This window comes from Macaca fascicularis, chromosome 12, assembly GCF_037993035.2.
Source record: "Macaca fascicularis isolate 582-1 chromosome 12, T2T-MFA8v1.1".
Lineage (NCBI taxonomy): Eukaryota > Metazoa > Chordata > Mammalia > Primates > Cercopithecidae > Macaca > Macaca fascicularis.
This window is the reverse complement of record NC_088386.1, coordinates 100,238,471-100,310,559: the sequence shown is the minus strand read 5'-3', so window position 1 is coordinate 100,310,559 and position 72,089 is coordinate 100,238,471. Positions and strand designations below refer to the sequence as shown.

General features: G+C 39.7%; 1 long non-coding RNA gene across 1 annotated transcript; it reads left to right on the top strand.

Moving 5' to 3' along the window:
* Positions 1-35,533: 35,533 nt before the first annotated feature.
* Positions 35,534-58,188, top strand: LOC102117727 (uncharacterized). The gene is made up of 4 exons (XR_001484067.3): positions 35,534-35,755; positions 53,674-53,858; positions 55,968-56,018; positions 56,408-58,188. It is a non-coding gene; the product is annotated as an uncharacterized lncRNA (long non-coding RNA).
* The last annotated feature ends 13,901 nt before the right edge of the window (positions 58,189-72,089 follow it).

The following is a 72,089-nucleotide window of genomic DNA, read 5'->3' as shown; positions in this document are numbered from 1 at the left end:
TATTCATTCCCCTGCTAATATTTTGTTCCAGATCTTTCTCATTTCTTGCCTGCTTTTTGAAACAATCCCTTAGCTTTTTTCCTGCCGCTAGCCTGATTTCTCTCCAATCCATCATCTGTCATGCTGTTAGAACAATCTTTCTAAAGCCACATTTGTTCATGTGCCCCCCACAACTGAAAACCCTTCAACAGCATCCCACTGGCTTTGGGGGGAAAGAAAACACATCTCATAACATGGTGTCAAAACCATTCAGGGAGCATGAATCTCTAATGTCATTTCTTATGACTCCCATTTTCATTTTCCTAAGTGAGACAAACTCTCCCTTACCTAAGAAATGTATCATGTGCCATTTCTTCTTCCTGCTAATTAGAATGTTTCTTTTTTGTGCTTCCCTCCTATCCTGCTATGTTATTCATTGTGCTTTATTTTAATTGTGTGTTGACTTCTGGCCTTCCCTCTTAACCTGAAGACACTCAGGGGCAAGCACAAGTTGACTTTAGCACCTCCAACCTCTGTAGTTTCGTTGGCACCTACTTAATGGGTGAGTGAAGGAAATCCCCCTCCACAGCCGAGCTTCCTACTCTGCTGACAGTGACTGACTATTCTGCTTTTTGTCTGGGGCTGTCTATGCCTCATTGTGACATTCTTGCTCTTCCTCAGTCCTCAGTAGACTGGTTTTATCATATATAAAGTATTGCTGTGGTTCCTGTGTGATGTTCTATTTCCACCCCACTCACTGGCCTGATACTTCCTGTCATTGACAACGTAAGCATTGGCCTGCAGGTTGGGCCTCTTTGAAGGAAGCACTCTATCCCATGTAATCTCCATACCCAGTTTAATTCAGCTTGGAGTTCCCCTAGCTGCAAGCTCAAAACTGCCTAAAGAGCTATACTCTGACACCTACTGGCCTCTGCTTTCCACCTTAATAGTAATTGACACTTGAGGTCTAAGCTACCTAAAATTATAAATATCATCAAGATAATTATACCAAGGATTTGGGATAGAAGGATGATTACTAATGTATAATTTAAGGTTATAACTTAGGTACATGTCTGGCAGAAATTGTTGGCACAAATTAAGGGGGAAAATAAGATGACTTTACAATTAGCAAATGGAAAAACTGAACCCTCCACGTACCTTTGCCACAAGGAGAGAGGGAGCAAGGAAAAGCAACATAGAAAACAATAACCAGTGTAGAAATATAGGAGCCAGGAAATAGTATTTCTTGCTAGGGTACTCCTAGAAGTAACTTTGAGATAGTTGTTCAAGTGGGATCCTCAGAAGAGGCTTCCAAGTCATGGTTTGAGCCTCAGGCCTCTCTGAGAATGACATGAGAGGAGCTTCAGATCTCTGGTAAGTGAAGGCAGCAGAGCAAAGGGTTGGCTGATATGGTGGGGAGTGGGGTCTTGGGGGTGTGATGAAGTGGGTGGAGAAGTTTTTCTGCAGCCAGACTGCCTGTTTCTGAATCCTGTTTCCACCACTTACTAGATCAAATCATTAACCTTTTTTTGCCTCAGTTTTCTCATACACTCATTGGGGATATCACGACACATCAGTATATAATGAAGATCCCACGAAATAGCTGATGTAAAGTGCTGTCTCAGCACACAGAGTTCAATAAATGTCAGATGATGGTGATGTGATTATTATTTTCCTTCTTGTGCCAACATTCTTAGCACTGAGTTGGCGCAAGAAAAATCAATGGGGATTTGGATGTACCCGCTTCACTGCTGAATTGTGCCAAACATTGGAAGAATAACGAATGCCAGTTCTCAAATTATTCCAAAAAATTAAAGAGGAGGGAATTCTATCTAATGCATTCTACTAAGCAAACATCACCCTGATACCAAAATCAGATAAGGACACAACAGAAAATAAAACAGTAAACCAATATTCATGATAAACATAAGTGCAAAAATCCTCAACAAAATACTAGCAAAGCAAATCCAATAGCACATCAAAAAGATTATACACAATGATCAAGTGGAATGTAACCCAGGGCTGCAAAGATGGTTCAACATACACAATCAATAAACGTAATACATCACATCAACTGAATGAAGGACAAATACCATATGATCATTTCAGTAGATGCAGACAAAGCATTTGATAAAATTCAACATGCTTTCATGATTAAAAAAAAACTACCAATCAATTAGGTGTAGAAGGTACATACCTCAACACAATAAAGGCCATATAAGACACACCCACAGCTAACATCATACTTTTCCTCTAAGAACTGGAACAAGACAAGGATGTCCCCTTTCACCACTCATATTCAACATAGTACTGGAGGTCCTAGTCAGAGCAATTAGGCAAGTGGAAGAAATAAAGTACAGCCAGATTGAAAGGAGAAAGTCAGATTTTTCCTGTTTGCAGATGGCATAATTTTATATTTAGAAAAACCTAAAGCCTCTACCAGAACTAGTAAAGTTCAATAAAATTGCAGGATACAAAATCAATACACAAAAATCAGTAGCATTTTGATACATTAATAACAAACTATCTGAAAGAGAAATAAAAAATTCTCATTTACAACAGATATAAAAATAAAATACCTTGGATTAAATCTAACCAAGGATATTAAAGATTCTATAAAGAATACTATAAAACACTAATGAGAGAAATTGTAGAGGACACACACAAACACAAACACACATAAACATAAACACAAACACACACAAATGAAAAGACATCCCATGTTGGTGAATTGGAAAAATTAATGTCATTAAAATGACCATACCATCCGAAGCAATCTACAGATTCAATACACTCCCTTTCAAAATACTAATGACATTCTTCACAGAAGTAGAAAAAACAATCCTAAAATTTTTTATAGAACCAGAAAGGACCCAAACTAGACAAAGCAGTCTTGAGCATAAAGAACAAAGCTGGAAACATCACACTACCTAACTTCAAAGTATACTACAAAGCTAGAATAATGAAAACTGCATGCTACTGGCATAAAAATAGACCCAAAGACAAGTAGAATAGAACAGATTGAGACTTACAAAATAAATCCACCTATTCACAGCCAACAGATTTCTGACAAAGGCACCAAGAACATACATTGGGGACAGACCACCATCTTCAATGAATGGTGGCTAGGAAAACTGGACAACCATTTGCAGAAGAATAAAATTAGACCCCTATCTCTCACTATATATAAAAAGCACCTTAAAATAGATTAAAGACTTCAATGTAAGTCCCAAAACTATAAAACCACTAGGAAAAAAATAGGGGAAATTCTTCAGGACATTAGTCTGAGCAAAGATTTTATGAACAGGACCTCAAAAGCATAGACAACAAAAGAAAAATTGGACAAATGGGACTATATCCAGCTAAAAAGCTTCTGCACAGTGAAGGAAACAATAAACAGAGTAAAGAAACAACCTGTAGAATTGGAGAAAATATTTGCAAACTATTTATCTGACAAGGGATTAATATCCAGAATATACAAGGAACTTAACAGCAAAATCATCATCATCATCATCATCACCATAAGAGCAAAAATGTGCAAATTATCTGTTAGGTCAATGCAAAAGTAATTGTGGTTTTTGCCATGACTTTCAATGGCAAAACTACAATTACTTTTGCACCAACCCAATACATAGACATTTCTCAAAAGAAGACATACAAATGGTCAACAAGTATATGAAAAAATTCTCAACATCACTAATCATCAAGGAAATACAGATCAAAACCACAATGAGATATCATCTTATCAGTCAGAATGGCTATTATCAAAACATGTATCATCTGTTAAGATACCATCTTAGCCAGTTCAAATGGCTGTTGCCAACATGACAAAAAAATAACAAATACTGGTAAGATGGGGAGAAAGGGGAACTCTTATTTGCTGTTGATAGGAATGTAAATTAGTACAGCCATTATGGAAAACAGAATGAAGTTTCCTCAATAAACTAAAAATAGAACCACTATATGATCCAGCAATTCCGCTACTGAGTATATATCCAATGGAAAGAAATCAGTATGTCCAAGAGATACCTGCACTTCTATGTGTATTGTAACACTATTCACAATAGCCATGATATGGAATCAACCTAAGAGATCATGTACAGATGAATGGATAAAGAAAATGTGGTATATATAAACAAAGGAATACTATTCAACCATAAAAATGAATGGAATTCTGTCATTTTTGCCAACATGGATGAACCTGGAGGACTGTGTTAAGTGAAATAAGCCAGGCACAGAGAGAGAAATATGTTCTCACTCATATGTGGCAACTAAAAAAGTTGATCTCATAGAAATGGAGTAGTTACCAGAAGCTGGGAACAGTAGGGGGACAGGGAGAAGTTGGTTAATGAATATGAACTTACAGCTAGGAGGAATAAGATCTAGTGCTCTGTAGCACTGTAGGTTGATATTTTAATTACCCTGATTTGATCATTACACATTGTATACATATATTGAAATATCACACTGTACCCCAGAAATATGTACAATGGTTATGTGCCAATTAAAAAGAATAGTAATTTCAAAAATTTCTTTTAAAATTGTTCAATAAAAAAGTGAACTATGCCATTTTTGTGGAAAAAAAAAAAAATTGCAGGGTTGGATGCATTGTTCCATCCCAGCAATTTCATTCTTTCCACTCTACGCCACTTAGTCTTGGCCTATTTGCTCTCAGATCCATCCCGGTCTTCTCCTTGTTCCAGTCTATATTGCAGGCTAGCATGCCAGGCTACCATATCTGCTGCCTTATGGTTCATTTAGCGTGAGGCACTGCAAGATGATTGAAGGGTGGGAGGAAGGGAGGCCAGAGTATTTCTTCCTCTCCCTCTCTGCTCAGGAGGTGTCTCTGGCAGTCACTGAGTCTCTTCCTTGGCTCAAACCATCGGACAAGCCCATCATGGTTTCAACTTCCATGGAGCTTGAGTAACTCTGCCTTTCCCTTTTCCCTTCCACTCCTAGGTGGTAAGGGGCTTCCTACTCTGGCTAATCTCTGAGTTGTCTCACTGTTTCCTATTTCATTTTTTTCTTCCCTTGCCTGTGCAGCCAATCCCTTGAATTAAATTCTCACTTTTTAAAAATAGAGTGGTTTCTGTTTTCTGGTTTGGAGTCCACTAATACTCTCTCCTTTCCTGTCCCAGCCATCCTATTACTGTCTGTGGGCTGATGAAATTAAGGGACACTGCCTGGAGCTTGTGCAGCTTGAAGAAAGGGATGATGACTGATTCTGCATCCCTCTCACTTCTGGGAATTCTCAGAGTCTGGGTGGGAAGTCCCTCTGTACACACAAAGGCTGTTAAGCAGAAGCATTCCCTATCCTGAGCTGTGTAGGATGATTCCCCAACAGTCCCAAACATTGCTGCTGTCTATATGACAGCAAAGAAATGTTTTGGCAGAAGCCAGTCTGGGCATCAAAATGCGGAGGCCCATATGTTTCTGCTAACTTCCTGCCAAAATGTTGTTGTTTGAGTTATGAAAAATATAACTTTTTAATTCAGAATAAAAAGGGGATTCTAACCCAGGATACATTTTAAACTGAAAAAAAAAAAAGCAAATAGAAATTAGTTGAAACATAATGAAAATAATAAAAGAGAAAGAGGGATTGAGAATGGGGCATGCAGAAAATGTTGAACAGGTTAGAAGTTTCTGCTCTCTGCCACATCCTGGGATTTTAACCTCAGTGGCTTACCCCTGTACCAGCTGGGGTGAATGTACCAGATGGGCGGGCCTGAGCCCTTCAACATGCTCCTACCAAAGAAGGAGAATTTGGACCTTACAAAATATAGACAAAGAAAGAAAAGAGTGACAGAACCTAGTAGAGAGAGAAAACACAGTAGTGGACTGGGAAATAAAGCAAATTTTGCAAGTGTAACCTTTTCATTCCTTGTCAGAAATCATAATTTATAAATCATAAGGTACATTCATGAGTTGGTAATAATAAAAAAGAAATGTTAGTAAAGGTTTTGGGATGCATGGCCCCAGTGATTGAGAAATTCTGAGGGGCATCATTTTAAACATAGGTTCCTGCTGTTGGTCCCACCCATCCCCCACGCCCACTCCAGAGGTCACCTGCATATAGTTTCCAGATATGCTGATGGTGTCTTGCCTCTCTCTGCCTGTGGGGTTCCTCTGGCATGTTCATTTGTGCATGAGGCAGGCTGGAAGTGCTGGGGAGTAAGGATAGAGAAAAAGAACTTCAACCATGGAGAGATAAGAACTGATGGATAAACATCCAGGTTTTTCAAGCCCTGATGGGACAATTATAAAGTGTCTTCTACAGTGACCTAGAAGGTCCCAGGGAGCCCCCAATTTCCCACATGGTAGCCTAGTCATTAATACACCTTTTACAGCCTTTACTTCTTTCCTGATTTCTCAGCTCACCACTACTTCACCATGCTTCCTGGGATCACCCCCAGATAAACTAATTGCACTGAAATCCTTGTCCTAAGTACTTCCTTAGGGGCAACCCAATCCAGAGACAATATTATTCCCTCTAGCTCATGGGTCAGTCCTTCCTACCACATCCTTCAGTAGTTATCCAACCTACATTTCAATTAGGGCTTTTAAAAACTCCACTAAGGAATGCCAAGAGCAGAACAAAAAGCTAAAACCTTAATGTTAATGTTGCAATCCACGTACTACTGAAAGGGAACTTACAGGGCTGCCAATGGTCAAAACAGCTTTCTGTAATTATTTTATAAAGAATGCTAAGTCTGAATATTAAGCCTGAATATCCCTATGCATAAAACCTAGAACAAATTAGAAATACTCTATCGAGATTTTATTAACCTTTTTAAAAGAGGCTATTTTGCATCAGATATTATGCTAAGATTTTATATGTCATGATATTAAATCCTCACAATCATTCCATTATGATTAAATAAAATTAAGCTAATTTTCTAGTTGAGAACACAAAGAATTAATGGTAAAACAACTTGTGCAAAACTTTAGATTTTTTGTGTGGGTAATTTTGGATTTGATGTCTGTCTTAATCTGTTTTCTGTTGCTTATAACAGAATGCCTGAAACCGGGTAATTTATAAAGAAAAAGAATGTATTTCTTACAGTTACACAGGCTGAGAAGTACCAGGTCAAGAGGCCATATCTGGTGAGGGCCTTCTTGCTGGTGGGGACTCTCTGCAGAGTCTTGAGATGGCGGAAGGCATCTAATGGTGAGGGGGCAGTGTGCTGGCTTAGGCTTCTTTTTCTCTTCTTATTATATATCACTCCCATTATAGTCCATTAATCCTTTCATTGATTAATCAACCATTCATTGATCAATGAATAGATTAATTCATTCATGAGGGCAGAGTCCTCAAGACCCAATCACCTCTTAAAGGCCCTACCTCTCAGTACTACCACATTGGGGATTAAGTTTCAACATGAGTCTTAGAGGGGACAAACTTTTAAATCATAGTAATATCTTTGGGGATATATGTACAGAGACTGAGTACTCTGCCCTTCAATCCATATGCTCCAAGGTGTTTCCTAACTTCTACAGTTTGGTTGGAACTAATTAATGGGGTCCTGGCCAATGAGAAATGAGTTAAAATAATGTAAGCCTCTTCCAGAGCATCCCTAAAGTTTTCCAGTGTGGTTATCCAGCCCTTTCATTCCAAAACTTCAGCAGTGTTGGAGGCCAAGTATTCACAATGACACAGCTATAAGATAGGAGAGGGCTACCTACCATGCATTACACATTGTGTGAGCTGAAAATAATCTTTATTGTCAATGTCACTGAAATCTGGGAGGTTGACAGTTTTGCAAATCAGGGATTTTTTATTTTTGTTTCATTTTTCATTACATCTCTGCTACTCAAGCTACTAGCACATAGCATTGGATTCATGGGTGGCCAGTAGGTGGTGAAGAAACTAATAGTGGAGGCTGGAAAAGTCTTGATTTATGTCATGCAGTGGCAAAACATTTGAAAATTTGCACCTGCAATAATTTGCAAGATGGCCTATGTGATTACTGACCTGACATCTCCAGGGGAAAAGGTTGGAAAACAATAAGTTAGTACTGTGTGTTGGTTCCTATTGGCTGTGTTTGGCAAGATGTTATATAGAAGAGATGAGTTCAGAAGAGAACTGATGAGTTTATAAACAGAAATCAAGTCCAGAAATTTGAGGCACTGTAGGACTGGAAAAGCCTATTGCTTCTAGATTCCAAAAGGTAAAGGTGGAATTTAAAAAGAGTTTGATCAGCAAATATCTAGCAAAATGTGAATAAAATTATTCTGAGCACAGATCAGATTAAAGGAGTGACCTTTCTCTCCACACTGGAAATATGAACATAGCCACTATTAAGTTAAAATAAAAAATAGAGGTAAGAAAAGAGTAGATTTGAGGACTATATCTGGAAGATAACTTTAGATGTGTTTATTAGCACATGGAACTGATTAGAATCAACTAGATCAAAGGTCTGCTGAATTTTTGAAGGATGTTATTTTCCCCACAAAACTTTATGAGCAAAAGGGAGGGGCCAAGATGGTTGACTTGAAACAGCTGTGGTCAGAGGCACCCATCGAGTAGGACAAAAACAGCGAGTGAATACTGCACCGGCAACTGATGAGCCATTAACCAGAATAACCAGTTTGGAGAGGAAGATAAATGACCTGATGGAACTGAAAAACACAACACGAGAACTTCACAAAGCAACCACGAGTATCAATAACCGAATAGACCAAGCAGAGAAAGAATTTCAGAGCTTGAAAACTATCCTGCTGAAATAAGACAGGCAGACAAGATTAGAGGGAAAAAAATGAAAAGGAATGAACAAAACCTCTGAGAACTATTTAGGATAGTTAGCTCTTCTTGGGATTATGTAAAAAGATCAAACCTACGACTGATTGGGGGATGGAATCAAGTTAGAACCCCAACCTAACAAGATAGACCAACATTCAAATTCAGGAAATCCAGAGAACCCCAGTAAGACACTGCATGAAAAGATCAACCCCAAGACATATCATCAGATTCTCCAAGGTCAAAATGAAGGAACAAATATTAAGGACAGCCAGAGAGAAAGACCATGTCACCTACAAAGGGAAACCCACCAGATGAACCGCAGGCCTCTCAGCAGAAACCCTACAAGCCAGAAGAGATTAGGGACCAGTATTCAACATTCTTAAAAGAATTTCCAACCCAGAATTTCATATCTGGCCAAACTAAAGCCTCATAAGCGAAGGAGAAATAAAATCCTTTCAGACAAACTAGTATCAAAGGAATTTGTTACCACCAGGCCTGCCTTGCAAGGGGTCCTGAAGGAAGCACTAAATATGGAAGGGAAAAACCATTACCAACCACTGCAAAAACATACTGAAGTACAAAGACTAATGACTCTATGAAGCAACTACATTAACAAGTCTCTAAAATAACCAGCTAGCATCATGATGACAGGATCAAATTCACATATAACAATATTAACCTTAACTGGAAACGAGCTAAATGTCTCAATTAAAAGACACAGAATGGCAGGCTGGAAAAGTAGTCAAGAGAAATCCATCTCACGTGCAAAGACACACATGTGCTCAAAATAAAGGGATGCAGGAAAATTTAACAAGAAAATGGAAAGCAGAAAAAAGCACAGGCTGCAATCCTAGTTTCTGACAAAACAGACTTTAAACGAACAAAGATCAAAAAGACAAAGAAGGGCATTACATCACCCCTGTAATCCCAGCACTTTGGGAGGTCAAGGCAGGTGGATCATGAGGTGACGAGTTCAAGACCAGCCTGGCCAAGATGGTGAAACCCAGTCTCTATTAAAAATACAAAAATTAGCCAGGTATGGTGGCAGGCACCTGTAATCCAGCTACTCGGGAGGCTGAGTCAGGAGAACTTCTTGAACTCGGTAGGCAGAGGTTGCAGTGAACTGAAATTGCACCACTGCACTCCAGCCTGGTCAACAAGAGTGAAACTCCATCTCAAAAAAATAAAAAATAAAAATAAAAAAGAAAGGCATAACCTAATGATAAAGGGATTAATTCAACAAGAAGAGCTAACTATCCTAAATATATATGTATCCAATATAGGAGCACCCAGATTCATAAAACAAGTTCTTAGAGACCTACAAAGAGACTTAGACTCCTGCACAATAATAGTGGGAGACTTAATACTGGGAGACTTTAACACCCCACTGTCAACATTAGACAGATCATCAAGACAGAAGATTAACAAGGATATTCAGGACTTGAGCTCAGCTCTGGATCAAGCGGATCTGATAGATATCTTCAGAACTCTCCACCCCAAAACAACAGAATGTATGTTCTTCTGGGCAACACATGGCACTTACTCTAAAATCAATCACATAAGTGGAAGTAAAACACTCCTGAACAGGTGCGAAAGAACTGAAATCATAACAGTCTCTCAGACCACAGTGCAATCAAATTAGAACTCACTATTGAGAAACTCAATTAAAACCACACAACTACATGGAAATTGAACAACCTGCTCCTGAATGACTCCTGGGAAAATAATGAAATTAAGGCAGAAATCAAGAACTTCTTTGAAACCAATGAGAAAAAAGGGACAACATACCAGAATCTCTGGAATACTGTTAAAGCAGTGTTAGGAGGGAAATTTATAGCACTAAATGCCCACATCAAAAAGCTTAAATGTAAAACCCAAAACTATTAAAACCCTAGAAGAAAATCTAGGCAATACCATTCAAGGCATAGGCATGGGCAAAATTTCACGATGAAAACATCAAAAGCAATTGCAACAAAAGCAAGAATTGACAAATGGGATCTGATTAAAAGAGCTTCTACACAGCAAAAGAAACTATCACCAGAGTGAATAGACAACCTACAGAATGGGAGAAAATTTTTGCAGTCTATCCATCTGACAAAGGTCTAATATCCAGAATCTATAAGGAACTTAAACCATTTAAAAGAAAAAAACCAACAACCCCATTAAAAAGTGGGCAAAGGACATGAACAGACACTTCTCAAAAGAAGACATTTATGCAGCCAACAAACATAAGGAAAAAAGCTCAACATAACTGATCATTAAAGAAATGCAACTCAAAATCACAATGAGATACCATCTCACACCAGTCAGAATGACGATTATTAAAAAGTCACGAAGCAACAGATGCAGGCAAGGCTGTGGAGAAATAGCAACACTTTTACACTGCTGGTCGGAACGTATTTAGTTCAACCATTGTGGAAGACAGTGTGGTAATTCCTCAAATACCTAGAACTAGAAATACCATTGGACCCAGCAATTCCATTACTGGGTATATACCCAAAGGCATAAAAATCATTCTATTATAAAGATACATGCACATGTATGTTCACTGCAGCACTATTTACAATAACAAAGACATGGAATCAACCCGGATAGATGGGATAAAGAAAATGTAGAACATATACACCATGGAATACTATGCAGCCATAAAAAGGAGCAAGATCATGTCCTTTGCAGGGACATGGATGGAGCTGGAAGCCATTATCCTCAGCAAATGAACACAAGAACAGGAAACCAAATACCGCATGTTCTCACTTATAAGTGGGAGCTGAAAAATGAGAACACATGGACACAGGGAGGGGAACAACACACACTGGGGCCTATCAGGGGAGGGAGGGGGACAAGGTGGGAGGTACAGTATCTGGATAAATAGCTAATGCATATGGGGCTTAATACCTAGGTGGTGATGGGGTGATCTGTGCAGCAAACCACCATGGCACATGTTTACCTATGTAACAAACCTGCACGTCCTGGACATATATGCTAGAACTTAAAATAAGATAAACATTTTTAAAAATCTATTAGTATGGAGTATAAAAAGGCCTTTGATGGTTTGAGATATACAGCAAATCTTGGTTCCTCAACCTTCCATGAGCAGAGGCAGGTGTTGAAGCTATGCAGCCTGGAGGAGGAGATGATTCCTCACAAATTTCAGATGAGGACAAAGAAGATAGTAAGTAAGAGAAGACCCTCCTGGAGGACAGAATTAGGGCTAATCCAGGAACGTCCCTCTCCCAGGATAGGAATCTTCAAAATGTGTTCGGCGGGATTTCAGAACTCCAGATCTGTGACTGCTTTGTACCTCCCTTTCTTTTCCTAATAGGAGCATTTATCAAGGGGTGGTTAGGGTGGTACCCATTCCACCACTGTACATTGGACGGGACAGAGAATTCATCTTTTTAAAGTTCATAAGTCTCTGAAGCCACATCTAGATTTGATAGAGAATAATGTGTATTACCCAGAGATCCTGGACATTAAGCTAAATGCACTGAATTAAGGATTAGTTCACATCTGTGTGTAGGATAAAGGGGCAGAGGGGTACTCAGAAATGTTGGATTAAACTAATTTGGCCTGAAGCTGCCTCCATACTTCTGGTCCCTACAGAACAAACTACAACCTAACTTAGTACATGAACTAACTGAAAGCCTAACTTAGGAGTGTACTCCTGTAACAGATAGCTGAATCTCAACCAATCATAGCAGCTGAGCTTCAGTCAGTCACAGGTGGCCAACTGATCAGACTATGTTCAAATAAGGCAAATGCAGAGTGTGGCCAATTAAACTGTTTCTGTATCTCACCTCCATTTTCTGTTCCTAAATTTTCTGTTCCTAAATGCTGCCTGCCCACATTGCAAGGCAGAATTCTCTTCACCTCTTTTGGTTCAGAGGGTTGCCTGATTTGCCAATAGTTCTTTGCTTGATTAAACTTTGTGAAATGTATGTAAAGTTCTTTTAACAGTTACCATAAAGCAGATTGAGGCAGAGCTGCTGGTGCCCTATGCCTATGCTCCTGCGGATTTCCAGCCTTTCTAGTAGTTAGGTTGAGGTCATGTGACTGGGTCGTGACTCTTGGATGTAAGTAGAATCCCTCCCTGTGATTTTCCAGCTTCCTCTTCCTCTATCATGGTGACCTTGGAGGGCTCAAGTTCCTGATGGTGTGTTGACAAGACAAAAGAGACTACCTCACACATACTGGGCTTTGTGTGAGCTAGAAAGAAATGTATATTCAATTAAGCCACTGAGATTTTAAGGTTTATTGGTAACTATATCACAGCTTAGCCTATTCTGAATAATATCCTCTCCTATTCTATCAGAGAATATTAATAATATGGAGAACTTGGAGATACTTTTCCAAGGCTAGGAAAATGGGTGGTTTTGAAACATACCTGTTCCTATTTAAGGTTGAAACTATACTGACAGTTGACTGTAAGCAAATTTGGAATGAGGGTAGGCAGAGTTCATTTTTTAATTTCATAGTAGAAATTATATACAAAGTAAAATAATATTTTAGGATTTTGTGAGATGATAGTTTACATAAACTGAAAATTAAATCCAAACAATTTTTGGAAAAAAAAGCTATTTTGAAAACAACTGTACTCTGCCATTGCCGTTAAGTATTGGTTCAGCCACTCTGTTAGATTTATCTTGCCTCCTCAGCATAAGGTTTGTCTTCACACTTACAGTCTTTTCTCTTCTGATGCACAAATCCATGAATTTGCCTGAGAAAAATTTTTAGCAGTGTTCTTTCATCTCTGGGTCAGGGAAGAGATTTGTTCAAGAATTACAGCATCATGTTTAGCAAAAAATGAACAATGTGGGGCTCTTTAAACTGTAAACATCTTCAAAATCTTTGACAATGCTGTAGACTGACACTACTACCTGAAATTCTGGATATTTTATTATCAAATGATATAAAGTAACTATACCATGGCAGAATCCAACACCAACCATCTGGGTAGAACAGTCCTGTTTCACATATTATATTAGATTTTATAATCAATCTTTTTGGCATCTCTTGATTGAAAACTAAAAGAAAGACTAGTCATTATAGGATGCTACAGTTCCGGTCCCAGAGAAAAGTCTGAAGCAATGACTGTGTATACATTGCTGAATTTCATATTGCCCATATAGTTGGAATTTGGCATTTGTTAGCTTAATAAAGCTTGAATGACAACCACAGCTGTGCTGTGTCCATATTAACCAGTTTTCTGATATAAGCCTTGAGATGTTCAATTTGGACTCTGTGTCCCATTACTCTATACTATTATCTTATGGTCAACATTATATGAACAACAGAAAGCTCTGTTAGTCATTGAAATAATTAATGATTTTCTGGTTATGAAATTGAAGTACAGATCAGAAATTACTTGCTCGAGCACTTGGTCTGACATTTCTTTCTAATCACCAGTGTATTGATCTGTTTGGTGTTGCTAAAAAGGAAAACCTGAGGCAGGGCATGGTGGCTCATGTCTGTAATCCCAGCACTTTGGGAGGCCAAGGCAGGCAGATCACCTGAGGTCAAGGGTTCAAGACCAGCCTGGCCAACATGGTGAAACCTTGTCTCTACTAAAATTTTTTTTTAAAAATTAACTGGATGTGGTGGCACTGTAGTCCAGCCACTCAGGGAGGCTGAGGCAGGAGAATCGCTTGATCCCAGGAGGCAGAGGTTGCAGTGAGCCAAGATTGTGCCACTGCACTCCAGCCTGGGCAACAGAGGGAGATTCTATTAAAAAAAAGAAAAGAAAGGAAAAAAAGAAAAAAGAAAGAAAAACCTGAGGCTGAGTAATTGATTTTTTTTAAAAAAGGGGTTTATTTGGCTCACAATTCTGATGTCTCGAAAAGTTCAAAGATATTGAGCATCTGCATTTGGTGACAACCACAGACTCATGGCAGAAGATGAATGGGAGCCTATGTGTGCAGAGATCACACGGTGAGAGTGGATGCAAGGGAGCGCAAGAGCCAGAGGGGCAGGCTCTTTCTAACAACAAGCTCTTTCGGGAACTGGCAGAGTGAGAACTCACTCACTACCCGGGGAGGGTATAATCTATTTCCGAGGGATTCACCTCCACGAGCCAAACACCTCCCATGGGGCGCCACCTCTAACACTGGGGATCAAACTCCAACATGAGGTTTCAGGGAACAAATATCCAAACTATAGCAATCAGAAACAGCATAAAACTCAGTGTTGTTTTGTTTTCCTTCCCACTTTCCTGTCAGTATTATCACCTCCAGATGGCTGCTCCTTCTTCCAGAAATCTACTTCATTATTGCCAATTTCTGTCAGGCATGGAATTTTACCCTCCATCCACATAAAGACCTCCTTTCTGACAGTGAAGCTGCTATTTTTCATGGCCCCATCCAGGAAAACCCATTGTATTAGTCTCTTCTCATGCTGCTTCTAAAGACATAGCTGAGACTGGGTAATGAATAAAGAAAAAGACATTTAATGGACTCACAGTTCCACATGGCTGGGGAGGCCTCACAATCATGGTGGAAGGCAAAGAAGGAGCAAAGGCATGCCTTACATGGCAGCAGGCAAGAGAGCATGTGCGGGGGAACTGCCCTTTATAAAACTATCAGATCTTGTGAGACTTACTATCACAAGAACAGCACAGGAAATCCCACTCCCGTGATTCAGTTTCCTCCCACTGGGTCCCTCCTGTGACACATGGTGATTATGAGAGTTACAATTCAAGATAAGATTTGGGTGGGGACACAGCCAAACCATGTCACCCATCATTGGGCCCTTTGCCTTTGCTGGTCCCTCTGCATGGGGTAATTTCCCTCTGGATAACCCATAACTAGGTTCCTCACTCTTAGGTTTTTGCTCAATGTCACTTTCTCAGTGAGGCCTTCTCTGACCACCCTATTTAAAATTTCAGTTCCTAACTCCACCCATAGAATTCCATATCATCTTTGTCTAATGCATCTGAATTACTGTATATTTCTTTTTTTTATTTCTTTATTTTCTCTTTCCTCTCCCACTTAGATGCAAGCCCCATGGAGACAGGGTTTTTGTCTGGTTATTCACTGTGCTATCTCTAGCACTTAGAATAGTGCCTGGCTTATAGAATACACTTTGTGAAATCAGTAACTGACTTGAGCTGAGCTTGTGATTCTGCAGTCACATTGGGGTCTCTGAAGGGTCGACACATTTTAGGGATATACTAAGAGGAGTGCTCGGGGCCCAGGAACACAAAGTAAATGCTCGGTCAAGCCATTTGGGGCCAGATATGAAAGAAAAAGGCAGTAGCATTGGTCTTGTCTTTAACATTTTGATATCTTATTTACCATGGGTTTTTTTTGCATAATTTTTATTTTTCAAAATATTGTAAGATACCATTTACGTGATTACTGAGTCCTTTGTGCTGCCTTAAATTTTGTGCCTGAGGCAAGTGCCTCACTGGCCTCCCCTAGTCTTGACCCTGAAAGAGGAGCAAAGGGCCCTAGAACTGGTCACTAAATATGTGCTGAGATGGCCTGGAAGACCTGTTGCATCTCTTTCCAAGATGTTCTCGAAATGCTTCTGATTATACAATGTGTGAAAAAGGCTGATGCTTTAAGTATAATCTTTTAAGGGGAAATCTGAGCAGAATGCCAAAAGAGGGGTTTTCCAAGCGACAATATAAAGTTTTGACAGACTATTAGTAAAGATGATGTTTGTTGGTGATGATGACGATGTTGACAACGATGGCATTTAAAATGCCAATGTATCTTATGAAGGAATTCAGATATTAAGTCAAAGCCTAAGGCAAAAATGACATTTTATTAGTTTTTTCCCTTGATATCTTAGAGAGTCATGCTGGAGACCAAACCACAATTCTGCATAAGCCTAACTTTAGTTGTTCTTCCATTATGAAAGCAGATTGGTGTTTCTTCATGTGTGCACCAGATGAAGTCTCTGGCTTCCATTTAAAGGACTTGATGTATAACAAACATATACTTTATAAAGACCTTCTCGGGGGCATAGAGATGCTCATGGTATGAGAGGCATGCAGAGGCTGACACTGACTGAGAGACCCACAAACTCACAGATCCCTTCTCATGCTTACTCCAAGTCACACACACAAATCAATAGATATTTATTTCTCTTTTTTCTTGTTCTGTTGAGGACGTATGTCAGGCTGAATTAACCCAGGCTGAATGTGTTAAGGTAGGACTCTACTATCTTGAGTACTTGCTATGTGCAGATATTGTGCTATTTGCTTGTATGCATTACTAGTTTTCACAACTGTATGACATAGCCACCCTTATTATGCTCCTTTAACAGATAAGAACACTGAGGATTGGAAAAGTCCGTTGTCCTCAAGGTCACATAACTAATCTTGAATGGGAAATTCAAACAGATATTCAAAGACCTTTTGCTTCACCACTCTACAGCCCTGTCAACTTTTGCCTTCAGGTCTCTCCAGTCTAAAAGATCAGAAAAACTTGACCTTAGCCTCATTTGCTGTCATGCCATGTACTATCGGGCCTTACCTGCCTTTTCTCCATATATTATATAGAAAAAAAACACCTGGCCTGGAGTATAGCTCACTAAAATTTTTCTCTTTGTTCTGTCACTGGCTTCATTTGTAATTTTAGGCAGGTTCCCCAGTTTCTTAAGGACTAAGTTAAGTCTATTGTAAAATAAAAGTTTTATATTAGATTATCTTTCATATAATCTTTTTAGCTCAAGTTTTCCATTATTCCATTTCATGATTTAATGCATCTGTAGTTGCCACAAAACTCTTAATTGGAAAAGTCATATGGCAACATTTCATTGAACAGTTGCCACCACTTTTAAACCATTGCTCTAAAGCCAAGGTAAGATTTAAAAGTGAGGTAGGGAACAATTACAGAAGAAAGAGAATTTTAGTGAAGGGGATGCATTCAGCCTCAAAGACACTCTTTGTGAGTATGTGTGCCCCAAAAGCCAAGAATATCTATGCCACTCCTTTGATACAAGGGCAGAAGATATTTTGAGAGAAGAGAGGCCTTTTACAAATATATTGCTCTGCGGGACTCCCAGTGCTCCAATGTTAACACGGTTTTGGGTAAGAACAGTTAAGAAGAAACCAGACATTGTATGTGTAGAGAAGTAACATTACTGAACTCTTTACCCTTGAGAAAGAAAGATTGAAGCTTAGGGGCTGAGTGTTCATTTACTCAGACAGAGTAACTGAAAGATTTTTGAAATTCACACCAAAGCACCAGTGCCAGTGCAGGATCTTCAAGGAAGGGAGTTGGGTTGAAGATACAGAACGGCACAGTGATCTTGATTATGGCCTGATAATACCACTTAACCCAAGACCTTCATCAAAGCCTTGGCAAGGGATGATGCACAGCGAACAGTAGAATCGCACTTTACAATATCTATTGTTGTGCTCTCTGTTCACACTTAACTATGATTTTGTCGTGTGTGATTCACTTTAGAGAATGAATTTAGCTTTTCTGAAGTAAATTTTAAATTTCCTTCTAAAGTCCCTCCTTGCTTCTCCTCTTTAGCTCTCCCTCCATCTCACCCCTTCCCCCACTTTCTCTCTTAACATATATTTATTGGCTACCTAGTTGGTATTCAGATGCTGTGTATACAATGGTGAACAAAAAACAGACATTGTTCCTGCTTCATAGAGTTTTGGGGCTTTGGGGCCAATGCATAACCTCTTCCACTCATATTAAGGAGGGCTAGATAAACCAGGGGAAAATAACTGACATTTCATTCACTATTATGAGTCCCCAGACTGGTAAGAAATCCTTGAACAGAAACTTCCCTGTCGAGCAATATAGCCCTGAATAGTTCTTCTATATGTGACATCTACTTCATCTCCTAGAGAAGCAACAGGCAACATAGTTAATAATGCAAGAAGTTTCAAGAGTTACTTTCACTAAGGTAGGGCATGACTCTAGAACAAATACTTTAAAGCAGGGGTCCCCACCCCCAGGAAGTGACCCGTAGCCTGTTAAAAACTAGACCGCACAGCAAGAGGTGAGCAGTGGGTGAGCAAGCGAAGCTTCCTCTGTATTTACAGCCACTCCCCATTCTTGCATTACCATCTGAGCTCCGTCTCCTCTCAGATCAGCAGCAGCATTAGATTCTCATAGGAGTGCAAACCCTATTGTGAACTGCACCTGCAAGGGATCTAGACTGTGGGCTCCTTATGAGAATCTAATGCCTGATGATCTGTCAATGTCTCCCATCGCCCCTACATGGGAACATCTGGTTGCAGGAAAACAAGCTCAGGGCTCCCACTGAGTCTACATTTGGTGAGTTGTATAATTATTTCATTATATATTACAATATAATAATAATAGAAATAAAGTGCTCAAATCATCCTAAAACCTTCCACACCTGCTGCCCATGAAAAAATTGTCTTTCACAAAACCGGTCCCTGATGCCAAAAAGGTTGGGGACCACTACTTTAGAGCTTCCTCAAAAGATTATTTTATGCCATTTAAGTTCATTTATTTCCGCATTTATTAAACACATACCTGGTGTTACCTACCAGAGCACGTGCTACAGATTAATAATGGAGCACACACTACTATTCGTTGTTGGACGTTCCAAAGTGATTGAGACATAGTTACTGAGAGTGATGAGACATAGTTCACATTGTTTGCAGTGTAGCTGGGAAGAAAACACAGAAATCATTACAATAAAGGGCAATACAGGGCAATGATGGAAGTATTGATGAGGTACTGAAGCAATGATGGAAGTATTGATGAGGTACTGAAGCAGGGCAGATGGAAGTATTGATGAGGTACTGAAGCAGGTACTGAAGCAGGAAGTATTAATTCTATCCTGGCCAGGGAAGGGCTCCCAGAGTAGAATGTTTTTGGAGAGGGTTTAGAAAGCTGGACAGGAATTTTCTAGGCTAAGGGAGTAGGAAGCTAAGATGGAGGGAGGACTGGTAGAGTGGTAAGAGCATTGCAAGCAGAGGGAACAACATGTGCAAAAGGCATGGAGGTCTGCAGTGAAGGAGAGGACATTAGTAGTTTGTGTTTTGGGAGCATAAAGTGAGCTGGAAGATGAGAGTGAGGCTGTAGATAGGATGATGATCCTATGTGTCTGTTTATTTATTTATTTGTTGATTTATTTATTTTAAAAAATAGAGACATGGTCTCACTGTGTTGCTTAGGCTGGTCTTGAACTCCTGGCCTCAAACAATCCTCCTGCCTTAACTTCTCAAAATGCTCAGATTCCAGGTGTGAGCCACCATGCCTGGCCTATGTGTCTATTTAGAGTTTGGATTTTTGTCTTCTACTCTGGGCAATGCACGGGCCGTTGCTAAATCAGTTGAATACAGGAGAATGACAATGTTACATTTGCTTTTCCCAGTTTCCCTAGGACTGTGTCAGATAAGAACCTGTTCATAGGACCATGCAGATCACACCCAAAATTGTTCCTTTCCCACAATCATCAATCAGTGTGCCACGGTCCAGATGCTTCAAGTCTCTCATACCTCAGAGGGAATCATTCTCTGAAAAGCTGTCCTCGGCAAGTGACTCAAACCTATGGCCCAGGGCCTGACCTTTTGTCCCGTTTCAAATTCCTCTCAGAGAACCCTTCAGGTCTTCATGAAAAGGACTTTGGTTCCTGAGAGAGGTTAACTTGTTCAGTTTCCTCTTGAGGGCCAATATATTATATGCATAATCCCTTAGGTATAATCTAGTTGGCTGAAAGTAGCAAAGTCAACTTAATTTAATAAAGAAAAATAAACATTTTAAAAAATATTATTTAAGAATGCAATGGTAGCTCAAAGAACCTAAGCGCAGTGATGTAATCAGACTTCAAGAAGAACTCTAAGTGGGAAATGGAACTTTCAGATGTACGGCCAGTACTCTCCCTTTACCTCATTTTAAAAGTCTCTTTCTAACCTGCACGTTATGCACATGTACCCTAGAACTTAAAGTATAATAATAATAAAAAATAAATAAATAAATAAATAAAAATAAAATAAAAGTCTCTTTCTTTATATCTTCTGTACTTTTTATTAAACCCATAAACAAGCTTTCTTTGCTCCCTGTTTCTTATGGAATTATGTGGAAAACTTTAATTTCCAACTCTCTGTTTTAGATGCAGTCATATTGAAAAGCTGCCTAAGTGAGAATTCCAGATTCTCCAGAGAGGATTTGATTGGCCTGCCCTGGGTCAGGTTTTACTGCTGGTCCAATCAGCCATCTCTAAGAATAGGTGTCACACTCCCAAGATGGCTGACAGGGCCCCACACCTGTGACTTTAAGGATCACATGTGGGGTGGAAGAAGATGGGGCTGTGGGGAGGAGGGGGAGGTGGTTCCTGAAGGATTGACCAGAAACAGAAAAGGAAAGTCCCAAAGTAAAGCATTGTAAGTTGAGAGCTGGGCAGATGCCCTGAAATGTCCTATAAATACAAGCACAATCACACTGATTTAACTTAATAAAGAAACATGCCACACATACATGCATTCCCCAATAAGTGAACAGCAGCCAAATGTTACCACTATTTAATAACTAGTTAAACAAAATAATTTCTTGCACTTCTACAGTCAAGAAAAATATATTGTATTGCTTTAAGTAAAATTTTACCCTTGTGATAGCTTTTTTATTTCCCTCAACTAAGGAGTTGAATTCTGTAACCCCTAAGTTTTCTTACAATGCTACAATTCTTTGATTAAAGGCATGAGGGATTGTCAGGCACAGTGAGTGAATTTCCACATATCTTGCAATTTTCAGCAGGAAATTAACTGAGCTCAGTAGACCTAAGATGTTACTTAAACTAACACATAGCTGCTCATTCACTAGTTATCTTGGGTCCAGATATATTTGACTATTTGCCAAAATCAAATCTACCCTCACATGACAAAAAATTTCCTCCATTGATGATATTCAGTCAAAACTACTATAAGTTTTAGTAGCAATTCTGATGACGGTGTTACAGCAAAACAAAACCAAACAAAACCATGGTTGAAAATTAAAAGCTAAAATGCAAAAACTTAGCCTTCTAAGTTGTCTACTTTTAAGGTATAGGTATGTAAAAGTCTGGGCTATATATACAAGCTCTGGCATGTTTCTTTCTTTTTTTTTTTTTTTTAAAGCACTATTCCCTTATTAATACTACACTTCAAATATATAGGTCCTAACTTGATTTTTTTTTAAAAAAGGACTATTATGATGTTCAAACATTTGACAATATCACCCTTATACTCATAAACACACTTAATCTTTAGTTACCTTCCTGCTTTCTCAGCCTAAAAGAAGACAAGGGGTTAAGAAGATAAACACAAAGATCCTGAGGCATATATTAATTCCCATGAAAATGGAAAAGAAAGGGAATAGACAATGTGCATTAATGTCATTTCAGCCTCGTGCATAATTTAGGGCTCTCTGCAGACTGATTTGGTTTAGCTCACTGGTCCTTCACATGACTATATTCACATAGCCTTACATTATAAATCTACTTATTAATTTTTGCCGAAAGTATTCTGGAGACAATTTCCAGTCAGGGTTCTTCACACGGATGATAATGGTAGACATGTCATCTAAAATTCTTCTGATTTCCCTTAGTCTAACAAGTCATCTCTTCCCCTCACGTATTTAGAAGGCCCCAAGCACACAGGGCAAAGCAGTCTTTTTAAATGGACAAAACAAAATCTTCGTCCTATATTTATTTCCATTAGGAAGAAAAAATATGCAAATCTCATCGTGGAGTGCAGCTGAGGGATACATAAGCAATTGATGAAAAGACATTCATTTGAAATACAATTTCTCTGCAGTTGCTGGATCCCCCTCCCCACCCTCTCTCCAACTGTCTGGACTAGACGGGGGAGAGGTTACTCAGCTATGAATGTATTTCCCATATTGGATAGGAAGCAGGAGTGGAGCTAATGTACTGTGTATTCAAATGAGACTCTTTAAAGCAAAGTAGAATTGAACTCAGATGCAAATCACAGTGGCAGGAGCACTTTCTGCTGCCCTTTGTCCTTTCTGTCTGTGTCCTTAAGCACATAGTCAAGGACTCCCAGCCGAAATGTTTAGCCTTCTGAGAAAGTAAACAATCTGGGCCTCCCTCCCTTAATATAGACACATTCATGATGTGCCCTGCCTGCTGAAAATGTGTGGGCAAGATCGTTCTCATCTGAGATGGGGCTGTGGGGAGGAGGGGGAGGTGGTTCCTGAAGGATTGACCAGAAACAAAAAAGGAAAGAAGGCAAGTTCTGTAATGGGGAACAGAGAAGTACTGAAAATAAAGAAAGGTGGTAAGAAGAGAGAAGGACCTGAGACTCCTTAGCAAGAAAGGAGAACAAATAGGAAGGAAGAACACTTTAGACATGAATAAAATGCTGCATGGTATTTGTAACTATGCATAATTAGTTTCTCTGCAACTTACAAGCACTCTGAGAGAATGCTCTGATACAAATCAAACAAAATATAGAAAATTTACCCCAACCTCCCAACCCCTAAAAGGTGGTCTATGTTTGGTTCTTAAGGGGAAAATGCTGTGTCTCCTATGTCCCCTCCATTCCTGAAAGCCTTCCTGCTTGGCAAGGTGTTTCCATCACACATGGTACTCCCATTTGACAAGGAAGAAAAGAGGCCGTGGGCACTCACCAAGAGTCACCCACAGTCAATCAGAATGAAGCCAAATGGAAATTTCTCATTCCAAATGCTCCCTTAGCCCCTTGTCTTTCTGCCCCTTCCTCCTCTCATCTTCTGCTCCCTCCCCGGGATAAGTTAAAGATTCACTGGAAAAATGATGCATGGCATTGAGAAAATACCATTCAGATCATTTGGCTGAAAACGGAGCCCTAAATAGCCTTTTAAGGAGAGGCGGGGGTTAGAGGAGTGGAGGCTGTCTTTGTACTGTATTAGTGGCTGAACTAGTGCAAGAATAAAATAGTACGTGATTTCCTTTAAAAAAAAGCTGAATGAAATTTAGCAGGCTTAGTTAAATATATGAGCTAATTATCTGTTGCAAGTGAATTAAAAATGTGGAAAGTTTCACAAAGCATATTGACTTTTTGAAGAAATAATTTTACTTCTGCTAACTAAATGTCAGCTTAGCTTCACTTGTAGGATTCCATCAGATTCTTTTTAGGTTTCATGATTCTATTTATTTTTCACAAGAAAGGAAAGGTTCCCATCTCACAATTCTGTAATGTAAAACATCCTGCTCTGGGTGGACAAAAAAAGCAAAATTTTGGAAGGGTTAATTCCTTATGGCTTAAACTAGCGTGTTCACTTTGTTGCAACACTGAATGTCATGTGTGTACAAATTGATTTGGGCTGACTGGGCATATGTATAGAGTCAGTATACACTGGATATGCAAGTGATGTGGTTATTATGGAATTTTGTCCACCACAAATATGGTCCCAGTTTCTTATCCATGTGATGAGTTTTGGTCATGATATCAGGCCTACCACAAAAAGGGGGACTGTTGTTGTTAATAGCATTTGGCCTTGCACACCTGAAGTTGGTCATAGCTTCCTTATTTTCCATTGCTGGTGGCTGCTGACAATTCTTCCCCAGTGTGGGCAGAACTTCATTTCACTGAAAAAGACTTCGTTTTTCTATAACTTGTAGTGAGTTGGAGGGGTCGAGGCTGTATTTTTAACCCCTGTAAAGGAAATTACCCACCCTTCCGGATGCCAAGTAGCATCTATATCACTTCAATTATTTTATCAAATGGAAAACCGGGATAGTAAAATGCCCAACAACACACTGCGTCAGAGAGACCCCCGAAATCAAAAGAAAATGTGTTTCTGATGGGTAGAAGACAAGAGGGAAGGCAGTACGTTTTGGAAGACAGGCCTCTGATCACCAAAGGCAGCAGGTAGCGCCTTCAGAACGCCATTTGGAACTAATTTACAGTGTCAGCAATGAGCAAGAATCATCTGCAGGCCTCGCTAGCCTGCTTGACCAAAGATAAGTGGTACCTGTCAGGCAATACCATGCCTTTGTTTTGGGAACTCAAGAGTAAGGGTGATGAAAATGGGGGAGATTTGAGAATGCAGCCTGTAGGGTACAGGCAAAACAGTCTTCACTTGCTGCCTTGACCCAGATGAGGCTTCCTTCAGAGTCAGAAGATGTAGCAGGTTTCCATGGGGCCTCTGTACATGGAAGGGAAACGGCACCAGGCTCAAGAACTTGGGTCTGAATGATACTGACATGTGCTCTGTCTCTCTCAACACAACATAGTTTTCCCCATTTTTCAATTAATCACCTCTTCCCAGAATCGTTTTTGGGTAAATGAAGGATGCAGGAAGGTATTTTGTAGGGCTGCCGGGAGGTTGGGAGTCAGGCATAGAAATAGTGTTGAAGAAATAATTAATTAGCTGACATGCTCTCAGAAAACTCTGTTTGGGAAAAGTGCAGAAGAATAAGCTGAAAGAAAATAGGAAAAGAGAAAGGAAAGAACAGATGAGGGAATGGAGAGAAGATTTACAAAAGGAAGAAAAAGTAAAATTGCTTTTATTTGTCCTTTCAAAAGCATTTTAAAGAGACCTTTCCTGCAACCTAATCCACAATATTCCTGTTCTGTCAGTGTTATCAAGTTGTTTTTTTTCCCCCAATGAATAAAGAGCAAACTGTTTCTTCAGAGGTAAATTGTATTTACTGCATACACAATTAACCATAGTGCTCGCACATCTTTAATGTTGCTTTCATTCACAGTCAGCTTGTGTGGAGGAACTTGGAATACACAAATGATCAAAACTCAGCAGAATTTACTCTATCATCTATGCCAAAAATTCAATCTGCTGTCCCAACAGCCTTTCAAGATGTCAAAGATGTCCTTGACCCTTCATAAATAATGAACGCTAAAGGTTAAAAACCTAATTATTTATCTGACTTTCTAAGACTTTTTCTTTTATTTTGGGGGGCTTCGTATATTTGGCTGCACTCTTCAAGAACAAAAGATGTATCTATTTACAATTGACCTTTCCATGGTTCCTCCAAATTGTCTATATTCTTTGTAAGTGGCCATGTGGCTAGGAAATGGGGTGAGGTTTAGAGGAGTTAGGTAGTGCAGTCTGCTGCTTAATTTTAAGTAATAAACAGTGACATAGCAGTTATGGAGCTATCTGGTGGCACCTCCACTGTGTGATTTCTGGCCCATGGAGAAGATGGTGTTTTTAGCAAAACCATTCTTGACAAAACCTGAGAAATAGAAAAATGATCAGTCAAGGATGGACTATATATGTGCATTCATATTTTTGACTGATTAAATGAAAACAATTAAGGATGGTCTAAGGGTCAAGAGGTTTTCACGTCTGGAAGAAACAGAAATCCAGGGTTGAGATCAAGGAAAAACTTAAATCCGAGCAATTCCCAAAAAACAAAAAAGAAAATATTTAGAGATGACATAATAATTTAGCTACAGTGTCGGATCCTAGATTTCGGCTCAAGTACTTGCAATGATAACGTAGCATTTAGTATGCCCCAGGTGCTATTTAAAATATTTTATGTGTATTAATTACCTAATTCTCACAGTGGCCCTATAAGGGAGGTAATAGAGTTATTCCCATCTTACAGATGAGGCAACTGTGGCTTGGAGAGTTTAAGCAAGTTGGCCTCTATAGCAAGCGAGTGGTGGAGATAGACTTGAACTTAGACAGGCTGATTCCAGAGCCTATGATCTTGGCTGCTTCATGAACCTACTCAGATATAGGAATGTGTTTTTCTGTCTTTATTAAAGGGGATTTTTCCATATCTACAATTACCTTCAGTGCTTATCGCTTCCTGAATTGAGAAGCTGGTTCTGACACATCTACTGCCAAATTTCAAATATTCAACAACAGGAACATGTTATCAAATAAAACATTAAAAGATGATTTTTTAAATCTTCAATGGAACTTCTTATTCCCGGGGTACCAACTCCCAAGTCCTTTGTTATGCTAAGTAGGCTTGTTGTGATTGCAAGCTTGTACATTTCAACCTGCACTCAGAGAGAAAATACAGTCTGTAATTCACACTCAGTACCGGGTTCTTTCTCAGAGCAGTATCACAACTGCAGTGAATTACTTGTTATTTGTTCAATGTGGACCTCCCTTGCTGAGATCATCACTGAATTTCTGGTATACACCAGAAAATGCTCAAGACACAGTAGATGCTTAAGAAATATTTGTTGAGCAAATGAATGAATGAATATGCCCAACAGCATCTTACTAGTTCATCAAAGCCAATTTTCCCTCTAGAAATTGTTATCCCATGGAAATGGGGGCAACATATGGAATGTTTACCCTTTACTCTTACTTGGCAATTCATCACGGAATTTTTCTGTTCACTAGCAGATTCACATGCTTGCTTTGTTTAAGAGGGATTTCAGTGTGTTACACAGGGGATTTTTTTCCTAAGGATGTGATTATTCCCGGCTTGATCCTGCTGCTGTGATATGGCCATGGCTGGCACAGAGCTCACGTGGCATGGGATTAGGCTGTCTTCATTGTGTGAAGTGACTTGGACACGTTGCTGTGGTTATTAGAGTGGGGTATTGTGGATCACTTTACAAAGGCAACAGCTGCAGCCATTACTCCAACAGTTATGTCATAATTTGGTGTGTGGAACACCTCTGTACGGCGCATGCAACAAAAACATTTATTCTTCTCATCTGTCAATATATTTGTGCCTCTCATCTCTCTCCTTTTTTTTCTCTTTTTGCTTCTTTTCACAAGTGGCAGAATGCATCCCAATTCCCAAACAATTGGCTTCTCTGCAGAAATATTCTTAAGGCAGCTTCTTTCTTATTGCACGTTTTTGAGTGATTGCATATTTTTTTTTTCTTAATAAGAAACAGGCATTTTGAAATGCAGTGACAGTTTCAAAGCACATAATGATATTCAATTAACCAAATATGGGCTACACCTCAGTGGTGTGGGTTAGTACAAACACTCTGTTTGACTCTTGGGAAAACCAAGACTTTCATGGGATTATCTGGTCTAAAACACACTGAATCCTTAAAACAGGCCAGAGGAGGGCACTTTTCATAATGTGCTCATTCCACCTCTGCCCCCAAATGATACAGGATCTGAGATGGTGTGAGATAATCCCCCAATTAGGATCTGGGGGAAACTGGGCTGAAATGGCTTATCTGAAGTCACACAGTTAATCAACACAAGAGCAGGATTAAGCTCAGGGTTGCTGGATCACAGCCATGTGCATATTATACTTCTTTCAAGCCATTAGTCTATGAGCGAACTTGACAATCATTGGTGTGGCCAGGGTTGAAACATCAGGCTTAGGTGCCCAGAGTCAGGCATGACATGAATACATGGTGAAGGCACCACTGGTACACAGCAGCAAGTTTTCTGACAACTTCATTTCTTCCCTGAGAAGTGTGACACTCTAGCCCTCTGCACTGTGTGCCTCCCTGTATTTACAGAGCTAGGAAGTGTGGGGCTTTCTTTGAACCTGGACAGTAGGCTTTTCCTAATATGAGCTTCTCCAGCTGTCAGGGTGTGGGTAGCTGCAGGCAGGGCCAGCACCCAGCTAAGCTGAAGGATCTGATGAATACCCAGGGGGAGGAGGAGGTGTGGGCCAGGGAGGTCAGCTGCGGCAGTGAGGAGGTGAAGGAGAAGACAAAGAAAATGATATTTATTGTGTTTCTACCATGTGCTGCCCATGATGAGAGGTTTTCTTATTCTCATTTTATTGATGAGACAATGAGGCTTTGGGAAGATGCATGACATGCTCACTTTCTGGTAAAAGCACAAGGCTTTGAGTTTTAGTTCATTTGATCCCAACACTCTTGACCAGGGGCATCACTGAGGGCTGTACCAGTTGTGCCCTGGTGCAGAGATGCCAGGCAGAGGGAGTAAATGGAAGATGAAATCCCACTAGGACTCACCACACTATTTATTTGGGGACAAAGGCAGCTTTTTTTAGCAGCAGCCTCTTCGTAACTCTTTCACTTCATCCCGGTATGTCCACGGACCGAGTAGCCAAAGAGTGGGAAATCTACTCTGTAACCAAGAGCTTACAGTCGACAAGGAGACAAAGATTGCCCCAGGTATGAGGATGCTCTGATACTACAGGGAGAGTTTTACTTTGCTGCCGCTGTTATTGCATGTTGGTTTCCTGTTGGTTGTGGATGGCCCAGGAATGTTGTTGATCGCAGTTGGAGAAGACCCAGGCTGTTCGGATGAATCTTGGTTCCGATGGAAACAAGTCCACACATGCCTGAACTTCCTGGAGAATGTAATCGTTCAGTTTTCTTCATCCTTTGCTTTTAGCTCAGAAGTGTTAGGAAGAATCTGGGGCTAAAAGAGTTGGCAGCAAGGCTTGACTCTTCTTCCTACATACTGAGGACTCCAACAAAACTGGTAGAAGCAGCAAAGCAAGGCCATCCGGACTGCTAGTTCTGAGACGACGAGGAGCAGTATAGGATATTTTCAAAAGAAATGGAGGCTTCATCTCAGGGTGATCAGGTCAAATCATTTTTAATAAATGAGAATAATTTGTATCCAAGGTTTAAACTAGACTATAAAGCTAATTTAAGAATACAACAATTCCAGCCAGATTTGGTTAAACCATAGGGCAATTTATCATCTCACGCAAAAGGAAGTTCAGAAGTAGAGAAGGCTTCAGGGTTTATTGATTCCACAGCTCGGAGATATTTTCAGACCTAGGTTCTTTTTGGCTTTCGCTTTGCTGTCAGTGGTATCAGCTTTATCCTAAAGCTGGTTCCCCACATGGTCACATGGTGGCTGCCAGCAGCAACTGGTACAGCATACTTTTGTGTTTATTTCTAGTTGGATAGGGACAGACTGACTTTTTATTTCCAGAAACCCCAAACAAGCTTCTTTTTGCATCTCATTGGCTTAAATTGAATTAGTTCAGCTCTGAACCAATCCCTGGCAAGAAGTTTGGCATAAACTAATTTTCTGGGGCAGAATAAATGTTGGGAAGTTTTCCAGGTCTCCTCCAAATCATCACTACAACCTGAAATCTCCACCTAGTCTATCTGTCAAGGTTCAGTCGAAAGGAAAAACTGCTGTGAGCGACAAAGAATAAAGGATTTATTATAGTGATTTGATTTTTTTCAATGGAAGGCACTGGTGAAGCCTCTGTGCAGGCTGCTGCCTCTATATCTAATGTTGAGCCTGAAGTCACTATAGTCAACTAGACTAGCATTTGGGAAAGAAAGCTGGTACCCTTTGACACAGGACTCAGAAAATAAAGGACTAGATCTGGAGGAGCTGTTGGTCTGAATGCCACCTATGCCAACAAGGTGAGCTAGTAAACCAGCGACAGTATGCGTGGGCTGCCACAGTGCCTAGGGCTCTGCACCGAACTTCAGAGCATACCCAAACAGCTGAGGCTTCACTCTAACTCCCAAATCTCATGTGAAATGTCTCTCATGGTCAATGCCAATCTGGAACCATACAAGGGAGGACATTCTGGAGAGAACGAGCTCCAGTTTAACTAAGTTGCTAACGCACAACACAACCACAATAAGAACAATCCAGTGCGATGACTCCCAACCAGGGGTGATTTTACCTCCCAGAGAACATTTGGCAATGTCTTGAGAATTTTTTTTTTTTTTTTTTTTTTTTTTGGTTGCTACGACTAGGAGACAGCTACTGGCATCTGGTAGGCAGAAGCCGGGGATACTGCTAAACATCCTACAATGTACGGAACAGCCTGTCACAACAAAGAATTATCTGGTCCAAAATGTCAGCAGTGCCAAGGTTGAAAAACCCTGAGCTGGAGTGACTGCCAACTGGAAACAAGCCTTATTCAAACTTTGTCTCCATTTCAAGCTCATAGAGCAGGGAGAAACCACTGCTTAGGTTTATTTAGTAGTGGGAACTAGTAGCATATGTCTACATTTGAGGATATAGCACATGCCCGGGACATACGGCATCTGTACATGTAGCTAATAGAAGACGCTTGCTTAAAATCTATCATCTGTCTGTCTATCTATCTATCTATCTATCTATCTATCTATCTATCTATCTATCTGTGTGTTTTATATATATATATAAAAGGTATATTATATATAATACATATAAAAGGTATATTATAACATACCTTTTATCCCCAAATTTGTTTGCATGTCTGTAAAGAATGTAGATAATCCCTTGTGTTTGTTGACCCGCTCTCCCAACCCACCTCGTAACTTGTATCCAGGTTGATACCTGTTGTTTCTTGCCTGCTTTTGCCAAGGCAGAGAGGCTCAACCAGCCCTTTACATCCAACCATGCTGATGTATACACAAGATCTATTTGTAGCTAGAAATTATACATTGCACCAGCAGATGGAATCTTGGGCCTCTTGAGACATGGTTTACAGGTACAACGTGGGTGCTTTTCTGGGAGGACTTTTATCATGTTGAAAAAGAAATTGGAATGCCAGTATTGATATTTCCAATTAAATTCTCAGCAAAATTCTTCCTGGTGATTTAATGGCAACATTTGAGGCAGATGTCACTTGACTGATGAGATGGAAGTTGCTGGAGAAAAATCTAAGCCAAGAAGGGTAGTGTGTCCCTTCAAAGCTTCTACTTTCTATTAGATTGTTGGCACTTCCAGAGAATTCCATGGCATGAATTCTGTGACAGCCCAGGAAGCAGTAGGAAATAGAAAAAATGGGAAGAGACACTGATAGATGGCAAATTGCTTATGGATGTGATGCTGAAACTAACTGATACCTTCATAATGTAGCAGGAAAGTCTCAGCTCAATGATTGCCAATCCTATGTAACTAATAGGAGGAACATACTTCATGAAATCCATTCCCTATTATTAGAATTTAGGATTTTGCTTTAAAAATTGTAAGTAATCTCCATTCAATATGCTGGTTACACAAAGCTGTGCATTGCTGTGCACTTGAATATTTATTTCTCTAAGATAAATTTCCATAAATGGAGTCACTTGGTAAAAAGGCATCCTAGTTTAAGATTGGGACAAACATTTCAGTATGCATATGCTTACTCCTGTAGGAAAGTTGTGTGTGAATTGCCGTCATGGGTTTTGTTGGGTATAAGTATACCTTTGCAGAAGCGAATGTGGCTGCCAGCAGTAAATATTAAACAAAACCTCAGTTCTGCAGTCTGGCACTCAATTGTTCATTTCCTCAACAGAGTAGGAGAAAACATGGTTTTGATAGCGTAGCAAACGCATTGAGCTATTGAAGTACCACCACAGACATATTTAATTTCTGTGAAAATAAAAAAGGGTCTGCAGCAATAATTATAGCTATCAAATTGTTTCTTCCGAAAAAGAAAGGAAAGGGGATTTAAACCATTAACTATCAGAGTCATAGCTCTTTGGATCCTCAGGAAAGAAGCATGAAATTTGCTCTTGAATTGGGGGTGGGCAGGGAGGAAGAAAGGAAAGGGGAAGTCCTTGTGGTGCCATCATCCCCAACACACAAAGGGTTGGCAGGATCTCAAGCTCCATCCGTCTGTCAGCTCTTAGCTCTTGGCCTCAGTCGAGGGCTAAGGGGGCAAAGGTAGGGGCAGTTGCTGAAAGAAGAGAGGCTTACATTTTTGTGCCTTCTACATTGCAAGGACAAAAGCCATGTGGCCTCTCGTTACAAAGCTGGTTGATGTAGTTTCACATGTTCTCTTACATAATCATCCCAACTACCCTAGGAAGTTTGTACTATTATATCCATTTTACAGATGAGGAAATAAGGATCAAAGAGATGAAAGGCTGAAGTGGTTTGCAGTTGCCATATAAGGTATAACAGAGAAGGAAATGGAGTTTGAACCTTGATACTGTAACTGCAAGGGTGTCATTTTCTGTTAACTCACTGCTCTCTCTATTATTTTTTTCTCCTATTCATTAATGGCTCCTATGTACCAAGTACTTTCACACAAATATATTTAATTCTCAGAAAAATCCTATGAAGTAGGTGTTACCATTTTCATTAGTTTAGTAGGGCTGCCATTAAAAAGAACCAAAAACTGAGTAGCTTAAATAGCAGAAATTTATTTCTAAACAGAAACCTCACAGTCTGGAGACTCCAAGGTGTACAGTTCCAAGATCAAGGCGTTGGCATGTCGTGCTCCCTCTGCAGGTGCAAGGAAAAGGTCTGTTCCTTCCAGATTTCTCTCCTCCTACCTTCTGGTCCTGCCTTCTGAGAATTGCTTGACCTGTGGCAGTGTAACCCCACACTTCACATGCTGCTCTCCCTGCATGCGTGTCCGTCTCCAAATTTTGCTTTTCTATAAGGACACCAGTCATTTTGGGTTAGGGACCTACCCTACTCCAAAATGATGAGTGTGAGTTAGATGAGTATGACTTCATCCTAACTTAAGTAATTGTATCTACAATGACCTTATTTCCAAATAAGGTCACAATCTGAGGTCCTGGGGGTTAGGACTTCAGCCTATAATTTTTAGGAAGGAAAATAATTCAACTATCTCAATTTTTCATAAAGCAAAACTGATTGATCTAAGGTTGCTGATCAAATAAATGTCAAGGCCAGGATTTGGAGTCAGCTTTTCTGACCAGGAGTCCACAATATTTTGCTCTTACAGTTTCCCTCCCCCTAAATAAATATGGATGAGATCTGAACCAATCTGACTGAGGCATAAGCAAATATCATGCAAATTGTACATTTGAAATGCAAATAAAATGTGATTACAAAGATTATTTAATCCTAGGCCAGCCTATTTTGTGGACTTAAAAGGACGTCAAAAGTCATCAGAGACCTCGATTTGGAGAATATAGGACTTTTTTTTACTAGGCAGGAGAAAAGATAATTGGAAGCTGGGAAGAGAATAAGCTGGCTCTATAGCCAATTGGAAGAGAATAAGCTGGCTCTTTAGCCAATTGATAGGTGCTGAAGAGGAGAAAATTGAGGAGGGTGCTAAGTGGGGTGCAGAGAATGCACATGTGAGGCCTGAGTATCCCCAGATTCACAATTCCCCTGTGAAATTCATGATGCACCTAGGCTAGGGGGGAAAGAAAAGAGAGACACCAATAGTGTGAGCTGGTTACTAGAGGTGATCCATGCCCTGGTCTGCCTGGGACTGAGAGGTTTCCCAGAATAGGATTTTCAGTGCTAAAACCTACACAGCATCAGGCAAAAAGACATGGTTGTCACCTACTAGGGAGTGAACTTTTGAAGTTTGATTAATTAGTAAGGAGGTGGGGTGTCTCCTGGTTTAAGCCTCACTATAGTGTGTTAATAATTTGCCACAGGGATGCTTCAAACAAGAATGCTGTTAAGATACCACAGCTAATCAGTGCCTAGTTGTCACCCCCTAGAAACCCACCCTGCAGTTGTGTTACATTGCTTTTCCCTAGCTGAGCTGGAGGTGTTAGGAGATGGGGTATCTCTTTAAACAGAAAAATCACAGACAGGCTTTGGGCCTTTGTTGGTAACTGCGAAATATATGCAAGACTAAACCCTCCCCATTGAAGGAACTTTCCATTTCACTCCCTTCTCTCCAGTCTCCACTCAGGTCCCTCGGGTAAACAGGTAATGAGAAGATAATTTTTCAAACGTTTCTGATCAGAAACCTCAATGAAGGCCCTTGGTAAAAACACAGATTCAGACACTAATTTATTCAGAATCTCCAGGGAAGAGCCTGAGGTTTTCATATTTTTTATTTTTTTGAGACGGAGTCCCGCTCTTGTTGAAGCGCAATGGCACGATCTCGGCTCACTGCAACCTCCGCCTCCCGGGTTCAAGCAATTCTCTGCCTCAGCCTCCCGAGTAGCTGGGATTACAGGCACCTGCCACCATGCCCGCTAATTTTTGTATTTTTAGTAGAGACGGGGTTTCACCATCTTGACCAGGTTGGTCTTGAACTCCTGATCTTGTGATCCATCTGCTCGGCCTCCCAAAGTGCTGGAAGAAGCAGTATTTTTTAAAAGCAAATTCCCCAGGTGATTGTTGGAAGTGCTGAAGTCCTGGACACAGAGGACAGAGGACAGAAACCCTGTCGGTAGGAGACTATGCATTCTTCCTGGGAGAGCCTCCCCGTCCATGTGTTCATATCAGGATAAGACACAGGAGACAGGAGCCGGAAGATACCCCTTTTCTGCATCACCTCCCCTGCGTCCATTCCAGGGTATATATAATATATATTAATATATTTTATACACACACACACACACACATATATACACACACACACATATATACACACACATATATATATATATATTTTTGAGACGGAGTCTCACTTTGTCGCCCAGGCTGGAGTGCAGTGGCGCAATCTCAGCTCACTGCAAGCTCCGCCTCCCGGGCTCACGCCATTCTCCTGCCTCAGCCTCCCAAGTAGCTGGGACTACAGGCGCCCGCCACCACGCCCGGCTAAATTTTTTTTTTTTTTTTTTTGTATTTTTAGTAGAGACGGGGTTTCATCTTGTTAGCCAGGATGGTCTCGATCTTCTGACCTCGTGATCCACCTGCCTCAGCCTCCCAAAGTGCTGGGATTACAGGTGTGAGCCACTGCGCCCAGCCTCCAGGGTATATTTTTTGTCTCAAAACAAGCACCAAGGAAAAAGGATAGATAGGAGTTTTGTTTTCTTTTTCGTAATTTGGCTATGAGGGGGATCTTTAACTCTCCATAGATCTGCTAGCAATGTTTTTGGCAACCAAAAAGAGCTTAGGAAGAAAACGGGGTGGTTTGACCTGGGGGTGCTAACAGCGCCTCAGCTCACAAGGCCGGTTAGAGAGGCTGTATCTGTGTTGCGTTCAAGTCTGGGAGGAAGAAAGGGAGGGTTCCAGATTGTTAACCAGCGGCAGCTGGCAGCTTTATTGTTTTTTAATTAAATAACCCCCAGCCACAGGAGCACACACCAATCCCCCACCTCCTCCTCCTCACGAAACCTCATTAAGCAAGAGGACTACAATTAAGCCCGGAATCCACAGTTGACACTCCCACCATCCGTCTATTGCTTCTGCACAGGCTGTGGGCAAGAAAAGCAGCTCTCTCCTCGTTTCATGGGCAGAGGGTGATAACAGGGAGAGGCCATCTTTATTTGTCACTTAATGGGCAACCTGGCCCTTGCTTCAGGGCAACCAGATGCATCTTTTGTCCTTAACCACCTCCACGTGGATGGCTGCCCATCAAATAAAGCAAGACATCTGCCTGGAAGGGCCAATTTACCTCAAACAGGTGAGGACTTTGATTCGGAGAGCAAGGGAATTTTCCTGATGTTCGTTTGCCATGCATTTGGGCCCAATATGTCAGAAGTATTTTCACATGATTGGTGGTAGATAGCCGTCAGCATGCTTAACTGATTCTGCCTCCTCATTGCTAGGCTGGTTTCTGTTTTGCCCCTTGCTCTGTTCTGCCTTCCTCACTTGGGCTGTCTTATCCTGTACTTTACCCCTTGCCTGTGTTCTTTCCTTCATCTTCTTGGTCTGCCATTCTCCTCTTTCTGAACTCTCTTGCTTTCATTTTTTTTTCTTTAGACCTCCCCTGTGGTCATCTTGCTCCCAATTTCTATTTCAATAACGGCAGAGCCTATTAGTATAGGAGTGGTGGCTCCTCTCATTGATATTAGGAAACCAGTTTCTTAAGATAGGAAGAGACTCCTTTAGAAATTCTCCTTTACAGGGTGAGGCCTGGGGGAGGAAATGAACACGGAAAGGCAGAGCTGTTTTCTATTGTATAAGCCAAACTCCTCTCCCCACTCCCAGCTTGGGCAAAGCTCTGGTAATACTATTTCCAGCAAAGCCCCCAAACCCAGTGAAAATGAATTTATCATTTACATCATTTCTCTTTGTAGCTCTGACAATTCATATTACCCCAGAACCTGACATCTCCACTTTCCTCCAATTGATAAATAATCTCTTTTTGATTTCTGTAACTGAGAAACATCATAAGCCCACATACAAAGGAAGATTCATTGGTCTTTTATTTCACATGTGAGCTCCTTGAAAAATTGCGTCTGCGTTGCCATTTGGGCATTAATTCCTGACACACCACTTATCATATTTTGATTGTTTCCAAGAGAACATCATATTTTAACTCTTTGGGAATGATTTAACTGATCAAATACACGGCATCTGGTTGTTATGGTAACTAAAGTTCTAAAAATAATATAAAGAAAAGACCACCTTTAATTGAAATCACAAGAAGTTGTTATGGTAACTGGAATTTTTTAAAGTAACTAGGTTAAACTACATTTCATTTTATCTAGCACTGCACAAACAAATTCTGATTAAAATATCAGGTTTAATTTAATCAGTTAATTAATGTCACTAAATGTCATTTATCTTATAACTCTCATTTACATTCACTGCTGAATTATCCAACTTGCTAATTTATAACCATTCTGCCTTAAATTTAACATTCTAGAACCTGGGGCAAAGTGTGTAGTGACAGTGTGAAGCTAGGCTTGGATGTCGACCTAAGTTCTGACTCTGCCTTTTGTCAGCCTTCTGAACCTCTATTTATTTATCTGTAAAGTGGGAATGATATAACCAGCTCTACTTTTGCCACATAGTTGTATGGATCAAATAAAATTATGTACCTAAACATGTTTTGGTATCCTAAAACCTACTGTAAAGTAACGCATTATTGTTATACCACTGTAGAGGCAGAAAAATTCCACCTCCATTCTCTTAGGTTCCCAGCTGGGTTTAAGAGGTAAATTGACATAACATAGATTAATAGAAGAAAAGCATAATACAAATTATACATGCACGGGAGTCCTCAGAAGGAAATGAAGACCTGAAGAAGTAGTTAGAGTCAGTTACTTATACAGTGATTGGGGCAAAGAAGCAGCTAAACTATGCAAGAAAGCATAAAAGATAAGTGTTATTCTAACAAGGTCTGTACAGTATTCTCTTGGTTTTGATTTCTCATCCTGGGGAAAATGTTATATCTTTCTAGTATGGGGAGGGCATTTTTCACGCAAGAATTTCATCTTACATATGAAGGTCAAAGTGACCTTTTTGTACCTGCGTTTTTCAAGTGCCTTTAACTTAAATAGTCAACATGCCAGAATAACACAATTTAACCCCTTCGCCACATTCTTTTGTCCACACATTTCTTGTATGTTGAATTTCAAAAAGAAGCCATATGAAAATAAACTACAAATGTTTATGCTTACAACACTGACCACAGAATTGTGAATCTAGTGACTAAATTCATCAAGAAATTAAAATCTAAGAAATGAAATTATTCTTATACATTAAAACTCTTTAGAAAAATTGGAGGTGTCTTGAAGATAAGAATGGTAGAAAGGTATCAACCCTTCTTTGATAAACTCCCTTTAGTATCTTGCACATGGAAGGTCCTTGAATGTGTCTTTAATGAATTTACATTAACATACAATGTTTTAGTAGTGTGTTGCACATGCATGAGGACCTGTGCTGAGATAATAAACTCTTACAACATTCAAAATATTCCTGTCTTGAAAAGGGATGCTGACATGTAAATAAATAACTCTCAATCAAACTTCACATTTTACGTGATAGAAGAAGGCATCAGCCCTACAGGAAGGTGGTGGTGTGGGTGGATTTAAGAAAGAGCTGATGAGAAGGTAAACCCTGAAGAGTGTGACCAGGATTGGGAAGGTTTGGGAATAACAAGTATAGAGTGCACCCTTGACATAAGTAACTCCATCTTAGAAAAAGACTCCCATCTTACATTTCATAGGGCACTTTACCAACAGGGATAAGATGTTTTGCCTGATTTATAAAGACTGCATTCAACCAGATAAGGATATAAGCAAGCACACCCTTCCACTATCAGTTCTCACCAGAGGACTCTGTGGCCATAAACAGAGCAGGACTTCAGGAGTTCAATATGGCTGTCTTAACTGACACCATCTTCCTGTCACTCGTGGTGAACCCAGCTTCTCCTGCTGAAGACTCTGTCCACATCAAAGACTCTTCCTTGCAAGACTGAAGGACCTCTTGGCTCAAACCAGGAGATGCTTTTTGTTTTTGTCACTCCTCCTGGACTAGTTTGTTAACCCCTTTTTCCTATCCCCTTTCTCTTGATGTTAAATGTTACTTTTTTTGTTATGGGATGTTTAATCTATAGCATTTATATATTGATTAAGTATACTATTATATAGGGTTTGCAATATTGACTGCATTGCGGAGTGACTTGAGCCTGTGTGTCCAAGGCTCTGACCACTGAGTGAATGGAAAGTACTAAGGAGAACTGCCTCCTTGGGAACCATGTAGTCCATGGCTTTTGTGATTAAATAGCATCAGTGGAAGTCTGCCACTGTGGAAAGACACAGACACAAATGTGTGTGGACCTCGTTATCTCTGACCTTGCACCACTCATGAGACTGAAATTCCATGAAATTCCATTCAGTGGGAGCAGCGTGCATACAGGCTCACAGAAAGCTATCTTTGGTGATATCCATGAGAGACAGCCCTGGGCCACTTTGCCAACTAGCACTAGAAAAACTGGAGTTTAGCATTATGGACCTAAAAAAAAAAGCATTGGTTCCAAGAGGAAAACTGCAAAATTGAATTTAACAAATGTTTAAACATCTACAAAATGTAACATTGGACCAACTTCATTAATTGTCATGTTTACTACTCCTAAATATTTCATTACACTTAAAACAATTTGAAGGTTAAATTTTTCTCACTTTGCAAGAATTTCCAACTATGCAAAGTAATTGCCAAGAAATCATAGCCAATCTCAAATTAAATTGGTGATCTGTAGCCAAATTATTTCAAAAGCAAAATCACACTTTTTCTATCCAAAAAGTAGATGCACATTAATACATTTGCTTTGGTGTAGGGTGGAACCTCCAGAAGTAAGACTTCCAAGAGCCTATATAAGTTTTAATAGTACAGGAAAGTGTGTGTGTGTGTGTGTGTGTGTGTGTGTGTGTGTGTGTGTGTGTGTTAAAAAGTAAGCCTGGGACTTGAGAGGAAATGACATAGCAAAACAATGATCAAGACATGGGTATGTACATCAGAACAATGACAGTGCAAGTTGAATGAGAAGAAACAAAGCTGTATTATAGAAAGATTGGTGAACTGAGAGGAAGACCTGAGTTCTATTCCTGGCTCCATTTTCAAATGAGTGGCTGAATAAATTGCTTGACTTCCCTGAAGCTCAGTTTCACATACTTCAGTGCGGTAGGCAGCTATAATCAGCGCCAGCATTTCTCAAATGATCTTGCAATTTCCTCACTCTCTGGAAGCTGGAAGCAAAGCTGAGATTAGGTGGTAGCTTTCTCTGGTTTGCGTTCCTCCAACCTTTCCAATAGCTTTATAACTACCCAATCTCTTGCATTAAGCCCCTTTCTACTTGAAATGCCTGGCTCTGATTTCTGTTTGTCTGACCTAGCCCTCATTGATACACTATTATTGCTTTTATAGTTCTCATTATTCCAAGAATTATTCCCCATTGGTTTTAGGAACAGGATTTCGTCTTATACACCAAATATCCCTTAAACCAAGTATGGTGACTTGTGAAGAGATGGCAATACACCTTTGTGCTACTTCCTCCTTCTTTGTCTAGGGCAGAATTCAATTGAAAATCAATCTGGCTGAGCCAGAAAGGCGTTTTCATTCTCAGTATAGGGTTCCAATCAGCTACTATCAGTCACTAGGAGATGACATTAAATATGAAATCTATTTGTCATTCCTGACCCAGCAGAAGAAAAAGTTTGTTGAAAGAATGTATTAATGCATTAATGTAAAACAACCATTAACTTAGCTCTTTGCTCTTTTAAACACAGAACACTCATCTCTTAGCTTACTGCTGATAGCTGTGGTTGCTGTTTAGAAGTAAGAAAAAGTAAAAAATAAAGGCATAGAGAATTATGCAGAAAGTTACTTATTTTTCCTCAAATACAGGAAAGTAGAGAAGAATTGATGAGATGAGCAATATGAAAGTAAGTAGAGTGGTATTTATAATAATGGTGTGATTTTATAATATCTTACAAAACGTATCTCCAGTCCAATCTACATTTACATCCCTCCGTTAGTTCATGTCCCAAATATAGAAATGCACTACACAACGAAGAAAAGATTTTCCTTTTCCTTTTCTTAAAAACTAGAAATAGGATGTCGATAGGTGATACTTCAGTTAATGGCTTATAAATGAGGCCTATTAATGCAATGGCTTTTAAAATTTTTGTTTTTAATCATAGAATCTTTAAATCAGAAAAGTTCTCAAGGCGTCTGAGGCTCTAGCCCTCTGCCTTAACCTAAACGTTCTCAGACTAATGATCATCATTTCTTCCCCTCAGTGACTTGCTTCAAAGTAGTTAATTTCACTTTTATCTTTTAAAAACCCCCAACTTTGGTCACTGTTTTTCAGTAATTAACAAGTACGTTTTTAACTGGCTTAGTCATGTTCCCTCTCTCAATTGGATTTTTCTTTTCACTGGTTTTTAAAGGATAGCTACCCAATCTTGAGTTGAACTTTCCTTGTCAAGCCATCATTTCACCTACACCATTTTTATAGTTAGACCTCAAGTATCTGGACAAAGATAGTTTATTTTTATGCCATTTAAAAAATTACTTCTGTTAAAAAAATGTTCAAATCTCTGATGCTGTGTATTCCAGGTGACAGTAACATCACAGGCTTATGTATTAATATTACCTACTTGTACATGAATACTCGTAGAATGACTATGTTGTTAAAAGTCACTATTAGGTGATTTTCATTTTTGGCCATTATTGTAATTACTGGTATTAGAATTTCCCTCCCAATGAAAATAACTAGAAAGCAAGACACTTTTCCAGCCATTTTTAGACAATAGGCAATAGAGTACTATGATCCATAGTAGAAGGCCAAAAACAAGTGGAGCCCTAGACTCACAGTGACTTTTTTTTTTTTTTTTTTTGTTAGATGGAGTCACTCTGTCACCCAGGCTGTAGTGCAGTGACACGATCTTGGCTCACTAAAACCTCCACCTCCCGGATGCAAGCAATTCTCCTGCCTCAGCCTCCCCAGTAGCTGGGATTACAGGTGCATGCCACCATGCCCAGTTAATTTTGTAATGTTTAGTAGAAACGGGGTTTCACCACACTGGCGAGGCTGGTCTCCAACTCCTGGCCTCAGGTGATCAGCCTGCCATGGCCTCCCAAAGTGCTGGGATTACAGGGGTGAGCCACTGCACCTCACACTGGCTTTCTATCTGAGGGCATTTCCTGGCATTAAAAAGATATCTCTAGTCCAACGACATTTATATTTCTCCATTAGTACATGTCCCAAACATATAAATGTACTACACAATGGGTAGTGCATTTATATTTTTTGAATGACAGAAGAATTTAAATGTTAAATGCTATAATAAAAATTAAGTATCTTTGCCTAGATATTTAAGGCCTAACTCTAAAAATGTTTGTTGAAAAAAATTAATTAATGCATGAATGTAAAACAATCATCAATTTAACTCTTTGCTCTTTTAAAGACAGAACACTCATCCCTTAGCTTTCTGCTTTCCTTTCCCAGGGAAGGAAAACCCAAGCGGAATACAGTGGTCTTACTAAGTTTAAAAGATGGAGTTTGGAATTTGGGCAGGATGAGGTAGCTGGGATTTGTCTTATAAGAAAAAGTACTGGAGAAGAGAAAGATATGAAGAGAAACAACTCCAATAATGAATTCCAACTCCTCTATTGTCTTATTCTCTAAGCCTATTTGTTCTATATTTTCAGTGATTGTTCTAAGACCTACAATATGTATCCTTGACTTATTCTTGATATAGGGCAAAGCAGTATATAAAAAGCATAATATATAATGACCAAAAAGGGTTGTTCTCAGGAAGCAAGGTTGTTGTAACGTTTGAAAATCTATTAATGCAATTCTCCATTAACATAATAAGGGGGGGAACACATAAGAATCTCTCAACAGAAGCAGAAAAAAAACCCATTTTGACAAAATTTAATACCTCTTCTTGATAAAATCTCTCAGCAAGTTGGGAATAGAGAGAACTTTTTCAATACGGCAAAGGGCATATATTTAAAAAATAAAGGAGCAAATATCACTCCTAGTGATAAAAAATGTTTTTCCCTTATATGAAGAGGAAGGCAGGATTGTCTATCACCACTTATATTTAAGGTTGTACTGCAAGAGCTAGCCAATACAATAAGAGGAGAAAACTAAGTAAAAGCCATACAGAATTGAAAAGCAGTCTGATACATACAGATTTGAAAAAGATGTTTTGATTTGCAGACCAATGTATGTAGAAAATTCTAAAGTAGGTTAAAAAAGAAACTGGAACTAATAAGTCAAATTTATCAAGGTCACAGTATACAATATTAAAAATCAAACATATTTCTATATACTATCAATAAACAACTGAAAAAATAATTTAAAATGTACCATTAGACATATCAAAGGACATGAAATATTTAGACATAAATTTAACAAGTTATATGTAAAATCTGTACACTGAAAACCAAACACTGCTAAGAGAAATTAAAGAAGACATAAACAGATGAGGAAGTATATCAAAGATCAAATAAGAATTTTCCTCTAAATTGATCTTTACATCTAATGCAACCCCTATAAAAACCCCAGCTGGGTTTTATGTAGAATTGACAAGCTAATTCTAAAATTTAAAAGATCTAGAATACCCAAGACAATTTTGCAAAAGAAGAGCACATTTGGATGACTTATACGCTCTGATTTCAAGGCTTATTATAAACCTAAAGTAATCAAGACATGGTAATATTTTTGTGAGAATTAACATATAAATCATTAAAACAGAATGAAGAGTACAGATGCAGACCCACACATGATTTCCAACAAACATGCCCAAGTAATTCAATGAAAAAAGTTGTCATTTTAACCAATGATTGAATATTGGAAACAGGATGTTGATAAAGGAAACAAATTTTGACCTCTTCCTTGCTTGTACTTTGACCCTTTAGAGTTAATCTAGATGGATCATGTTTTTAAGAATAAAAGCTAAAAATTATGCCCTTAGAAAAAATATAGGCAAAAGATTTGTGACCTTAGAATCAGCAAAGATTCCTTAGACACAAAAAGCACTAATTATAAAAGAAAAATATTAATAAATTGGTCTTAATATTAACATTTTTTCTCTTTATAATAAAGCATTCTCAAAATAGAAGGATAAGCCACAGACTGATTGCTGATATTCATAATACGTATATCTAACAAAGGATTTGTAACCAGAATATATAAAGAACACATATAATTCAATCATTAGAAGACAATGCAATAAAAACTGGGCAAAAGATTTGAACCTATATTATATAAAAGAAGACATGTGAATGGAAAATAAGCACATGAAAAAAATCTATTTCATTAGTCATCGGAGAAATGTAAATTAAAAGTATAATATGATGCTACTACACACTCATTAAAGCAACTAAAATGGAAAAGACTGACATACTAAGTGTTAACAAGAATGTTGATATGGTTTGGCTGTATCCCCATCCAAATCTCATCTTAAATTATAGCTGCCATAATCCCCACGTGTCGTGGGAGGGACCTGGTGGGAGGTGATTGAATCATGGGGGCAGGTTTTTCCCATGCTGTTCTTGTAATAGTGAAGAAGTCTCACAAGATCTGATGGTTTTATAAAGAGCAATTCCCCTGCACACGCTATCTTTCCTGCCACCATTTAAGACGAGCTTTTGCTCCTCCTTCACCATCCACCATGATTGTGAGGTCTTCCCAGCCATGTGGAACTGTGAGTCAATTAAACTTCTTTCCTTTATAAATTACCCAGTCTCAGGTATGTCTTTATTAGCAGCATGAGAATGAACTAATACAGATGTGGAGCAACTGAACTCATAAAATCCTGGTGAGAATGTAGAATGATGTGCAGTCACTTTGGAAAACATCTTGGCAGTTTCTATACATTTACCATACAACCCAGAAATTCAGCTTCTAAGATTGGACCTGAGAAAATTTTTTTTAAATATCCATACATGTGTTCTTGTATGACTTGTAAACATGTGTTCATAGCAGCTTTAAAAAAATAATTTTCAAAAAAATTATGAGTGTGAGACATAAATCTTGGAGAGTGATGGAAATGCTTTGTCTTGATTATATTGGGTTACTAAGTGTGCATATTTATTTGTTAAAATGCATCAAAAAGTACATCTAACATGGGTTATATGTATGTACATTTTGTTGTATGTAAATTAGATCTCACTAAAGTTGAAATATCTAAAAAATAAAATATCCTTATCCTGTTACTCTCTCAAACTCACTCCTTTTCTGTTTTGATTTGTATATGAAGTCAATTATTTTGTATATAGCTAATATATCTGTGCTATGAAAAATCTTATATACATTATATATACATTATACATAGGTATACATTAATAGGGACATACCTTTCTGGGAGAACTTTAAATCATTATTTACATTACTGCTGTATTTTCTTGTATTTTTCTGAAAGGAAAATTCTGTATTGATCTTACCATATACCATTGAATACCCTTTACCAAAATTAATAAGGATAATTTAGGAGATGTCTGACCAGTCAGTGAGCAAAGTCTTCTCCTTTCCTTAAAGGCATGAGTCCTCAGCAGCCATTTTTTAAATCACACGACACCACCCTCCTGACCATCACTAATCAGTTCTGACTTAGAATTGTTTCAATTTGTCACGGCCAAAAGGACAGGATCACAGAATAGAACCACGACCACTAAGGAATCCGACCCCTATAAGTTGGGGAATTCCCTTAAAGGAGATATATGACTTCTTTGACTTTTGATATATGACTTATCTAGAATTGTATGTGTATCTGGGAAGAAACACCCACATTTTCTGCTGTTTTACCCTTTGATTGCTCAGGGCACACATAATTTTGTCAACACACATAACTCTAAAGAAACTCCTCTAGGCAGTCATAAACACTTTCCAACAAGAAGTAACCCAAAGACACACCAAGAGCAATATGTAGGTGCAGGAAGTCAATGGACCACTCCCTTCAAACCATGATCTCCCTCAGATGTGCATTTCTTCTGTACTTTTGTTGTGATTCCTTCTTCACTCTTTTCTTCAACCAGTGAATGAATCAAATAATTTTACCATCATACTTGATATATAGTAGTATGAAGAAAAGGAAGAAAAAAGATACAAAGAACAGTGATAGTTCCTAATCCAAGGGGAAAAGAGAAAAGGGAAAATGATGGATGAAATTATTAAGTCTTTGAACACTCTAGCAGCAAGGGCACAGAAACGGAAGCTATAGTTCTTAATGCTATTGGTGCAACTTATGACCTTCCTTCTTCATTATCTACTCCATCATCGTCTCACCTTTACTCAAAACCTTATCTTGCCTAGTTTCTTTGCTTGGTGTAGTTCTGAGTTCTAAGAGAGCCTATTTGTAGGTTATACCAGTTTTCCATTAACCTTTACCCTTGGCCATAATGATATAAGACACCCCTGAAATTCCTTGAATTCTATCCACATTGTACAATAGAAATTATTTCTTGAGAGTCAGCACCAACAATTTTAACTAACAGTGTATATCCCCCAGTCAAAGTAGGTTTTTAATTACCAAAGTACTATTGTGTTCACTGTAGAAAAAAATCCAGTGTAGAAATGCATAAAAATAAATCCTTACAGATGTAAATAAAAAGCAAATAAAAGAACGCAGCAAAATTTATTTTCTTATCCCTTCCCTTTCTTCCTCCCAGAAGTAGCCATTATTAACAGTTTAATGTGATTTCTTGAAGATTCTTTTTAACACATATACATGTATATATTTTGTGCCCCTCAATGTATGATGCCATGTCGAAGGCTCAGGGTTGGTTGCTATTGCTGCCTTTGGTATATGTTTACAAGTACTAAAATGGCCAAAGAGTAAACAGTGGGAAGTAAATATGCACAAGCAAAACACTTGGTTAATTTGGTTAATCAACTCTATCATAAGTAGCCTGGCCTTGGCCACTCAGCATGCTGTAAGCTCCCAGCAGGGAAGAAGGAGTGAGCTAGCAATAGGGGAAATTAACTGATCATCACATCCCATTGAGCCTGATTGATGCTGTTGTCTACATCTGAGGGATCTGATTGGAGGGAATGGGGTGAGGAGGAGTTGCAGGTGCTTTAGGACAGCAGCAGTTTTGGTTTTAGTTTATGGAGATTCAGCAAGGAGGATGCAAGGAATGTCAAAAACATTAAACAGATGTGGGGGAAGGGTTTCAGTCTATCTGGCCCAGATTCAGAGTCTGGCACTTGGCACTGGCTCTCAGTTGGTTCATTCTTATCGGTGGCTAGGTGACCCTGGAGATAGCAGGTACAAAGTAACATCAGTGTAATGCAATCTATAGATTTTTCACTACAGAGATTTAGATTTTAGTTCTTATTAAAGATTGTAAAATAGGTTTCTGAATAGATCTAGATTCATGGAAAAGTTTTGAATATGAGAGTTCCCATATACCTCTCACCCACTCACCCCTATGAGCATCTTACGTTAGTATGGTACATTTGTGATGATTAATATTGATATGTTATTAACTTGAACCCATAGTTTATTTATTCATATTTCTTCCATTTTTACCTAATGTTCTTTTATGGTTCCAGGATCCCAAGCAAGGTACTACATTAAAGTTTGTCATCTTATCTCCCTAGGCTCCTGGTGACTATGACAGTTTCTCAGACTTCCCTTATTTTTGTTGACCTTGACAATTTTAAGGAGTACTGATGAGCTATTTTATAAATGTCCCTCACATAGAATTATCTGATGTTTTTGTCATGATCACATTGGGGTTTGGGTTTTAGGGAGGAAGACCACAGAGATAAGGTGCCATTCTCATCGTATCATATCAAGGACACATTCTATCAGCATAACTTATCACTGCTGATGTTAACCTTAATGACCTTACTAAGACTGCGTCTGTCAGGTTCTTTCACTGTAAAGTTCCTCTCTTCCCCTCCCCGTCCATAATGTACACTTTGTGGGAAAGTCACTATGCACAATCCACCCTTAAGAAATGGGATTTATACTCACCTACTTGAAGGCAGAATATGTGCAGAAATTATTTGGAATGCTGTTTGGGAGATTTGTCTCTTGTTGATTATAAACAATGCTACTTTATTTATTTTGTTCCTCTGAAATTGTTCTGGCTGTGGCCACTGAAAGTTCTTTCAATTAGCCCTTCTGTTTCTCTGACATACCACTGTTATTGTGGCGTTTTTGTTTTTTTTTTTTTTCCACTTCTTTAATTTCTGTCACTACAAGATACTCCAGACCCATCTTGTATATTTCTTTCCTCAGGCTTGCAATAGTCATTTCTCCCAGGAGACCTGGTTCCTTTTATTGAAGAATGGAATTATAAACTAAATCTGGGTGAAGTATGCTTGTTGCTACTGGGGTGTCTTTCTTTCTACTCCCTCTCAACTAACAGAGGAAGGAAATAGATGTGTGCATACTAGCTCATATATAGACAAATATATAGACAAATATCTATAAATGTTTCTCTCTTTGTCTCTCATGTCAGCATGAGTTCACACTGATGTCTCCAACTCTTATCCATTTCCACATGGCTCATTCTAGCCTTCTGCCCTTGCTCATCTGGAAACCTCCACACTTCTATGTGGAACAACTTTATCAATTAGAGTATAGTGGTTTTGCGCACTTTCATTTGACCTTACAGACCCCACTCATTTCCAGAGTTACTTGGGTCAGTATCTTTCCCCCTACCCTCTTCCATGATGTTTGACACATTGGTAATGCTGTTATATGCTTTTGAGATGCAGCTATTTTGTCATTCCATCCTAGGATGCCCCATCTGCCTAATGATTTGTGTTGTTGTTGTTAAATCCACATACATTAAGGTTCACTCTTTTTGTGATAAAGTTCCATGGGTATTGACAAATGCATCATGCAATGGAACCACCCTTACAGTATTGTTACCGGCAGCGAGTCTGTATGGGTCTGCAGCGACCTCAATTCTCGCCTCCTCAGAAAAAAGAATTCAACTGAGGGGACACAAGGCAGACAGAGAGACCAAGGCAAGCTTTAGAGCAGGAGTGAACATTTATTAAAAAGCTTTCTAACAGAAATGAAAGGAAGTACACTTGGAAGAGGGCCAAGCAGGTGACTTGCAAGATGGAGTGCCCTGTTTAACTTTTGACTTGGGGTTTGATCCGTTGGCATGCCTCTGGGATCTTGCATCTCTTCTTCCCTGGTTCTTCCCTTGGGGTGGGCTGTCCACATGCACAGTGGTCTGCTAGCATTTGGGAGGGGAGGCTGTGCAGTGTGTTTACTGGACTTGTACACGTGCTCCCTTGAGGCATTCTTCCCTTACCAGCTGAATCTTCCTAGAAGGTCATATACCAGTTAAACTCTGCCAGTCTGCCTCTTAATGTGCATGCTTGAGCCCACTCACCCAGCTCCTGAGATCTTATTAAGAAACTGCTGATCACCAGTTTCAGGTTTCCTCTATTGGGAGACTGCCTTGCCCTGGCGCCAGCTATGACCAATTATTATTTTAGAGAGACAGTTAATAACCACCTGACCATCAGCTGACAGTCACCTGACACTCCTGGTTGGGGGTAGGGAGGAGGAGCCCTCTCCTACCCTGCTTATGCCTGACTAGCTACCTACTGTAACAGTATCATTCAGAATAGTTTTACCATCCTAAAAAATCTCCTGTGCTTTACCTATCCAGCCCTTCCCCACTGGCTCCCTGCAACACTGGCAACCACTGATCTGCTTACCATATCTATAGTTTTACCTTTTCCAAAATGTCATGTAAATTGAATCATGTAATACATAGCCTTTTTCAGGTTGGCTTCTTTCATTTAGAACTTGCATTTAAAATTCATCCATATTTTGCATGACTTGCTAGCTCATTCCTTTTCATTACTCAATAATATTTAGTTGTATGGGTGTTCCACAGTTTGTTTATCAGCTGACCTATTGAAGGACATCTTGGTTATTCTGGTTTTTGGCAATTATGAATAAAGCTCTCATAAACATTTGCATGCAGGTTTTTATGTGGACATATGTTTTCAAATCAGTTAGTAAATATCTAGGAGCACAATTGCTGTTTGGTATGGTAATACTCTGTTCAGCTTTGTAAGAAACAGCCAAACTGTCTTCCCAAAGTGGCTGTAAATTTTGCATTTCCACCAGCAATGGATGAGAGTTCTTGTTGCTCTGCATCCTCACCAGCAGTTGGAACTGTTAGTTTTTTTGGATTTTAGTCATTTAGCAATAGGTATGCACTGGTGTTGCTTTCTTGTTTTAATTTGCATTTCCCTAATGATAAATGATGTCGAGCATCTTTTTCATATGCTTATTGGCCATCTGTATACTTCTGTAGTGAAGTATCTGTTTCAGATCTTTTGCCCATTTGTTAAGTAGGTTGTTTGCTTTCTTAATGTTGAGTTTTAAGAGGTTTTCATGTATTTTAGATACAAGTCCTTTATCAGACATATGTTTTACAAAATATTTTTCTCCCAGTCTGTAGCTTTTTTTTGTTTCATTCTGTTCACACTGATTTCACAGAGCAGAATTTTAAAATTTTCAAAAAATCCAAAATGAAGAAGAAAGGAGAAGACTATCACTGTAGCTCTAGGGGTAGAATTGGAATCCAAGACTTTTTCTTCGGAAGAAGGAACATAAGAGGCATGGGTAGATTTTATTATACACTGAAGTCACCATCGCTCTCAGCGTCAACCTAAACTTTCCTCTTGAAATGACATTCTTCTCATAGTCACCTCTGTCGTAGGGCATTTGTGATATGTACTATTCTCATCATTGTTAATTTGTTTTTTTTAATTGTAGTGTTAATTTTCTCCTTGATTCAATAAATGAGAACAGGAACTATATTGTATTGATGCATGATCTTTTTATTTTTTAGTAGGTGTTATATTAGTATTGAAAATAAAGGTATATTTTATAATTATGCATATCAACTGATTTATATTTTTATTAGCCTGTCAAAAAGAGAAAGAGGTATGTTAAAATGTCCCATTGATATTGCACTTCTGTCCATTTCTAATTTATAGCAGATTTCACTTTTTTATTTTGATATAATGTTATCTGATGAATAAAATTTCATGACAGTTTTATATTCATTGTAAAATATCCTTTCTGACAGGACATCTTTACCTCATTTAATATTTCTACTTTAATTTCTATTATATTTGTTGTTAGTATTGGAATTCTTTCATATCGTATTTGCCTGATATGTTTGCCACATTTTAATTTTTTAATGTAATTTTTAATGTATTTTTTATTTAGTAATTTTGTGGGTCTTTGGAAAATGTCACATAGATGGATTTCCCTTCTCTTATACAATCTAAAGATATTCTCTTTTAAAGAAGGGGATTCCCCCAATTGCATTTATAGACTTCATGAACATATTTGATCATATTTCACCACCGTTTAAAAAATTTCTCCTTATGTTTCCTTCCCCTTCCTTCCTTCCTTCCTTCCTTCCTTCCTTCCTTCCTTCCTTCCTTCCTTCCTTCCTTCCTTCCTTCCTTCTTTCCTTCCTAATGCCTTTTATATGACTATATGATTTTTACTTTTACTTTCTCTTTTTTTTTTTTTTTTTGAGACGGAGTCTCGCTCTGTAGCCCAGGCTGGAGTGCAGTGGCACAATCTCGGCTCACTGCAACCTTTGCCTCCCGGGTTCACGCCATTCTTCTGCCTCAGCCTCCCAAGTAGCTGGGACTACAGGTGCCCGCCACCACGCCTGGCTAATTTTTTGTATTTTTAGTAGAGACGGGGTTTCACCGTGTTAGCCAGGATGGTCTCGATCTCCTGACCTCGTGATCCGCCCGCCTCGGCCTCCCAAAGTGCTGGGATTACAAGCGTGAGCCACCGCACCCAGCCTATTTTAAATCTATTAATTGTTACTTTAATTTAGAAATCTACTTCAACCCAGGGATGGCCAGTGTGTGATGTCATTCTCTCCTTTTCCAGTGAAGACAGTATAAATGAATCAGAGCAGTTTCCCATTGAGCCTGATATGACCCCAGCAAAGCCCTAAGGCAGTCATTGCCAATTAAGAAGGGCTGAAACACAAGCTGAAATCTACTTGCCATTCTTACTTTTTTCTATTTATTGAGTTAAGCCGGTTGATCCCAAATGTTGCTGCACATTGGAAATGGCAGAGGAGCTTTCTGGCACCCCATACCGATTAAATGAAACCATGGGAGGGTGAAAGCCAGGCATCAGTGGTTCATAAAGATCCCCAGCTGATTCCAATGCACAACAACATTTGACAACTATTGAGTTTAAGAACAATTTTAGGTTGTGCTTAAACTCAGTAGTTTAAGACTTATCCTACCACCTCTCTGTCATCATTCATGTAATCAAAACGTTAAGTGAACTTTTTTGCTCTCCCTCTCCCTTTTCTTCTTTCACTTCTATCTTCCCACCCGCACTTCTTTTTTCCTTCCAAACATTATATATCTTCTAATTTAAAAATGAGTTTTGAAATTGGCATCCACTTTTAGAATAACATTTACAAAAATTAATTTGGATATCTCTCAATTCTAAACGGTTCAATGTTTGCAGCCAGATGGTTTATACAATTATCTTCATATTTCGAAACTTTGAAAATTTTGTTCTTTCTCTCAGGCATTTCAATTACGGCTTCAAATAATTTTTTTTCACATGAATGATACATTGCATATTTGTGAGTACTTTCTTCTGTTGCCTTCACACACAAAATTTGACTAGGTACAAATTTCTTACATGATAATTGTTTCTTTTTTCTTTTCTTTTTTTTTTTTTTTAATGGGGTTTCGCTCTGTTGCCCAGGCTGGAGTGCAATGGCACAATCTCAGCTCACTGCAACCTCTGCCCCACCGGGTTCAAGTGATTCTCCTGACTCAGTCTCCCAAGTAGCTAGGATTATAGGCATGCACCACCATGCATGGCTAATTTTGTATTTTTAGTAGAGACGGGGTTTCTCCATGTTGGTCAGGCTGGTCTCGAACTCCCGACCTCAGGTGATCCGCCTGCCTTGGCCTCCCAAAATGCTGGGGTTACAGGCAGGCATGAGCCACAGCGCCCGGCCATTGTTTATTTTTAAAATTCTATAGACATAAGTCCACTGTCTTCTGGTATGTCGAGTTGCAGAAAAGGTATTTGAGGTCAGTCTTACTTGTATTTCTTTTAATCTATTCCTTTGTTTTGACAAGGGGCTCATAAATCCCCTTCATTCTTCTAAGTTTTCAAGTTTGGCCAGGATGTACTTTCATTTGGGTCTTTCAAAAATCATTTTGCTTCGATGTAGTGGGTGCTTTCAATCAGTAAATACAGATCTTTTTTTCAGCTCAGAAATGTTTTTCTCATCTTCGCTTTGGTTTATCTTCTATTTATACTGATCTGAGAACACCAGTGATCTGTGTTTGCTCTCCATTACATATCTTCCATATCTATCCTCTGTTTGCCATTTAAATCTCTTTGATTTTGCTTCTGCAATCCAGGAACACTTTTCAAGTTTAACTTTCATATGACTGATTCAGGGTTTCACAGCGTCATTCAGATTTTTTCTAACACTCATGTAAATTACATTTGTCCATAGCATTTTATACCCAAAGCTTTATTATTTTTGTTTGTTTGTTTCTTTGTTCCATTTTTAGGGCACCCTGTTCTTGTTTCATGTATACAAATCTTTTATATTTTGAAAGATACTCATTACAGTTTACTTTTTAATATTTTCTTTTCCCTGCACAATGCCTTTTTCATCCAGTTTCCTTTTTTCTCTTGTTTTCTCCTCCCCCATCCCCCACCATACTACCTGCTTTTCTTGGATTTATGGAAAACCTTGATTGTTTGCTTATATTAAAGAGCAGAGGGCTAAACGGCTGCCTGAAACTCTGAGTACCTAGATGCAGACTATCCTCTGTGAATCACTGCAGAGTGCTTACTATTCCCATTGTCAATACAGTGATCGCTTAGTATAAGCAGGGATTGGTCCAAAACTCCTGTGGAACCAAAATCCACGGATGCTCAAATCCTTTGTATAAAATGGAGTGTAGTATTTGCATATAACCTGTGCACACCCTCCTGTTTACTTTAACTCATCTTTAGATTACTTATAATACCTAATACAATTGAAATGCTATGCAAATATTTGTTATATTTTATTGGGTTTTTTATGTGCACCTTTTATTTCCTGAATATTTGCGATCTGCAGTTCATTGAATCTGTGGATGAGGAGCCACAGAAAAGGAGAGCCAACTATATGGTGGGGGCTTTCAGCACCACGGAATGATCATGTCCCCCAGAGAAGACTCATCCATCTCTTTCATGGGAAATAAAGTTCCCTTCTGGGAGCCAATGGAAGAAGAAACTAGTGCTCAGCAGTCAGTATGCAAACAGGTACTTAATCTTCCTATTTTTGGTACAAAACCTGAGAGGTCTCCATTGTTGTCTTCAAGCTGAGAGTTTCTGTTTTACCCTGTCTATAATATAAACCTCCAGGCTTCTGCTAGGGAGAAGAGACAGCATCCAGTGGCAGTCTAAGGGAGAGGGAAGGCACAGAGATCTAGTTTCTTCCTAATTTTCTCAATCCTCCTAAGTTTTTGTCCTGCCCTCTTTCATCCTGGCTTCCAGAAGGACTAGTGCTGCTAATTTCTGAGTCTCTGGAGGGGGACTGTGGTGTAAACTGGGTTGGTTCTCAGCTTTCCCTACCTATAGTTGAGGATTCCACTCGCTTTCTCAGATCTGTTAAGTCTGTTTCCATATGTCTGTCTATTTTACAGCATCAAAATTTTGCCACTATTTTCTTTGCTTCCATTTTCTGTACCCATGTGGACTGCTATATGAAAACAAGACCAAACAAAAATCTCTCTATTATAGTGTTATAAGGGTTTGGGGAGGGAACAAAATTAGATGTGTTTGTTCAAAGCTCCATCTTTACCTGGAAGTCCCATTTAGATCTTTTTAGATCTTTGGGGCTCCTTGTTAATTTCACTAATCTGAATTTTAATTTCACCTTTAATCTGAGTTATCTTTCTCCTTAAGCTCCTGATTTCTAGTGGCCTGTCTTTTGGCATTCTTTCAAGGATTCCCAATGGTTTCTTGATAGTCTTCTTAATCGCGTCATAGATCATTTTCAGAGATGAACCCCCTTGAGTCAAATATTTCCATTTCTTTCTGCTATAATATGTTTTCACCAGTCTCATTCATGCTTCTAGTATCTTTATTTATGCTAGAACATGGATAAATATATCCAGACTTCATGTTTATCAAGACAGGGTGAGTGAATTACTCTCTTTGCCTAGCTGTTTGATGGTTGAACTCCCTTCTCAGATCTTGAGCTGGAGGGAAGGTTGACACAAACATCTTCTAGTCTAATTTTCTATCTCTATCAGAGTTTTTAGGGTGTCACTGCTCTATCAGGGTGTCATTTCCTCCATCACCTACTGCCTGGTTATTTGGTACCCAAGTCGGCTTACTGCTTGAAAAACAAGAGATTGTGTTGCTGCAATGATCGTTATCTGCCTATTTTCTCCCATAGACTTTACCTATGAGGATTTTAAGACCTTCCTCTCCCAGCTCATCTATGCTGCTGCCTCTCCTCCCTCCTACAGTCCACTCTATCTCACAAATGCAGTTGTTTATAGGGGTTTTCATTCTCAACATGGATGTAGAAGGATAAGGTGGAAAGGAAGGGCAAGGCCAACAGGCCTCTGCTCATTTCATAGAATGACATCATATAGTAAGGGTGGAAAAAAAAAACTACTTAGCTTTTCTAATTGGACCATAAAAAACATCTTTCTTTATAAAAAAATCATCTCTATGAAACCTGAGTAGATGTTTCTCATCCAGATCTATTTGCTTAAAATTTACATCAAATTTTTTCTAGATTCTGGCATGCGTTTTCTTGCCCATCTTAGTTTTGGAGCAGAAATCTGAGCTTTTATTTTTTCTGTGACTTCATGAAACACTTGCTGTACTTCCCAACTCAGCATATAGGCTTAGTTCAAAAGCTCATCCCCTCCTGGTCACAAGATGATGACACCTTTCAGGGTATGTCTTCTTACAATCAATCCAAAGGTAGGAAAGGCAGCTTCTCCCTTACTGTGTCTTTTTATCAGACGGGAAAATCTTAACCAGGAGCTTCCCAGCATCCTTCTTTTGGGGTTCCATTGGCCATGATTAAGCCATATGACCAGGGGAGTCTGCAAGAGTCATTATCTAGCATTTTCAGTTTGTGTGCATGTGATGGTGGAAGGAGTTATTTGTAGTAAGGGTAAAGGTAACAAGGAATGGCTGTTACATAAGCAACAAACAGTCCTTGCTATCAGCCTATGAAAATCATTGCATTCTACATAAGTATCTTGTAGTTCCTGACTAGAACAAATCAAAGTCATCTTTACGTGAGAAAGATCTGTGTCATTTCCATACCTGGTATAGCCCTCCCCCTTCGTGAGCAAGATCAACATAGACCTTGTCAATCATATAATAAATCCATTTTGTTTCCAGTTTTATTCAGGTTTCTAAGAAGCTCTGAGACAAATTTATGATCCATCACTGGTAAGTAAGCATTATTTCTCATGGTCTACATTTTCTAAACTTCCAGTTTCATTGAACTTCCCCACCTTAATTTCCCCTAAACTCTTCTCATGTAATCTTATTTTATTTCATTTTGACCCACTGTATATATTTTCAAGAGTATTCTTACATCTTAAGTCCTTTTGGAACAAGGCCAAGTCTAAATAATAATTAATTAACTACTGATGTTTTTATATCCTGGTATTAAATTATACTCGAGAATTGGGACTATGTTTTGCTGATCTTTATATATCCTATGTTTCCTTGTCTATAGTAGCACCCAATAAATGTTCATGGAATTGAATTGATTCATCCCCAGGGCTACTCGAGTCCACCAGTCCTCTAAATGTGGTCTTCCTTTTATTTTCTAGGGGATTTTAGGATTACAGGCATCAACCAGTTGATCTTGTATGCACAGACAGATAACTGGAAACCAGTCCTTTCCATCCATGTGGTTCAATGTGTGAATTCTTGGACCAGCCTGAGATTGTTATATCAAACAAATGCTTACAAGTATTGATCTGCTTTGACTGAATAGCAGCTCAGCCAAGCCAGCACACAGCTGCCAGAGTCACACTGGGCCACAACAGCTGGAGACAGACATAGGAAACTAGAAATCATTCAGTTGCAGCCCCTCCAAACCATGTTTGACATGCTATTTATCTTCTCCCACTGAAACTCTCTCTTTCCAAATAAATGAGGGTGGGTGATAGCTTGGGGGTTGTTTACCTTCTACTGAACAAACAAGTCTGAATTAGGAATTAGAATCAGTGAGTCTAAAATGATGAACACGCTTACCCTAGCATTACTTAGAAAATGGGAAAAATAAATTAGATTACTACTTGGAAGGACTCATTGGTTTGGAGAGCAGCAGGGACTTAATTGCAGGTCTAAGGCAGCACAGCCTCCGTTTTTCTTCAACACAGTCTACAGCTTTCCTCAGAGCAACAGGCAGAGAGTGGATTCCTTAGAGAGTACTGTGATTTGCAGCAAGCCAGCAGAGACAGGCAGCAGGACAGGACCTGCAATTTGCTCTCTAATGACATGGTGATGTCACATTTTCATGGGCCCTGGGATTACTACCTAGCACCTTGTTTCAAACATTTGCTGTCTTGGAGAGCTCCAGGGCACATCTTTCTGTTCCATGGGATGTGTCAGAAGCAGCATCGTGACAGAACTGGTGAAGTGAATGAAAGTGTTTTCGTTTCTCAGGCAGAGTTAACAGGAAGCTTTACTCCATCAACAGCTGTCCTTGATACGGTATCTTTTTGTAGAATAACATATAACAACATAATGCAGTTTGCTTGAAATTCTAATTAAAATGAGGTACTTGTCTCCTGCTTCAGCCAAATGAAATTATGGAACAAGACTTACAAGCAGCAGGGACTCATTTCAACAGTGCAACTAGCCTGCAAAATCAGAGTCCCCAAGCAACAAACAAAGTCAGCTTTCAGAATTATGGGACTTAGAGGGTCTACTGTATCCACTAAAAGCATGTGTGTGTGTGTGTGCGTGTGTGTGTGTGTGCATGATTGTGTGCACAGAGCAGAAAGCTAAGGCCTCTAAATAACATTCACATAACAGTCGTAGAACATATGTTAATATTGATGTGCAATATAATACAGTAGAAGCTTCCTATGATGCCAGCCTCCCGTGACAGGGCTCAGGCTGACCTTTTAGGTAAAACCACCTTATAATTAGGTCCATTTGTTACTTGAGATGACTGCTCTGGCTGAGACCCAAGGTCCCCTGGTTGCACATTGCCTCATCCATACAATAATGATGTATTAATAAGGAATGGCATTCTTTGCTGCTACATAGTCCTCTGTGGGACTTCATTTGTTTAAAACCAAACTCTGTAAGAAACCAAAAGGCAGAAAGAAAGAGTGCACGAATCCATGTCAGCTCATACCAGAAGAGTTTGTTATAGACATGGCAAAAATATCTTGCAATACAGTTTACCAAAAGTAATATGCACTGATATTATATTTATATATAAATATATTTTTAAATATATTTATATTTATTTATATGTTTATATTAAATATAATGTATATTTAATATCATCTAGCATTATCTATTATATTAAATATAATATGCACTTATCATATTATAAACATATTATATTTAATATATCATATTAAATATAACATCAGTGCATTATATTAATATATCATATTATAAAATATTAATATCAATATATCATATTATTAAATATTAATATTAATATATCATATTATTAAATATTAATATAAAATATATTAATATATCATATTAAATATAATGTCAGTGCATATTATATTTAATATCAGAGCACCTTCTAAATGCCAAACACTGTATAGCTTACCCATTGCTTCTCAAAGAATTTCCTGACATACCATTATCATTCCCACTTAACATATGCAGGAGCACATTTTAAAGGGTTAGGTAACCTGCTCGAGGTCATGCAGATAATAAGTGGCAGATTCAGGGTTGGAATTCAGGCAGCCTATTCCAGATTCTAAGCTCGTAAATACTAATTCCAGTAGCCAGCATGTATGTAACCCTTACTTTGTATGGGGCCCTAGGTGTTTTGTATTTGTGAAACTCATTTAATCTCCACGTTGATTTTCTTACGTAGATACTGTAATTAACCTTATTTTTATTGGTGCAATTAATGAAGTATACAGAGGTCATGTTACATGCTGAAGGTCATGGACTTGCAAAACGGCAAGGAGGAGTGGACCAGGGACTATATTTTAGCTACGATGCTATTCTCCTCTCCATGCCATCCTCTGCCCGAAGGTCTGCTTGAGCAGCGTTTTGTTGGTTTTGAATTTCAGTGCTGTTTTTGTATCTTTCTTATTAAAACCACGAAAAGCCCTTTTTTTTTTAATAAAAGGGGCTACTCACAAGTATCCCTTTGTATTTGTCTCTGCTTCTCTTTTGGGGACGTCAGCTGGCAGCTGAGAAAACAAATTTTAATTCTTTCATTGAGATAGGCTTAGGGCAATGGGGATATTACTGGTCATAGAGATTTGGAAACCATTCCTCTTTTATAAGTCCCAGGTGGTTTGTTGGGAGTAAATGAGTGTCCTGCCTTAGCTATTACTCAGGATAATAGGACAAATATTTCCATCCAAATCTGAGTGATCGAGTGCATGAACAGTTTTGTTACAACAGCTGAAAACTAGGAAATCAAATGAGGTAAATTGATTTTAAAATAAAAGTGTTCCCTTAGAAGGGTCCCCCAGATGTGCAGAGAAACTGGTGCCAGCAATCACCCATAATACAAAGCCAAAATCTCAGGAAGAGCCAGCGGTAGACACAGCCCTGGCCACAGAGGCCGTGGGAGGTGGGGCAGGGAAAGACAGGTTTCATCATTAAGCCAGAGGACTAAGTGATAAATTAGATTGGACATCTACATCAGTGTGTGCTTAGGGAATGCCAGTTCATTTTAATATTAACCTGTAAAAATGTAATTAACAAAACATAACTCCTTGCACAAACCTCTACGTTATACAAAATAGACGGAAATAAACAAGAAATACTGTCTGCACCGAGTTTACTTCTTGAGACTGAACGCAGATGTAGATCAAAGGTTGAAGAAGCACATATCATCAGTGGCTTTTCATATATAATATGTATTTTTAGAGATGAGGTCTTGCTATGTTGTCTAGGCTAGTCTTAAACTCCTGGGCTTAAGTGATCTTCCCACCTTAGCCTCCCAAGTAGCCGGGACTATAGGCGTGTGCCACCACGTCTGGCTGATCTTTTTAATAAACAGATAAAAACACAGATAAAATTCAAAACCAAAACCAACAAAATGTAGCATATATATATGTGTGTGTGTATATATATATATATATTCATCTGAATATTTTTCTTCTCAGGAAATCTTTCTGCAAACTGCTGGTTACTGTATTCCTTCTCTCAAGTTGTAGAATTCAAGCCATAACTGGATTCATTAATAACTATGGCTTATTGGGCACCTACTATGTGCCAAGTGCTTTTTAGGTGTTATCATATTTATCCTCCCAACAACTCCCAAGAATCCGTAATATTATCCTCATTTTATGAGCAGGAAATGGAAGCTGAGTGAGGTTTGGTAACTTGCCCAGGGAGCTAAGTGTTTGGACTGCCTGGGATATAAACTCAGGGTTGCTTGATTCCAAAGTACTGAGCCTACTATCTCTAGGAGAACATATTTGAAAGGATGCCCTGACTATGAAACTGCAAAACCACTGGTGATACAGCAATATCACTGTAATATCACTGGGTAGCCCTTTTGGAAGGGGAGTGGCTGTAGTTACTAAAATTGTGAAAGGAATTCTACACTAGAAATGCATGCTAAGGTTGGGCACAGTGGCTAACACTTGTAATGGCAGCACTTTGGGAGGCCAAGACGGGTGGATCACGTGAGGTCAGGAGTTCGAGACCAGCCTGGTCAATATGGCAAAACCTTGCCTGTACTAAAAATAAAAAATGTAGCTGGGCATGGTGGTGCACATCTGTAGTCCCAACTACTAGGGAGGCTGAGGCAGGAGAATTGCTTGAACCCATAAGGTGGAAGTTGTACTGAGCCGAGATTGTGCCACTGCACTCCAGCCTGGGTGACAGAGCAAGACTCTGTCTCAAAAAAAGAAAAAAAAAGAAATGCATCCTAAAGACATGCTTGCACATGGACTCCAGAATGTTCTGACATTTTCCTATTTCTGTGTAAAATCGGAAAAATGTAAAAAATCATAATAATAGTCAACAGAAGAATATGCAAATAAACTATGATTCATCCTTAATATGGAACATTGGGCATCTGTTAAAGAGAATGGGAGAGTGCTGTATCTACTGATGGGGAAAAAACCTTCAGGTCATATTTAGTGGTCAAAGCGAGTTGCAGAACAATATGCATGATATGATCCCATTTACATTTTTAAAAGATATGTACATATGTACATGAATATTATAAAAGCATAGGATAAGAGCTGGAAGGAAGCATATAATTTCCTGGGATGGATGTGAGAGTTTAGAAATGATGGAGACGGAGAAAGGGCAAGGGAATGAAGGATAATTTTCAAATTTTGCTTTGTAAGTTTATATGAGTTTGATGCTTTTAGAATGATAAAGGACTCATTACTTACATAATAAAAAAGAAAGAAGTGAACATTTTAGCAATTGTAGTCAAATGGCAAAAGTGTGTTCGTGTTTCCACAAATTTTTTTTTTTTTTTGAGACGGAGTCTCGCTCTGTCACCCAGGCTAGAGTGCAGTGGTGCCTTCTTGGCTCACTGTAACTTCCGCCTCCCAGGTTCAAGCAATTCTCCTGCCTCAGCCTCCTGAGTGGCTGGGACTATAGGCACATGCCACCACGCCCAGCTAATTTTTGTATTTTTAGTAGAGACAGGGTTTCACCATGTTGGCCAGGATAGTGATGATCTCTTGACCTCGTGATCCGCCAGCCTCGGCCTCCCAAAGTTCTGGGATTACAGATGTGAGCCACTGCACCTGGCCGTGTTACCATAAACTTTTCAGATATGTTAGTGTACAAGATATTTTCTCTTTAAGGAGCTTGTTAAATTTTTTCAGCCTCTTCCCCTGAAACCTTTAGCCAATTTCTGCAATTGAAGCATATTTCAACAATGAATACTTAATACAGTCATGCACGGCATAATGACATTTCAGTCAATGATGGATCGCATATAGGATGATGGTCCCATAAGATTACAATCCACATTTTTACTGTACTTTTCTATGTTTAGATACACAAATGCTTACCATGTGTTACAACTGCCTATACTTACCATGTGTTACAACTGCCTACAGTATTCAGTAAAATAACATGCTGTGTAAGTTGTAGCATAGAAGCAGTAGGCTATACCATATCGCTTATATGTGTAATAGTCTACACCATCACATTTGGGTAAGTACACGCTATGATGTTCGAAGAACAATGAAATCACCTAATAATGCGTTTCTCAGAATGCATTCCTGTTGTTAAGCAATACGTGACTGTATTAATAATTATTTCAGATAAGAGTCTTAGTTCTGTTCTGTGACATGTTACAAAGAAGGAACAACTACACCAACAAACAACAAAAATCAGCAATTTTAGGTCCTCTGTTCAAAAATTCCACAAAATTAATGTGTCATTTGGAAACATCATATTGATAATTCTAGTGACTCCTGGCCCAGACAATAGTAAGTGGGGAACTCATTGTCCTGTATTTTGAGGCTTCAGCAGGACAGTAATGAAAATTCACTAGAAACTCTAATAAGCATATCCATCTGATCTCCAAGGAGCCTCAAGCTTAAGAGGAGGAAGAAGACAGAATGGCTTTTCTAAAAAGTAACTGCAAAAAAATGCAATTACTTTTGCACCAACCTAATAGAAGAAATGCCACGTCCTTACCTATGCCTCCCTGGGCGTCCAATTCATATTCATGGGCTTTCAGTACATTAAAAAAGATTTACCTGATGCTAAATCTTTGCCTGCAAATCAGGGCAGATGTACCATGGGCTAGTTCCCAGCACTTCAGTAATTCTTGAAGGCTGGTGCTAGAGGTATAATCTGTGAAAGATTGGAAGGTCATGGAATACAAAGAAAGTTGTACCACTTTGCACTCACCAGAAAGGGGAAAATGTGACTTTCTCTAGCTATATAAATAGCTGATATCAGGTCTGTCTGTAGTATTACCCTAGTGATGACCCATATTGACTAAAAAATAGCTGAAATTATCAGGCAGCTTGGGCCACAGTCTCATTACTTTGATAGCGCAAGCGAGGCCTTTAACAACACATTGTCATTGTCACATTTGTCTCAGGAACATCAGATGGTGATGGCTATTAGTTTGCATTTTTGAAAATATGTCTAAGATATCTGACAAGGTTTACATACAAATTAAAATAACAACAAGAATTCAGGCTAGTGGCTTGTCCTGCAATTGTCCAGGGCAATATTATAAGCCATGATGACATTTTGCTCCCTGTTAGTTCCTAGAGCAATGAAGAAAAATATCTGTAATGATAGCTCCTTTTGCTTTTAAAATGTGAAATCTTTAAACAAACAAATAGAATGTGCCATTTCAGACATACTTCCGCAACACATAAAGAGGCTGCTTTGGTTTCACCTCAGGAATAAAGACTTGTATATGAAAATATCTCACTCTTAACAATTCTAACACATAATGCTTATTACCCCCTAAATTTGGCTTCTGTTTTGTTTGCTGATTGTATTTCCTTCTAATCTGCAATTATCAATTTACCCATCCTGTTTTACTCTATCCTATTAGCCATGTAAGTATCATCTATTTAAGATTATTATCTCATGGAAAGCCACCATCAGCAATATTTTTACATTGCATGCCAGAGACAGAGAGTTTGACAAAGAAAGAATGAGAGGACAGAGAAAATCGAATAGGCAATGGTAACCGAGGCTGTGAGAGGTGATATTATAGACATGACCTCACTTTCCTCCTGCCAGTCCAGTAGAGGCGGCCCCAGCATAAAGAAGCAAAAGTCTAGGAAGATGTGGCAGACAGTAGAGCCAGTGGCGACCAGGCAGCACCACCAACTATCGTACAAGGCAGGATTTCTCAACTACCCCCTTGAATGTAGATGCCGCCCTCTGCCAGTGAAACCAGGGCCCCGGCTCTCTTATCTATTTTGTGCAGTGCTCAGTGGCATGCCATGCACCAGAGATTTGTTAAAATATATATGGTGATGGTAAATACAGATTAAAATAAAGTGCTGAGAAGCCAAGCCTATTAACTCACCTTGAGGTCCTTGCCCTGGTGGAGAAGTCAGGCAGAACAAATGGCCCTGTAATGCTCCAAGCCAAAAGCCCCCAGTGGGAAGACTTTGCGATCAGCATGTGTGGAGGAATTAACTGCACACTCCCTTTAATGTTCATCAGAATTGAACGCTGCTAATTTACAGCACTTCAGCACTTCGGGGCCCCTTAGAGTCTTTCCAATTATGCTAGTGAGGAGGTGACTGGCTTGTGATCCCCATGGTGAGACTGTGGAAGCAGAACTTAGCAGCAGAGGCCCGGGGTTCCAATGTGCCCATCCTAATGAAGCACATTGTTTGCTCCATTCTTACTGTCCACGACCCCCAGGCTTCCTGGGCATTTTCTTCACCCTGGTTTCCCGTACCCATTCTGGAATGGAGAAGCGGGGCAGTCACACAACCAACGCTGGGAGCAGAGTGTGTGTAGCCTTAAATTTCTAGTTAAAAAGCAATAAATCTGAAGTCAGGTAATGAATTCCATTTTGAGTAATCTCATTATGGACATCTATTCAAAGAGTCCATATAGCACAGGCAGAATGACTGGAAAACCTAGTATAATATGCTGGCTTTTTTCCCTGTGCCAAATTAACAGTGAAGGCCTTTTAAAGGATGCTTCATTCAGGCTCTCTTATTATCAGAAATATTATACAAACTGGAGCTGAGGCCTGACTGCAGTTGCACTGCTGCGATAACTCCCACTGCTGGATCAATGGCTGGCAGGATTCCACCGTCAAAGGAGCTCCAAGCAGCGAGGCCAGAGGTCCTAGTGCACTGTTCTCTCCTGGAGCCTAGAAGAGGGAAAGAATAGAGGAAGAAGGTCCTGGAAGTGTAAGTGGCAAGGGGATTTTCTCTGGGACTTCTTTCTTGGATCGTCTTGCAGGATCCATTTTTAAGGTGTATCGTGCACGATCTGTTTTATTCAATCCATCTTACATTCAGTTAGCCACTGGTTCTTCCTGGGACGCTCATCAGTTATACCACCACTTCATAACCTTCAGCTGCTTCCCATTGTTATCTTTAAAAGTTTAGACTGCTCACCCTGAAAATCACCAGGCCTCCCAAACTTTAATGTACACACCCATCACCTGGGGATCTTGTTAAACTGCAGTTCTGATTCCACAATCCTGAGGGGCGGCCTGGGATTCCATGAGTGTAGTAAGCTTCCAGTGGCCTACACTTGGAGGAGCAAGGCTCTCGAACATTGGTTCTCGAACTTGAGCTTGCATTAGAATTGCTGGAGGGTTGTTAAAACAGAGGTTCTTGGCCCCGCCCCCAAAGTTTCAGACTCGGTAGGTCCAGGTTGGGACCCAGGCAGCACAATTTGAGAATCATTGCTTAGAGTAATGGTTCTGAAATCTGGCAGCACATACGTATTATCTAAACAAAAATGAGGCGATTTAAAAACATACGGATTCTCACCTCTGACTCAGATTCATGAAATCAGAGTCTCTGGAGATGAGGTCCTAGCATCGAAATCTTTTTCCACTCCTTAAGTGATTTTTTTCAATATGGATTGAGAATCATTGCTGTAAAGCATGGTTTTCAGCACAACTACCATACAGTGTCTAGATAGGAAAATAAGACTATGCCGTTAGCCCCAAATTTGCTTTGTACTGCTGTATTCCAGAACTTTTGGATTAAACCGGTTTTTCCTCCCTGAAATAAGCTTCCTTATGCACTGTCAAAACCCCATCTGTCTTTCATGGCTTATCTCAAATTCCATCTCTTTCATGAGGACTTTCTCCAGGTCTGCAGCCAGCTGAGAGCTCGGTTCCTTGAGCTGTCTAATTCCAGTCTCAGTTGAAATGCTTGGCCAGGCGCTGTGGCTCACGCCTGTAATCACTGCACCTTGGGAGGCTGAGGCGGGTGGATCACGAGGTCAGTAGATCGAGACCACCTGGCTAACACGGTGAAACCCCATCTCTACTAAAAATACAAAAAATCAGCTGAGCGTGGTGGCGGATGCCTGTAGTCCCAGCTACTTGGGAGGCTGAGGCAGGAGAATGGCGTGAACCCAGGAGGCGGAGCTTGGCGGAGCTTGACTCCATCTCAAAAAAAAAAAAGAAGAAGAAATGCTCACCTCCCTCATTTTGTCCGTCCTTCCTGTTCCCAGAATCGTCCTGGGCAGCCTCTTTTGTAAAACCTACACCTGTACTAGGGTTATTTGTGTGCCCGTTGACCTTGCCTCACCAGCTTGCAAATGACTCACAGGCAGTAACTGTACCTCGTTCATCCTGCTTGTCCTTCCCAAAGTGCATTGTCCTATCCTAGAAGGAAGCCCCTCACTTAGAACCTATCAAGTTGCTCTGTGCTTGTTCCTCTGTGGCCCTGGACATACACTTTCTTTCATAATATCCACCACTTCTGTAGTTGCCTTAACTTTCTCTGGTAGGTATAATCTGCTTGAGTGGAGGGACTATGCCATGCACATCTTTAGATCCTCACATCCCTCTACCCTCAATACACACTCCTTTTTAGGTTCTTGCTACTCAAAATGTGGTCCATGGACCAACTGTATTGGCATCACCTGCAACTTGTTAGAAATGCAGTCTCTCAGGCCCCACCCAGATCTACTGAAACAGAATGTGCATTTTAACAAGGTCTCAAAGTGATCTGTGAACTCATTAAAGTTAGAGAAGGACTGGGCACCGTGGCTCAGGCCTGTTTTCCCAGCACTTTGGAAGGCTGAGTTGGGAGGATTGCTTGAGATCAGGAGTTCAAGGCCAGCCTGGGCAACATAGTAAGACCCTGTCTCTACAGTAAATTTGCAGGGCATGGTGGTACATGCCTGTAGTCCCAGCTATTAATACTTGGGAAGCTGAGGTGGGAGAATCACTTGAGCCCAGAAGGTCCAGGCTGCAGTGAGCCCAGATTACACCACTTCACTCCAGCCTGGGTGACACAGCAAGACCTTTCTCAAAAATAAAATTAAATTAAATTTAAAAGTTAGAGAGGCACTTCTTTGGGAGGCGACATAGTAAAATATTTAAGAGAATGTGTCCTGGACTCAGACTATTAAGCTTGGGCGAGTTACGTAAACTCTCTATGCCACAGTTTTCCCATCTATAAAGTGAGAATATTAACAGTCCTCACCTCATAGTGATGTGGAAATGTTAACTAAAGTAATGTGTAAGTAAAACACTCAGAACATTATAAGCACTCAATAATACAGTATCAATTATTATTACTCAATTAAAACTGGTTAACTTTAATTGAATTTGAACTGCCACCTAGAATAAACAAGAAAATGAAACACAATTCTGCATGGATGTCAGAAACGTGAAATATAAAAGGTAATAAATAAAAATATTAAAAAACCCCTTAGCAAATGTTAAGGAGCGTGTCAAATGATTCCTGTGTTGAACCTTAAGCAATTAGGCGGCTGGAGCCTTGAAAGTTACCATCCCCCAATTTTCTGCTGTGTCACTACGTTTTTCTCTACTGCGCAATTCTTTCGGGTCGTTTCCACTCTGCTATGCCTAAAAGACAACTTCATACAGTGCATTCGTGTCTTAGACCCCCAGATCTCCTGTAGCCTTTGCAATTACCGCGGCAGCCATGAAATACGCTCCTTGGGTAGCTGAAACATATGCACACACTGCCCCCTTGGGGATATCCTCTGTCATGACCCTCCAAAACAAGAAAGAAGTCTCTTGGGGGGTGTGTAATTGGCTTCAAGGAAAAGGGCTGAAACCTTTACTGTAACATCCTATACCGCTTTGTAAATACTATTGGTCCACTCTAAAGTTAAGTAATAATAATATGCACTAGTGTTGAGCCTTACTAGAATTTGTGAAACAGAATATGATATATGTGACCTGGATTTGTTTCCCTCAAATGTTAGGAAAAGGCATTAACACAGTGAGAGTCTAGAATGATAACCTATATTTGAAATGAAACCCTGTGTTTGTTGATATTTCTTGAAAAATGATACATTCCTACCCCATACAGTAGATACAAAACTTAAAGTATTGAAGGAATGGCAGGGTAATGTTAGCAACATTATGATGAACTTCATTCAACAGATAATTATTGAGAGGCTACTATGTCCCCAGCACTTGCGGTTTTCACTGAACAAGAAAGGCAATTCTTGTTTTCATGGAGCTGACACTCTAAGTAATATGGTAGCCACCCACTCTTGTATCCCTGCTGTCCCCCTCAGCTTCCGGTGAGCTTTCCTTGGCTCTAGAGGGTGCTGACTTGCCTTGGGGTGGAAGACAAGAGCAGCCAGTGTACCCTGGTCACCCCGAAAGCATCTCACAGACAGAACTGCATTACAACCTCATACAGCCTGACGGGGTATTTTTCTTTTTCTTTCTTTTTTGTTTTCTCGTTGTTTATGGTAGGGTTTTGTTGTCGTTTGTTTTATTTTGGTGGGTCTTTGCTCATTCCTGGCATCTTTCCAGGTCTTTTGGAGCCATACCAACAGAGTAAGAGAGTAGTATCTCGCAAACCAACCCCCAACCTATTGTTGTCCTCTGTCTTAAATCCTGCTTCATTCTGTATGTCTCCTGTGTCTTCTGCCAGGGCTTCCCTAGATACAACTTCAAATTGAACATATCGTGGCTGCTCAAAATGAGAAATAAACATTCAACAATATATAAGCTGCAATATAAGCTGCAAAATGACCAAGAAAACATTTAATTTGGAGGAAAAAAGAGCTTAAGAATGGGGGTGTGTGTGTGAGAGAGAGAGAGAGAGACAGACAGACAGACAGACAGACAGACAGAGAGAGAGCTAGCTACAATACATCACAGCATCTGATCCTTATCTTGGCTCCAGAGTGAAGGAGAGAGAAGGATTATGAAGACCCTTAGAGCAAAAAAGTTTTGCCCACCATGCTGCTTGAGGCACACAGCAGAATCAAACTAACTTCTGATTCAGTAAAGTCCCCAAACTTACTAATGGATTCAGTTCAATGGCTCCATTTGAACCCACAAACTTACAGTATATTTCTTTCCTCATAAACTCTGTCACTATCATCATTCTGTACCTACCTTCTGGTCGCCTAAGCTACCTCCTGATATTCACAATTCCCTCCTCATGGTCACCTTGGAGGCACAATGGCCAAGCCTTCTCTGCTTTTGGTGTACCTTGGAGACACTGGAGTCCCTTTGCCTACAAAGTTGCTGGGGGGCTAGACTTGCAGTGACCACTGTGTGTCCCCCCATCCTTGAACCCTTCCCTTGGGCTCCTCCTGAGATCGTGCTCAAGCTGATGGGGAGCCCTGAGAAGACACCATTCCACCAGAGTGGCCTCACATGTGCAAACATCCTGGATGTTTCTGTATGTCAGTTTCCTCCTCCTTCCTTCAGAGCTCTTTGGATGTTGGAGTGAGGACTAACAATGACAGACTGTCTTGCCCCACCCAGTCCTCTATTCAGTTCATTTCCTGAGCTTACATGTCATTTCCACTAACCAGCCACTCAGCATCCACGAATGACTCCCTCTGTGTCCTACTCTGGGTTGGGCCTTGTCTGTCCTGTTTTCTGTAGAATCTCCAGCAATAGAAGAACACCGAGCACATGGCAAGGCACTCAATAAAGAAAACAAGTAGGTACCTCTATGGAGCACCGACTGTATAAACTGTTCATTTCTTATATAATTGATCCTCATAACAAACCCCAGTCTACATCTGAGAAGCAAACGTGAGTCTTACAGAGCCTAAGTAACGTGTTCAACGTCACACAGTTGTGCCTAACAAGAACAGACTTTAACCCCAGAGACTCTAACTTCAAAGCCTTTATCTACTATGCTGTGCTACTTCCTCTCGGAGTAAGGTTTGAGCCTTTCTTGCCTCCTTGTTTGGGGAGCAAAACTCATAAGTTGGTTTAGTCATTAGAGAAACCTCCAGTAATACAGGAGTTAAGAGCTGAATCTAGCCGGGCGCGGTGGCTCATGCCTATAATCCCAGCACTTTGGGAGGCCGAGGCAGGCAGATCACAAGGTCAGGAGATCGAGACCATCCTGGCTAACACAGTGAAACCCCGTCTCTACAAAAAAATACAAAAACAAAAAAAATTAGTCAGGCGTGGTGGCGGGTACCTGTAGTCCCAGCTACTTGGGAAGCTGAGGCAGGAGAATGGCGTGAACCCAGGAGGCAGAGCTTGCAGTGAGCTGAGATCGCACCACTGCACTCCAGCCTGGGGACTCAAAAAAACAAAAACAAAAAACTGAATCTAGAATTATTTCTTATTTCTCCCATCCTTCTCCTTTGGACTAAAGATTCGGTATTTCTTCCCAACTCTCCTCTAGACCACCACCGCCAAAGCAAATGCCAATTTTCAGCTGGGGTCTGTTAGCTCAAGACAGAATAGAAAGCTCTGCAGCAGGCTGAGTGCCCCAGGAACCAGCAGTACTAACAGTGCCACTACTGAATACCCCAAGTGCCTGTCAATGGCTTCCTAACAAATGGCTTCATTTAGACTCTCCTACAGGTCAGCCGCTGCATGTCCACCCGAGACGGCTAAAGGCCACACTCCTACACTCTCTTTCCTGTTCTGGAAAATGACACTGAAACCGTAATGAGCCCAGAGGAAGCCAACCAGACAGGAAATAAACCCACTTGGGTGCGTGTGCTTTTGGAAGAGTTTTGGAAGACCTTTCATCTCCTGGGAAAACACTTGTTTGATACAATCATGGCCGTCTATTATTCGTTATTCCATTGGTGGGAAAGCTGGTGGGGATTGATTACAAAATGAACTTTAAGCTAAGAGGACAGCTAGGAGGTGGCTCTGAGAGGCTCCGTTGACAGGGGCCAGTGGTGATGTCAGAGGAGCTCGGGTCAGGAATTCTGGGGCAAGGGCAGAGTTGATGAACCTTATTTTTAGATGGTGTTGATATTTTTAGTGAAAGTCCAACAGCGTCTCCATTTTTGGTTGGGGGGGTAGAGAGAGAAGGGATGACTTCCTGGAGTTAGTCATTTCCTCTGCTGGTGAAGAGATTTAGCGGTGCTCCTATGTCATAGGAAGTGCCTGGAGATGGTAAACACTGCTGACATAATGGGAACTTACACCATGGGTGTGTCAGAGCACACATATTCCTTCCTGGACCCTGGGCCAGGTGAGTGGGGGATGCTTCCTGTTTTTGGCTCTAGGAGGACTTTTCAACTTCCGGGAGCTGCTCTGGAGAATAAATCACAAGAACTGCTGGGCTAAGCAGCTCAGGCCACAGACATCAGAAAGTGATTTGGTGGCAGGAATTGTTGAGTGTGCCCTGGCAGTTCCCAGAACTGCCGAGTCATCTTATCCTCTCTGAGGTGTATAAGGGGCCAAGTGGGTTTGGTTCCAATACTGTAAAGCAATCCTCATCTGAAATTTGCTTGCTTGCCAGAGATGCCCTTAGTGCCTGGATCTCATCCACTAAATCTCATCTACTAAATTCATTCAGCAGATCCTCCCGATTGCGCCTCTGAAATCTCTCGTGAGTCTGCTTCCTCCACTGTACCTCTCCAGATGTCTATCACCTCTTGTATGGATTAGTAGATCACCTGCTCTCCCTGACAATGATCTCTTCCATGTGGTCCTCCTCCATGCTGCTGGTAGTAGGTGCAGTCTTGGAAAACACATAGCAACCTTGTCACCATTCCCCTTCTCCCTTATCCATAGTAGACATTGCTAATCCGTCACAGCAGTTTACCTGCTAAGCCCAGACATGGGTGACCACCCAGTCTTTCTTAACATTGTCCTTCAGCTTTCATGACTGATCAATTGGAAATGGCATTTGACATAAAGTCAATTTGCCATCTTGGTGCTCGTGTTATCTTCCTAAAAACGAAATCCAATTATGGCTCTTCTCTGATGTGAGACTTCCTGTCTTCCTAGTGCCTTCAAAATGAATGCCAATTGCTTGGCAGGTGCCTAGGAACTAAGGCATCTCACCTCTCCTTCCCGTGCGGCCTCATCTTCTCACCTCTCCTTTCCCAACTTCCACTTTTTCCCTATGCATGCCTTGGGGAACTTCACACTCTTTCCCAGATACACTTTGCTTTTCTGTGACTCTTGGCTTCGTGTGGGGTGTTCTTGCTTTCTGGATTTTCCTCTTTCCTTTTTCCTAGCTGTAAACTCTCCTTTTTTCAAACTCTCCATATTTCTCTTCTGCTGCATTTCCAAGATTTCACTAGGCAAAATCAGTGCACCTTTTCTGTGTTCTCTTGGGCTTCTGTTTTTGCCTCTGTTAAAGGATTGTTATTGTAATATGTTTCATGCTGTATATATGTTACAATATATTGTGGTTATTACATTAATTATATGCATTATAATTATGGTCATGCATTTGCTTACTTATTCGA